This window comes from Cotesia typhae, unplaced genomic scaffold (assembly GCF_013202065.1).
Source record: "Cotesia typhae breed Kobodo isofemale line unplaced genomic scaffold, CoteBio_Ctyphae scaffold_13, whole genome shotgun sequence".
NCBI lineage: Eukaryota > Metazoa > Arthropoda > Insecta > Hymenoptera > Braconidae > Cotesia > Cotesia typhae.
In genome coordinates this window covers 11,391,336-11,463,424 of record NW_027423774.1, presented here as the reverse complement: position 1 = coordinate 11,463,424, position 72,089 = coordinate 11,391,336, and the positions used below count along the sequence as shown (strand labels likewise).

At 32.6% G+C, this 72,089-nt stretch overlaps 7 protein-coding genes across 8 annotated transcripts; 4 read left to right on the top strand and 3 right to left on the bottom strand.

The window, feature by feature from the left end:
- Window positions 1–6,854: 6,854 nt before the first annotated feature.
- On the bottom strand, window positions 6,855–8,114 carry LOC141535433 (uncharacterized). The gene is made up of 2 exons (XM_074255358.1): window positions 7,670–8,114; window positions 6,855–7,505 (listed from the first exon to the last, which is right to left on the bottom strand). The coding sequence occupies exons 1-2, from the start codon at window positions 7,851–7,853 to the stop codon at window positions 6,886–6,888; spliced, it is 804 nt and encodes a 267-aa protein (XP_074111459.1). The 5' UTR covers window positions 7,854–8,114; the 3' UTR covers window positions 6,855–6,885.
- A 26,907-nt stretch (window positions 8,115–35,021) lies between these two features.
- On the top strand, window positions 35,022–35,660 carry LOC141535176 (uncharacterized). Its single transcript, XM_074255004.1, has 2 exons — window positions 35,022–35,400; window positions 35,575–35,660. Exons 1-2 carry the CDS (start codon window positions 35,022–35,024, stop codon window positions 35,658–35,660), a joined length of 465 nt encoding a protein of 154 aa, XP_074111105.1.
- Window positions 35,661–35,742: 82 nt separating this feature from the next.
- LOC141535175 (uncharacterized) lies at window positions 35,743–36,376 on the top strand. Its single transcript, XM_074255003.1, has 2 exons — window positions 35,743–35,858; window positions 35,927–36,376. Exon 2 carries the CDS (start codon window positions 35,990–35,992, stop codon window positions 36,374–36,376), a length of 387 nt encoding a protein of 128 aa, XP_074111104.1. The 5' UTR covers window positions 35,743–35,858; window positions 35,927–35,989.
- A 3,626-nt stretch (window positions 36,377–40,002) lies between these two features.
- Window positions 40,003–40,805, bottom strand: LOC141535167 (uncharacterized). The gene is made up of 2 exons (XM_074254991.1): window positions 40,295–40,805; window positions 40,003–40,217 (listed from the first exon to the last, which is right to left on the bottom strand). Exons 1-2 carry the CDS (start codon window positions 40,605–40,607, stop codon window positions 40,003–40,005), a joined length of 528 nt encoding a protein of 175 aa, XP_074111092.1. The 5' UTR covers window positions 40,608–40,805.
- Window positions 40,806–42,868: 2,063 nt separating this feature from the next.
- Window positions 42,869–43,964, top strand: LOC141535166 (uncharacterized). Its single transcript, XM_074254990.1, has 2 exons — window positions 42,869–43,436; window positions 43,809–43,964. The coding sequence occupies exon 1, from the start codon at window positions 42,869–42,871 to the stop codon at window positions 43,433–43,435; it is 567 nt and encodes a 188-aa protein (XP_074111091.1). The 3' UTR covers window position 43,436; window positions 43,809–43,964.
- A 1,457-nt stretch (window positions 43,965–45,421) lies between these two features.
- LOC141535165 (uncharacterized) lies at window positions 45,422–46,464 on the top strand. The gene is made up of 2 exons (XM_074254988.1): window positions 45,422–46,041; window positions 46,388–46,464. The coding sequence occupies exon 1, from the start codon at window positions 45,422–45,424 to the stop codon at window positions 46,037–46,039; it is 618 nt and encodes a 205-aa protein (XP_074111089.1). The 3' UTR covers window positions 46,040–46,041; window positions 46,388–46,464.
- A 1,964-nt stretch (window positions 46,465–48,428) lies between these two features.
- Window positions 48,429–50,118, bottom strand: LOC141535432 (uncharacterized). 2 transcript variants are annotated; one of them, XM_074255356.1, is made up of 4 exons: window positions 49,815–50,118; window positions 49,054–49,650; window positions 48,584–48,867; window positions 48,429–48,513 (listed from the first exon to the last, which is right to left on the bottom strand). In XM_074255356.1, the coding sequence occupies exons 1-3, from the start codon at window positions 49,996–49,998 to the stop codon at window positions 48,704–48,706; spliced, it is 945 nt and encodes a 314-aa protein (XP_074111457.1). In that variant the 5' UTR covers window positions 49,999–50,118; the 3' UTR covers window positions 48,429–48,513; window positions 48,584–48,703. The 2 variants fall into 2 exon arrangements, with proteins under 2 accessions (XP_074111457.1, XP_074111458.1); XM_074255357.1 differs by having other exon boundaries at window positions 49,054–49,638.
- Window positions 50,119–72,089: the final 21,971 nt, after the last annotated feature.

Genomic DNA, 72,089 nt, shown 5'->3' with positions numbered 1-72,089 from the left:
AATTTTTTGTGTTGTTAGTATCGGTTTAGCACTTTTGAAACGTTTTTCCAATTGTTCTTTCGTTGAATTATACTCTTCAATTTTTGAGAACTTAATATTTATATTTGATAAGTTAATTAAGCACCACTCATATAAATGTATCGGTGTTACTACCTGTAGATAAGGTGGCAACTGTAGACTAGCAAGTGCGGCCATTCGTTTTTAGGTTCCACCTATCCCATCACATGGCCCGTTGCCGTGTGCCGTAGCGAAGAAATTCCAATCAACTGTTATTGCAAAATCTTTCTTATAATGAGATGAATTAACAAAATGTTTGAAATTCTTATATTGTTGGAGCGCGCCGTCTGAGAAAAAAAAGATTTTACAAACGTCAGAAGACAGAGATTTAATGAAATCAATGATGATTCCAGAGTCAAGATGAACAGAAATCGCATCGTGATTTAAACAATCAGATATAATCGCCATACTCTGATGTCTGAGTTCATTATCTTTTTTATAATAAATAACTACAGTGTAAACCGTCGCTTGATCGTTATTCCAGTAAAATTTTCTTCAATAAAAGAAATCAATTTCAACAAAGTGGGATGAAAACACGAATGTCATTCAAAAACATAACCTTAATAAAATTTTAAAAACAATGAGAAGTTACCTACATTATCAATGGTAAATCCACAAATTCGGTAGAATCTGGCGCCAAGTTCTGTTCAAAAATTCCGTTGTGAACGGCAGTTAAAAAAAGATATTTCGCAGCTTGGATCTACACTCGCCAGGGTGCACTGGAATTCTTTCTACATATACTGTAGCTTCAAGTAAACTCCAATCTTGAAGAGACTCACACACATATGTTCTAATGAACTACGGTGATTCGCTTACAATTACCTTCTTATTTAATTGCTTTGATATACTATAAACTTTTAGCGAGAAAGTATTAATAAATTCAAATTGAATGTGCCTAAAGGTACGGAAAATGAACGATACGGCTCCGGATGTGTACGGAGCAATATAAATTCCCGGGAAATTCAAATTTTACTCGAAAAACTTCGCATGTATACGGATCCGTATAATAATAATAATAGTAACGATAATACTGAAAATAATAATAATGGTAATACTAAATTAATGACAAAAATAGTAGGAATAAAAAGATTTATCTTTCTTCTTATCATGATTGTTATTAAATCATTAATCATTGAATTATTAAATTCAAATTTACAATTTTCTTAATTATAAAAAATTTCAAAGTTACTTAATTTTCTTTTAAAATTTATCTGAAATGGAAAGCTTCTAATTGATAAATTAGTTTGTAACAGGGTAAATTACCCTAAATCGATAAGTCGCCAGAGATCGATAATTAGTCGACTCAGCACTGGCGCGCCCCGATCTTCGGGGTCTTCCGTTTAGTAATTAAGAGGGGGGGTGGATTGGGTAAGTGCTCGGGAGTCGGAGAGTGACAAAATCAGAAGAGCTTTGATAGTCAGCCGCACCGGTCACTACTCAACGAAGCAGCAGGTAATTATTTTTTCGCACGTGAATTTTCGGAACGCTGCGATGATTTTTTTTAAGATTGTCTTTCCAATCTTTTAGACAAAATTTCTAACGTTGGTTCTGTTACAGGAAAAACTGAACTTAGAGTGAGGACAATTCCCCGGAGTGAAAAAGAATCTAACAACCGGTACCTGGAGGACTCACCACGGTAGACAGACATCGTGGACGAAGTAAGACAATTACCCAGGTACATTATTTCATTCCGTGGGTGGAAAATAGCCCGCGGTTTGTACTCGGTCTATTATTCCTCTTCTTTTCTTTTTATTCAATAATTAAATCGTAGAACATTTGCTAGTTTTTGGATTAGTGATTTTCATGGGGGTTTATACCCGGAGATCACTCGATCGACCTTGCGGGGGAAAATTTTAATATCTAAAAGTTTTCAATCAATTAACTCACAACTAAGAAAATTCATTAAATTAATTTTTCAATAATTAACTGAGTAAAATTGAGTGATTTTTGTCATTGAGAAAAATAGACAAATTTTTATTCGTGAAATTTTCGTCAAGCGTCAGTTGTGTGTCGCATAAATTCCAATACCCAAGGTCAAGCAAAGACATGACTAGCGAATGTTCTAGCAATTGAAATTTGACTATTTCGACTCGTGTCAAATTTTTATAAGTTATAAGACGAGTAGAACGCTAGTGATAATGTTTTATATCAAGAATTAATTATTAAGAATTAATTATCGAGGATAATATAGAGTGGAAAATTATGGAGAATATTATATTATAAGATTATTCCGTCAAGTGTGAATTTAATAATTTTGGGATTATGTCCGTGAAGTAGTCAAATTGAAATTACTGAAATTGATAATTGTCGGCGTGGACATTAAGTCCTAGAAATTAGTTAATTGAGTCAAAAATTGTCACAGTAAAAACTTAGTCAGAATTAATTAATTAACTTATGTTAATAATTTTGAACGTGATTGAGAATTTTATATTGTGATTTATTTAATTATCAAAAGTTAATTCAAGGCACTAAGACCTTTTGTTTTAAATAGTTATTGTATATTGTTAAGACCATGATTATAAGTTACTGAGGAATTTTAATCCATCTAATATTTTAACGGAATTAAAATTAACAATTGGAATTAGAGAATTGGTTGGAAATTGAATATTGTTTGTCGTTTTATCAATTTACTAATGATTGAGTAATTGATTTGAAATATTTAATTAGAATTAGTTACAGTCAATTTTTATTAAAGTAAAATTTATAAAGTAGAGTCAAGTTAGTAGTGTGAGTTTGAGACAAGTGTGGGTTATGTGTGAGTTGCAGAGTCATTAGGTCTATGTTTCGTCGCTGGGCTGTTACTCCTGTGAGCCGAGTTAACGACCCTAGTATATGATTCGTCTCTGTGCAGGTGACAGTAGTTAGAAATCGGGTAGACGCCGGGAGGGGCCCGTCACGTGTAGACGCCGAAAGGGGCACGTGTTAGAAATCGATGGGTAGACGCCGAAAGGGGCTCGTCGAGAATAAGTTAGAAATCGATGGGTAGACGCCGAAAGGGGCTCGTCGAGAATAAGTTAGAAATCGACGGGTAGACGCCGAAAGGGGCTCGTCGAGAATAAGGATATTGTTAAGTGTGGTTAGTGTGTGTGTGAATGAAATTTGTTAACTAATTTTAAGCCAACTCTGTTAAGTTTTATTTTTATTGTTAATAAATATCGATCGATCGTGTTAATTAAATTTTTGTTATTTAACAGCAACCTTCCTCCACTCTCTCTACCCTAAGATAGGATTTTCTCAGCTCTGGACTGGTTCCACGAACCGTGATTAATAATCCTGGTGGCGCCCTGATAATTTTTATTGTTGTTAGTTTTGTTTAGTTAATTATAAAATTGATTAGGGGCCAACCTGAGCAGGTAAAACTGTTACAAGTTCATCAATATAAACTATTCTTCATTTCATACTTATATTTTTTCGTGAAATAAGTTTATATTTTATTCTGAATGATAAGTATTCTTCTTATCACAGAAATAAAAAATGAAAAATAAAAAATTATCTTTTTATTACAAAAATATAAAAATCAAAAAATTAAATTCATCTTTTCATTTTTCAATAGCAAAAGTGCTAGGGAGAAATTTTTTTATGAAAAATTGATTTATTTTTATAAATCAGAATTATTTCGATTCAGACAACGTTGAATATAACTGGTTAAATTAAATTTTTTTATTCAAAAATCTCTGCATAGAGACACTTCTTAACTAAAAATCTAATTTCCAATGTTTCATATTTTTAGACTACACTTAAAAATCAGTGTGATATTTTTAGTCGCTTTCAGATTTCACGACCTACGTTGTTATCCACAGATTCGGTAGAATCTGGCGCCAAGTTCCGTTCAAAAATTCCGTTGTAAACGGAGCGCCAGACTACCGACTGTATTTACTGTAAGCAGAATGGTATTTCGAGGTTGCAAAATTTTATTTAATTATATGGTACTCCTTTTTCCAAAATGATATATCATAAAAGTAAGTCATACTCTATTTTACTGATATTAATTAATTATAATCAATTATAACATTTAATTCACTTTAAATTATTGAATTTTATCAGCACAAACTATAGTAAGCCCAGAAATTTCGATCCTGACTTTTTTTTCATGGAGAAAATTCACCGCCACAGACTAGATAAAATAAAAATGTGTAGTAATCTTACTATAGATACGCAACTACACTGAAGAAAGTTAATTCACAGCTTGCATCTACAACCACCAGAGTGCACTGGAATTATTTCTACATAAACTGTAGATTCATCGGAATAACTCACTGAAGTTAGAACCCCAAATTTTCTTCTTTTAATTTTCGATTTTTTTTTCTATCACGTTTTCAGCTTTTCGTTTGTTATTATTATTCACTCTCAACATTTGATCGTTCTCCATTTATTTATTTTAAAAAGAATTTATTAATAATGTACGTTTAAGTTAGCCCCCCTGTCACATTTTTTAATATTTTGGTAGCAATTTGGGTCATCAATCCTCTATTTTTGATTGTTCATGTATATTTAAATTTGTTCCTACTTCACATTTTTTATTTGTTGTTTAATTAACATTTTTAATTAGCTGTATGTATGCATTCTAAATATTTGCACTGCGCATGCGTCAACTTTACGCATATAGACTTTTAGCGCGGTCTTATGAAAATTATAGTGACAAGCACATCTCATGTGTAAAAAATTAAAAAATTTACAAGTGTAATTTTTTAGGAATTACTATTTAATTATTTCAAATAATTAAAAAAAAATTGTTAGACGTCAGCCAATATCAATGTCATTAAGTAAATAAATAATAGGGTGATTCAAAAAAAAAGAATATTTTTTTTTTCGTTTGGTACTCTGAAAAATAGGTTCCTAGACACCTCTAAGAAAGCCTCTCCAATCATGAGTTCTTAATTGTAACGGGAAGGTCCTCCTTACAGTTTTCTATTTTTTCTTATTATCAGATAGAAAAATTTATATCTCGCTTCCAACTACTTGAAAAAATATCTTGTTCCTCAGATTTTGTAGGAAATTGAATGCTCTACAAAAAGGTCTCTTACGATTTTTTCGTAAACCCAACCGTTTAAAAGATATTAACGGTTAAAGTTTGATTATTTTTGGGAAAATTTTTTATTTCTTATGAATTTTATAACTCAATGAAAAAAAATCATTATGAATGATGAAACTCATAGTTTTTTAGGAAATTTACTGCTCTATAAAAATGGTCTCTTATGATTTTTCGATCAAGTTGAGCGTTTACGAGATATTCATCGTCAAACATCAATGCATATCAATTTTTCTAGTTTTTGATCAATAATTCGAAAAATTTCAATTTATTCTGTGAGTTTCAAGGAAATTTAGACAAATTTGAGTTTCTATGAATAGAAATATGTTATGAACTATTTTTTTAATTAGTTTTTTTAGTCTTGGACATGTTTGATTACATTAAAACAAAAAATTAGTGCATTTTTTTAAATATATAATTCAATTTAGTGTGTTTCACTTTTTTATCGAAGAATTTATTTATTTAATTATCAACTGCCATATAATTTTCAATATTTTCAACATAACGGTACACTTTTACTGTAAATAATTTCCTCTATTGCAGTTTGGGTAGTTTTTCGATGTTCTTTGATAATTTGCAATAAGTATTGGAATTGCTCTTCATTTTTGTCAAGCATTGATTATACTCACTAACTAATGCAACAGCTCGTTCTGCTGAATCATTAACAACTTTCAATTGGTTAAAGTATTCTTTATTTTCAATGTAACTGTCATTAGTAGGCCACGATTCAATATCTTTATCAAGGAAGTCATATGGTAAATCAAAGATTTTAAAGAGATTTAAAGACTTTTTAGAAACAAAGTCACTCAGACTTTTTTGCGTTAATGAATTCAAATCGTTTTTATCAATTATAAATTTTTTAGCTTTAGAATCTATACCGTTCCGAGTATTAACAGCTCCAACAATATTTTCTTTTACTTCCAATGAAACGGTATCGTCAAATAATGATAAAATGGCAAGTTCATCACTTAAATACCATAAATGCAAAATCATTTTTTCACAAGTTGCTGAAGAAATCAATGAATTGATATTTTTGTACTCGAATAAATTTTTCAAAAACTGCAAGCCATGATTAGGAGCAGTTGTTGCAGAAGTTGATGAAAACCAAGCTTTTAAATACAGTGTAACTATAAATATACAAATTTGCCGAAGACCGTCCAATTCTTTATTAGAAAGTTTAAATTCATTTCTGAATAGAAACATTTTTAAACTGTAAATTGCCTTCGCCATCCACCTAGCATGATGAATTGCACCAGGACGTTTGAAAAAATTTCTTCTTGAGGCATTTCTCCAAGGAAAATCAACGACAATTCCAACAATTCTTTATAGTCATCTCGGGGTTGTAGTAACTATCAAAAACAATTAAAAATTTGTCAGAAACAAGAAAATTTTTTTTCTTAAAATCGCAGTTAAATCATACCTGTAAGGATTGTGCAATTAAACTAGATATTTCATTTTTTTTATCCAAAATGATATCAGCAACAACAGTATCTTCAATTCCAGATTTATAATTAGTTTTATTTATTTCATCCCATGATTTTTTAAATCTTCCGAACATTGGTACGTTTGGCCCAGATGACACAGGCCAATATACTTCAAATGCACTTCTCAATATGATCTCAAAAATGTGGTGACTATTTAAATTATTAAATTTAACTATCGTTAAATTTAATATTTTCAACAAATTGTAGATTATATTTAAAATCCAAATGAGTAAATAATTCTCAATAATTTCAAAAGTGAAATTCAGTAAGCAATAAAAATTAAACTAGAACGTTAATAATTAAATATTTTTTAGATTAAATTATCATTGATAAGTTACCTGTATTAACTGCCGTCGTGTCAAAACACATCGCCTTAACATAATTAGTAATACCCCATTCACTCAATGTCGATAAAATGGCTGATGGTTGATTGTCTGCCGTCCCAGAATTCATTTTTAGAACCCCAAGTAATTGTTCGGTACCAAATGCAGTTAAAATAACTGGTAGCCATTCCACAGATTTTGATCCAACAAGGTCATTCAGCATTTTTCCGTCCCAATGCACAACGTATTTATCGTGTGTCTTAAAGTTGTCATTAAGTCCTTTAGCAATGTCTTCTCTTTGAAGCATACGAGCTCGTTGAATTGAACTATAACTGAGCGTTGTATCTTCAATTTTAATACCTACTGCTAGTAAAACCGGAGCAATAATAAACATCGCATTTCTACTGCTGACATTAGCTCGGTCGAGTCCAAAAATGACTTCAGGAGTTAAGACATCAAGTTTTGCTCGTTTTGTCGGAATTGGAGGTTCATACTCTGAATCAGATCCAAAATTTGTAACTCCACTTAATGTATACGTAGAGAACGACTCTGATTTTTCACTTGGAACAATCGCATGACTGGTAGACGGTTGATCTAAGTCTGGAATAAGATCTGTTTTATAAATTAAACGAAGAAAATGTATAGAATTTATTCATTTTGATGACAAATAATTAAGAAAGGACTCCAAAAATTGTCTAGTCAAATGTCATCTAGTCATCTATGAAAAGTTACACTACTACCTGACTTTATAATAATTAAATATCTCAGATACTTACTACTCTCATCTATTCCCATCATAGTTGTGGTTAAGTTTGATACAGGTACATTATTAGAAAGAATCTCTTTATGGGTACCGAATTTTTGATCCAAATACAACTTTCTAATATTATCATCAAGCACTTTTAAGGATTTTTCGCTCACAATGTCGAATAATTGTTCAAGATCAGTCTGAAATTTCATTTCCTTTTGGTTTTGCGCTGAATTCTTTTTATCGAAATTTTTTTGTAATTTTAACCATTGACTGTGATAGCGAAGAAATTTTTGACTGCATTAGGAGCTCCACTAGTTGGAATCTGATTTTTTCTCCACAGTTCAATAACTTGGTCAACTGAATTTTTAGCACTTTGTTTGATTGAATACTTTAAAATTTTAAGTTGGTAGAAAAACACACGCATAACCTCTTTCACTTTTGGTAACTTACGTTCCGAAATTCTTTGTAGAGGTATTCCGATAAAACGAATTTCTTTATTCATTGTAGGTTAATTGATGATAAATAAATTTATGTGATGATTATAAGACTTATTTTAAATGAATTATTTTATTACGTATTCAAGATGATCAGTTTTAGGAACACTGAAAATACGGTATTAAATGGGTAGATACTGAAGATAGTTGAGAGTAAAAAACATAGATGGCGTTAGTTTCAGAAGACAAACAGAAGAAGAAATGGAATTCAAAACAAAAATCCCCTCGAACGAAAATTTTATGTATATTTTGTGAAAAACAATTTAAAAATACGCACTGAACAAATTTCATAATAATAAATGACAACGCGATTAAGATTTTAAATTATTAAGATAAAATTTAAAAAAAATATTATTAGAATAAAAACTTTCAAATGAATTTTTGAACAGAAAACATCTATAGGAGTTGCTTTTATAATAAAAACTCAAATTTGTCTAAATTTCCTTGAAACTCACAGAATAAATTGAAATTTTTCGAATTATTGATCAAAAACTAGAAAAATTGATATGCATTGATGTTTGACGATGAATATCTCGTAAACGCTCAACTTGATCGAAAAATCATAAGAGACCATTTTTATAGAGCAGTAAATTTCCTACAAAACTATGAGTTTCATCATTCATAATGATTTTTTTTCATTGAGTTATAAAATTCATAAGAAATAAAAAATTTTCCCAAAAATAATCAAACTTTAACCGTTAATATCTTTTAAACGGTTGGGTTTACGAAAAAATCGTAAGAGACCTTTTTTGTAGAGCATTCAATTTCCTACAAAGTCTAAGGAACAAGAATAACAATAAGTATAAGACTGAAATTAATAATATCGGTAATAATGAATTGATGTTAGAAATAAAAGTAACATTAATATCTATCATTATCATTACTACTAATAAAATAATTACTGTTATTATTAAATTAATGTGTATTGGAATATTGGATCTTAATTAATGATTTTTTGAATTTAACAAAAGTTCAAAAATTTTTACTGTATATGCATAAAAAATGTAAAATCCCCGTTGATAATTTATTTAATCGATTTAAACCGAGGAGTTTACCCGGGTCAGTTACGTTACGCTTTTTAATGCTACTAGCTACCATGAGAGAAACAGAATTTTAATATTTTTTCAAAGATTTGATTTTCAAAATTAACGAACTAACAACATTTTATATGATAATAGCTTTGCCCGCATTAATTTATTCATTGATCAATTTTTAATTTTGGGCGGGAAAAAATCTAATTTTAAAATTAAGAATGTAAAAAAATTTTATAAATACAAAATTTCCTGAAAAAAAACATTAAACGACTTTAAATGAGTAAGTTTTTAAATATATTTTTCTTCTTAAATTTAATATATTAAATTGACTAAATAGATAACAGGCTAAACATTGTTTGAGTTTTACTATCTTCGGGCAAGCCAGCAGTTCAAAATCTAGGCTATTCCCATTGGATAGTGTACCATTCTATGATTTTGTGGTCGTTGCCGATAGGTGGTATTGTTATCCAACCAAGTGGATTTCAAATAATTGTAATCTTTAGGTGAAAAGTCTTACAATTATGCGCATGGTGTATTGTGTCATTTACTTACGGGTAGAACTCTATAGCCATGAAAGTGATGACTTAAACAACCGATAACATAGGTTCCGATGACTTGAATTCCTATAGCCCAGATTCCGATTACCAAGATTCCAATAGCTAAGATTTTCGATTGGATATAATTCCTATAACCAAGAATCCCGATGGAATAGAAACCGTTAGCCTAAATTCCGATAGCCAAGATTTTCGATAGGGTATAATCCCATTAACCCAGGATCCCGATGGAGTAAAATTCCCAATGCATCTGCGAAAAAATTTTTATTCAGCTTTCATTTGGATACCCACAGAAATTTTTTATGTATTTTATATATTTCACAAATATGAAAAATGTTTATAAAATATTCGTGTGCGTATTAAAATGATAGGTCTCGATGAGCGAAACATCAAGATGATCTTATATCTTCATAAATATCAATAATTAAGTAATGAAGTTGTATTTTGTGCATTGATGATAATTTTAACGATAAAAGCTCATTATAGAGTTACACTTATCGAAACCTTTCGTTTGAATACACACACGAACTTTAAATATATTTTATAAATTTCACAAATATGAGAAATATCATATATATAAAATATATGAAAAAATTCGTGTCTGTACTCAAATGAATAGTTCCGATGAGCTTAACTTCAAGATAACCTTATATTTTTTAAAATATCAATAATTAAGAAATACACACTGTAAATCCAAGTGTTTTGTTTCTATCTAGAAGCATTGTACACGGAAAGAAAACTGTATGAAAAATTACGGTAAAAACATCATAATTTTTAGTATAGAATATTATAATGCCGGACATAAACTCAAACATCGTAATTTTTACGATGCAGTATCGTAAATTTCTATCACTTAAATTAAAAAGAAGCTTAGGTTACCGAAAAAAATAATTCTGCATCACCGAGGAACCGAACCCGGAGAACTCTCCGCCACAAGTCCAAGGTTTATCCCCTCACGCTATCAGAGGCATATCTAAATTTTATGTTCAGTCACATAATAAGACCCTCCATACAGTAATTGGTCATCTTTTGGTGGTGGCGCCGCAAACTACTGGACTCTGTCTTTCTTTTATTAATACATATAGTATGCGTCCTTATTCACTTGCTCTTATAGAAAAAAAATTTACTAAATAACATCGTAATTTTCAATAATTCAAATTGTATTCTGTAGACGGCAGCATCGTAGAAATCAAGATACTAAAAGTATAGTCCTGGATTACGATATTACTATTGTAATTTTTTACATAATTTTTTTTTCGTGTAGTCACTATTAAAATACTTCCACGTGTTTTAATTTCCTATGTTAAATGCCCATTTGTAGTCACTTTCAAAATACTTGGATTTACAGTGCAGTTTGTAAAAATATAGATAAATACAAATGTCGATAATAAATATGTCAGTGAAAGCAAGCTCGATTTTATAGTATTCTATTTTCTAGTTTCCTTATTTTGAAAATAGTAGCTCAAAGAATGTTAAATTCACCCTGAGGCACGCATTTTTCAGCCCGCATGACAGATAAAAATTCTTCGAGCACGGTCATGTCAATAAAAAAAACAATAGCTTCTTCCATTCTTCATCAATATTCTCTGGGGAATTGGAAGCTTCCTCTTCGTCTTCTTCATCAGCTAACTCGATCTCCAGCCTGCCGGACTCAACTTGTTAAATCTACATTTCTGTCATCGGTCAAAGTGCTTTTGGATGAAATTAAAAAAATAATATTTTATTATTAGTTATTTTATGAACTAATTAAAAAAATAAAAATGTTAATAGTAGCTATGGTATATCTGAAAAATAAAATTTTATAAATTTTGAGTGATTAGTTTTTATATTAAAATAATTAAAAAATCTTAAAATGAAAAAAAATTCATTATTAATTTGGTGTTATACCTTTCAATTTAATTATTTAAAATTAATTAATTAATTAATTACGAATATAATTAGTTCTATACGGAATTAGAATCAAAATTTTAAAACTTTAAAAATTTTTTAAATTACTCCTTATAATATGCTGTCGTTTGATGTAAACAGTCTTAAAGTATTATGGAAAATACGAGCTGCATTCAAATAGCGCCACCTATCTGAATAAAAATTTTTTCGCAGATGCATTGGGAACTTTACTCCATCGTGATCCTGGGTTAATGGGATTATACCCTATCGAAAATCTTGGCTATCGGAATTTAGGCTAACGGTTTCTATTTCATCGGGATTCTTGGTTATCGGAATTATATCCAATCGAAAATCTTGGCTATCGGAATCTTGGTAATCGGAATCTGGGCTATAGGAATTCAAATCATCGGAACCTATGTTATCGATTGTTTAAGTCATCACTTTCATGGCTATAGAGTTCTACCCTTACTTACAACAATGTCATAATAAAAATAACACTAATAATAAAAATAATAAGACTGAAATTAGTTATATCGGTAATACCAAATTGATGTTAAAAATATCATTATCATTATTATTACTGAATGAGTTATTGTTATTATTAAATTAATGTGTATTAGAGTATTAAATCCAAATCAACAACTTTTTTAATTAAAAAAAATGTTAAAATTTTTACTGTATATAAATAAAAATGTAAAATCCCTATTAATAAGATAGTTAATCGCTTTTAACCGGGGAGTTTACGCGGATCAGTCACGTTAAGTTTTTTAATGCTACTAGCTACTATGAAAGAAACAGAATTTCAATTTTTTTATTAGGATTTGATTATCAAAATTAACGAATAAACAACCTATCATATTAGAATAGCTTTGCTTGCATTAATTTATTCATTTATGAATTTTCAATTTTGCGCGCGAATTTAATTTTGAAATTAAGAATGTTAAAATAGTTTATAAATACAAAATTTCTAGAACAAACTATCAAACAACTTCATATGTGGATGGTTTTTAAACCTATTTTTTCTATTGAATTTCATTTATTAACTAGACTAAATACACAACAGACTAAAGATTGTTTGAGTTTTACTTTCTTCCTTCAGGCCTGCAGTTCAAGATTAAGGCAATTCTCATTGGATAGTGTACACATTCTACGACTTTGTAGTCGTTGCCTGTAGGTGGCATTGTTATTCAATCGAGTTTGGCGGTACTGGCAGAGCAGTCACGCCTCTAGTGGCAGACCATCAACCAAAAACGCCTCAACACCGCCAAGCGCCAACAACGAGAACTTCTCAACGTACTGTAGATCACACACACACACACAGGAAAATCTCTCGCGCAACATACCACCACAGCTGTGGCAGCTAAATAACTTCATTAACCTAATCAAAGTCTATTAAATAATAATTTATTATTTAAGTATATTTTGTTGATTAATAAATAAACAATTATCGTCGTATCACTTTGGTGCAATTATTTTAGTATAGTGCATTCCCTTTGAATCCACAACTGGTGACCCCGACGTGATCAAAGTGATCGAAACGCGGTTATACATGGCATCCCGCCAAAAAAAACAATACCGCAAATTAAACCGACGCGCAATTAACTATATCGCAATAATAAAGTTATAAAATTAAACAACTGCAAAAAAAAATAATAAAAATGGTTGTTCATCCCTCACCCGAAAAAAAAAACAGGGAACACTAGAAGGAAATTATTGGGATACGATGTCCAAGGAAATCCGGTCTACGAGAATGACGATACCATCGTTCCGGACAACGCAAGTTCCCAAGAAATTCTCAAGAGCTTGGAAATAGACGACAAGCAAGACGACAACACCAATACGGGCACAAAGCCGAAGATCCAGATACCACCAGGGAAACAAACGGTAACATACCCACTTAATCCGCCTCTTTACAGCAGCATGTTACGTCCGGACCCACAATACAACGTAGCCCGGCCAACGCTGCCAGCATTCTGCAAAACCCGCCCTGATCTCTGGTTTGTGATGGCGGAAGCAGAATTTTTCACCTGCAACATCCACGACGATCAAATCAAGTACTTCACGGTCATCAAGGCCTTGGATTCCGAGACGATCGAGCAATTATCCGACTTGATTCGACAAGAGCCAGTCGCAGATAAGTATGAAACTCTCAAAAAGACCGTTATTGCACGACTTTCTGACTCTAGGCAAAAGCAGGTTAATAAATTACTACGAGAAGTCAAGCTCGACGGTAAAAAACCGACCCAACTTCTCCGACAAATGCGAGAACTAGCCAATGGATCCATCGACAATACCATCCTGCAACAACTATGGCTTGAGCGGCTTCCAGCACAGATACAACCGTATATGATAACTTCAAGCATACTACTACTTGACGCGATTGCCGAGTTCGCTGACCGATTTTGCGACATGTCGCCGAAAACCCAGGTAATGGCCACGTCAGGTAAAAATTATGCATCTAATCCTCTGCTTGCAGACAGCCAATGGCAGAAAACACAACAGTCGGCTGACCAAGGGACAAAGGACATCAACGAGTTGAAAATTCAGCAACTCAACACACAACAACAACTCCAGCACCTCGCTTCGCAACAGCAGCAAATCCAACAGCAACTTGCTCAACTACAACTGACTTTGCAGTCACTTCAAACAGGACATCGATCACGATCAAGGTCAACTACGCCGAATAGAAACGGCATTTGCTATTTCCACAACAAATTCGGGGCAGAAGCTCGTAAGTGCACTATGCCTTGCAAGCTCTCCGGGCAAAAAAGGTTATTCACACCGAATCATCACACATAGTCCGCCACCAACAGCTAGACCACACAAACTGGCTGGTGAAAAGGCCATAGCAGCCAAAAAACAAATCCAAGAACTACTCGACACCGGTATAATCAGACCATCTAGCAGTCAATACGCTAGTCCCATCCACATGGTGTCGAAAAAGGACGGAACCTGGAGAATGTGCGGCGATTATCGTGAACTGAATGCTATCACTGAACCCGATTCATACCCGTCACCTCTCATCTCGGACTTATTTCCACGTTTGGTCCACAAGAAGGTCTTCTCCAAGATCGACGCGGAAAAAGCCTATCTGGGTATACCCATGCATCCAGATGATATTGAAAAGACGGCCATCATCACTCCTTGGGGACTCTATGAATACCTTGGTATGCCCTATGGCCTCAGAAACGCTGCCCAAACATACCAACGCCACGGCGATTCAATAATCCGCGACCTCGACTTCGTATTCCTCTACGTGGATGACTACCTGGTATTTTCAGACAACGAGGAAGACCACGAAGAGCACGTGCGAATTCTTTTGGACCGATTAAATCAGCACCACGTTACAATCAATGTAAAAAAATGCAGCTTTGCTCGACCTCAGATCGACTTCATCGGGTACACGGTCACTGCTGACGGGTACACACCTAAAGCTGACCGACTTGAAGCAATTAACAATTACCCAAAGCCAGAAACGATTGTCGAATTAAGACGATTCTTGGGAATGGTCAATTATTATCGCCAAAGCATTTCGAACGCAGCACTACTTCTTTTGCCTCTCAACAGCTACCTCAAGGAATCCAAGAAGAATGATAAAACCAAAATCATCTGGAACACCGAGGCGGAAGAAGCTTTTAACAAGTGCAAAGAACAACTCGCGACAACAACATTGCTGACATTCCCATCGTCCCAAGACCCGATGGTACTAACTACGGATGCATCATCAACGGCTATCGGTGCCAAACTAGAACAGCTAGAAGACAATAAGTGGAAATCTATTGGTTTCTTTTCGCGCAAGCTCAGCGCAACTGAATAACGGTACAGCACATACGATCGAGAACTTCTCGCAGTCTTCGCAGCTGCTAAATACTTTCGCCACTTCCTGGAATGCAGACGTGTAGTCATCAAGACTGACCATAAACCGCTGACATATGCATTCAAACAGAAGCCTGACAAATTATCGGAACGCCAAGTCCGCCAACTTGACTTCATCTCACAGTTGACAACCGACATAGTCTATGTCAAAGGTGATGAAAACATCGTAGCAGATGCACTCTCCTGAATCAACGTAATTGACATGCCATCAACTTTCACTCATCAAGTCATACACCAAGCACAACAAAACGATGACGAGCTAGAGGACCTAATCCAAAACTCAACATCGTTAAAGCTCCAGAAACTCACAATTGATGGTATCGATGTGTACTGCGACATAACCTCCGGTATTGTTAGACCATACTTACCTCGGACACTTCGGAAGACGGCATTCAACGTCGTTCACAGTCTCTCTCATCCGAGCGGAAGAACAACGTCGAGAAATCTACGGGAAAAATTCATTTGGCGCGGTCTACGCAAAGACGCCACTGCCTGGATAAGAGAATGTCTTGCATGCCAACGCGCCAAGGTGCATCACCACAATGAGACCAAACCGAACTACATCGATATTCCTGACAGCCGTTTTAATCACATACACATAGACATCATCTTCCTGCCTAAGGTAAATGACTATTCTTATTGTCTAACAATAATTGATCGATTTTCCAGATGGCCAGTTGCAATACCAATAAAAGATATGACGGCTGAAACAGTCACCAACGCCCTTTACAAGCACTGGATATGTCATTACGGCACTCCTGTGCAAATCACGACGGACGAGGGCACGCAGTTTGAGTCAGCCTTATTCCAAGCTTTGGCACAGCTCGTAGGAGCGAACAAGACACGAACAACTCCGTATCACCCACAATCGAACGGAATCGTTGAAAGGATGCACAGAACATTCAAAGCTGCTCTAATGTGTTCTCCTAAACCATGGACTGAGCTCCTACCAACAGTATTATTAGGACTAAGAACTAGTTTTAAGGAGGATATTCAAGCCACACCAGCAGAAATGCTGTACGGGACATGCCTCAGGATTCCTGGTGAATTCTATGTCACGGCTGACATGCCACCGGAACCGCAAATCTTTCTCGAGAAATTCCGCGAACACATGCGTGGAATTCGACCCACACCAACCGCGCATCACAACAAAGCCAGAATTTTCATCTTAAAAGACCTGGCCACTTGCTCACACGTCTTCATTCGTTGCGACCACGTCAAAGCGCCCCTCGAAGCACCTTACGTCGGTCCATACCCAGTCATCACACGGATTTCGGACCTTGTTTACAAAGTAAATGTCGACGGCACTGAAAAAAACATATCCGTGGAACGGCTCAAGCCAGCTTTCATCAGCAAAAATGACGACACTCATCCTGAAGAGCCGGTAACAGACGCAGCCGCAGAACCTATACAACAACACCACTGGGGGTCGTCGATCGACAAGCCAAAACGGACTTATACTCGCAAAGTTACATTCAAACTTCCCGCGGAAAGTAACTCAGGGAGGAGTGGATGTAGCGGTACTGGCAGAGCAGTCACGCCTTTAGTGGCAGACCCTCAACCAAAAACGCCTGAACACCGCCAAGCGCCAACAACGAGAACTTCTCAACGTACTGTAGATCACACACACACACACACACACACACACACACACACACACACACACACACACACACACACACACACACACACACACAGGAAAATCTCTCGCGCAACATACCACCACAGCTGTGACAGCCAAATAACTTCATTAACCTAATCAAAGTCTATTAAATAATAATTAATTATTTAAGTATATTTTGTTGATTAATAAATAAACAATTATCGTCGTATCACTTTGGTGCAATTATTTTAGTATAGTGCATTCCCTTTGAATCCACACGAGCGGGTTTCAAATAATTGTAATTTTTAGGCCATAGGTGTTACAATTATGCGTATGATGCATTGTCCCCTTTATTAACAATAATGTCATTGTAACAATAACAATAATAATCATTATAAAAATGAAATTTATTATATCGGTAATGATAAATTGATGTTAAAAGTATCATTATCATTGTTTATCATTACCAAAATAATTATTGTTATGGTTAAATTAATGTGTAGTAGAGCATTAAATCTAGATTAACAACTTTTTTAATTCAAAAAAATGTTGAACTTTAACTATATATACATAAAAAATTTAAAATCCCCATTGATAAGCTAGTTAATTGATTGAAACCGAAGAGTTTACACGGGTCAGTCACGTTAAGTTTTTTAATGCTACTAGCTACTATGAGAGAAACAGAATTTTAATTTTTTTGTTAGGATTTGATTTTCAAAATTAACGAACAAATAACCTTTTATAGGACAATAGCTTTACTTGCATTCATTAATTTATTTACATATTTCTAATTTTGTGCGGGAAAAGTTCAATTTTAAAATTAAGAATGTATTAAGAGGCAAGCAAAAAATTACACTTAACAAAAAGATATGAAATCCGAACAAAAACAGTTTCACTGTTAAAAATTGCACCAAGTCCACGTTCATAAAACTCATCTCAATAACATCTGCACTTTGCAAAAAAAATGAGACTCGTTACAATAATTTTCATTGTATACAAAAAAAAGTTAAATACAAAAAAATACCACGAAACCGTCATAATGTTGAAAAAATTGAAAAAAATTTGTTGAAAACTTAAAAATTAAGAAAAAATTTTTTTATCGTACTTGGCGCGTGTCATTGAGTACCCCAAATTTTTTCGGACGAATTTCAACCTAAGAAAAAACGATTTCGCTTGAATTTATGTAATGTAAATATGTATAATTATATATATATATATATTTATATATATATATTATATATATATATTATATTATATTATATATTATATATATATATATATATTATATCTTATCAGCTCTAATTATATAATGATTTCATACATTGTTATGTTTATAGATTCACGTTAGTGAAGTATACTCAACGAATTAAAAACACTGCTTACTGGATTAATATCAGTTTCAGTGAAAAAATCAGTTTCGAAAATTTTTTTCAGATTTTTAGTGAAAATAACTGTCAATACGGTAGTCTGGTGATGATATCTGAAATAACACAAAATTTTTTAATTCAATTTTTTTCAATTCCGTCATTAAGCTTTCATGAAGAAACTTGATCGTGCTTCGTTTAATTGTAATTAACACATTTTGATTGGCAATCACACCACATTTTCTCAATTTAGTCGGCGATATGTTTTATTTTTTAGTCAACTCAATTTTCGCAGTGATTCCACTACAGAGTCGACGTATGCAGGCGTATTCACTTGTAAGCAAATTGCATAACCGAACAGGAGAGGGCGTTTTATTGAAATCATAAACAATGTGCGGATAATTCAAAAATTTCAAATAAAATACGTATGCTATGTTGATTTTACCTAACTTTTGTTAAACGTATCATAAAATAATATTTCATTGATTACATTTATGCATTTTATAGGTTGACTTACATATATATAAATGTTGAAACATTAAAAGGATGTTTATGTATCCTGAAAAAATTTGGGGTACTCAATGACGCGCGCCAAGTACGACAAAAAAAATATTTTTCTTAATTTTTAAATTTTCATCAAATTTTTTTCAATTTTTTCAACATTATGACGGTTCCTTGGTATTTTTTTGTATTTAACTTTTTTTTTGTAGATAATGAAAATTATTGTAACGAGTCTTATTTTTTTTGCAAAGTGCAAATGTTATTGAGATGAGTATTATGAACGTGGACTTGGCGCAATTTTTAACAGTGAAACTGTTTTTGTTGGAATTTCCTTCTACTATTGACAATACGAACAGTTGGTTATAAATTTGTTAGATAAAAAAGTTTTTAAGGCAACTATTTCGCGGAAAAAGACAAAACTAAACCAAAAATTAAAAAATTGAGAATACTTTACATAAAAAAAATATTTTAAGTTAGCAAAAATAATTTTACTTTCATTAATACAGTTTATGTTTTTTTTTAGTTTGATTTTTTATTACTTTAAAGGTTATAAATGCCAACCAAAATCGTTTTAGTGCAAAGCTTAAGAAAATCAGCAAAATTTGATAATACTTCTTTTTCAATCGAAGAAAAAATTAGAACAATAAGTGGGCACAAAATGAAAATAGTGGGGTTAAATACGGTTTGAGCTGAAGTCTTTTTTTTTTTTGAGACAAAAAAATTGAAAATCCAAATTGTCGAACTTCGAAAAAATGACTGTTCTCTTGAAAAAACTAAAATATTTCCATTGTTCTTTACTTCTGAAAATTATTTGAATTTTTTTTTTAAAATACATTTAAATTAAAAACTAAACAAAAAAAGGGCCAAAAGGTCAACAGGTGTCAAAATTATAGCAATTTGAATAAAAAAGACCGTTTTTTTTTCAAAATTCGTTACTTTTTATGGGTTAAGTAAAAAAATCTGAAAAAATTTAGAAAAATGTTGTTGGTAGAGTAGAAAATAATACCAAATTTTCAGTCAAATCGAAAGGGGTCGAATAAAAAACTCAGTGATTTGGGATGGAATGCCCTAAATATAAATATACAGTGTAACGTTATCGTAAATTTTAAATTGATTTAAAGTTCTATAAATCTATTTTAAAGATCATTAAATAATTATTTAAATCAGTTAATTATCATCCGAGGTATTCGGTAACGAAAATACCTCAAGATAATAGATTTCTAGAACGTCAACGCAGCCCTGTTGACTAAAACAGTCTACGTTGTGGAATTTGGACTGCGTTGATGTTCTCATAGGGTAACCTGAGATGTAACGCTGCTAAAAAACATTATAAAAACTTATTGTAATAATTATAAGATATACATTTTGTCTTCAGACTTCATCTGAAACAGTTAGTCCGAGGACTCAACAGAGGAGCAATCTCTATTGGTCCGAGGCTGAGCCTGTCAACTCCTTAATAATAAATTCTGTTAATTGTTAATGAAATTATGGAAATTTATTAAAACCCTTAACCCAGGGTTGAGAGCGCTTATCAGCGTTCCACCCTGGTTCCTTTACCTAGAGCGCTAGCTAGTGATCAGGTACCCTATCTTAAAAATATCCTAACTATTCCCCCCAGGAAGTGAGCGCTTATTAGCTGTTCTCACCCTGGTGAAATCGCTAAAAGCGCTAGCCAGCGTTCAGGCACTCTAACTATTACCTATCTGTAGGCAGGTGAATTAAAAAGTAAAATATTAAATTACATTTTATAAATAAAAAATTGAATCATATTTTATAAAGTACTTCGCGGAGGAAACAGTGACACGACTCCCCTGGAGTCTATTGACATCCTATGAGGTCAAAATCTGGACTTAAATGAATTTTTAAATTTTAATTAATTACACGTAAAATTCGGGAACGTAACAGTGGTGCTGTGACCGGATGTCATGGTGAATTCGCGAAGTATTGAAAATTTGATTAAAATCATTTAACAAAGTGACTTTCAATATGAATTTATTGAATTTTTAAAATTAAACCTTAATTAAATAGCGTGCTACAAACCATTATTTTATAAAGATAAACTGTGTTGCGTAATATCGTGATTCAGTGGTGTCATCGATGTTTGTGAAGTTAAGTTTAACTTAATGTAATAAAAACAGTGATGATACAATTAATAAATATTTTAATTCTCAACTTCTAATAAGTTACTGTGAGTCATTAAATCAAAAATAATTCACGCAAAGAGTTGCTACAGCATAATTTATTGTCATATAATTAAATTGTGATTTTCATGCTGCAATTAAAAAATTACTTCAATGAAGTTTGTGGAATTAATTTAAACAGTAATGAAAATTAAAAAATTATCAGTATGTTGCTACGGACTAATAATTTTACATAAGTCAAGTTTTTTTTTTTGATGTGTGATACAGTGATGTTAATCAAACGTTTTTTTTTTCTTGTGAAGTGATCATCATTATTATGCACCAAATCTACGTGTAGATCGCCCCAAAAAAATCTGGGAACTCACTGGACACAAACTAAAGTAAGACTATTTTAATTTCTTGGAAAAATTATATTTTTACGGTAGTAATTGTCTTGCCGTCGGAAGATGGAATTCCATTTTCGAAGATTGATTCCGGCAACACACTTGAAAATTCTAACAATAAAAATCGCTGCTACGAATTTAAAAATTTTAATCACGATTTTTTGTGTTAATTCGCGATTTTATGTGACATTAGAGTTTTAATTTTATATATCTTTATTAATGTATAATTACTCTAAAATATTATAAAAATTATGTAATATTTTATTACGAATAATATTAAAATCATTGCTACGGATAATTATCAAATGGATTATTAATCTTTAATATGATATTATTTTGCCTAAATTATATATTTTTATTTTATTAAATATTAATTATCAATATTTTTAATAGTTTAAGTTGTTTAAAAATAATTTTGAATCAGCTTTTCCTATATTAATCTTAACAGTAAATCCTGGTAGAAATTATACTGTGATATAAAATTTTCAAATTTATTGAGTAATTAGTAAATAATTTGAATTAATTAATTTTCTGTTTTTCAATTGAAAAATTAATTTATTACGAATTATTTGCTTAAATAATCCCTAAACATATAACTTACATCCTAGAATAGTCATTATTATTAATGAAGATCAGGATACATGTTTGAATTTATTAATGATAGGAAAAACCTATCTCGGTAGAATAATTCTTACGTAGCTAATCGGTAGAATTTTGACATCCTAGAACAGCTATTAATACTTATAATAGTCAGAATACAAGCCTCAAATTCATTGTAGATCGATAAAAATATCTAACTCAATAAGATGAAAATTTTGAGATCCTAGAATAGTCATTATTATTGTTAATGACCAGGATCCATGTCTCATATACATTGTAGGTGGGAAAAAGTGCCTATCTCAATAGATTAAATTTTCATATCCTAGAATAATCATTATTATAATCAATGATCCGGATAAATGACTTGAATTCATTAGCTTATTAATAAAAGATTGATTCTAACTTTTAATTATAAATCATTTAATTATGTCAGTAAAAGTCATAAAATTTTCCTGTACTAAATGTTTCGCTACTTTTGAATTTTCAAAATGTTCTAATTATCTTATTTGATAAAAAGTAATTGATAATTTAAAATTGTTTTAATCTAAATGGATTGCTAAGTTCACGTAAGTACTATAAACACGTCTTTCTGACCGCTCTTACTTTTTGAACATTTTTCTGCTTTATATGCCCTCGGGCTTTTTTGTTTCCAGTTATTATTGCAAGCGTTAAATTGCAATCTTCCCCGATTGCGTATCAGTCTTAATTTTGATAAACTGGAAGCTGAGCTGTAAATTTTTCTATTAACGCATTATAAATTTGGAGGTTATTGAATCTACTCAAGACGTGAACAAAGACATTTCATCAAAGTGTTGTCAACGCCGTTACTAAAGCACCTTACCGCCATAGTGTAGTTCTTACCTGATACCAATATCATAATACTGATGGCGCCACGAAGCACATAAATAGCACATAAATATACAGCACTTACTTACCAAGATCACCTGTGTTCTTGTTTTGTTTACATCTAAACTGACAGTTTGGCTGTTAAATTTCTGTTATGTGATAATATGCGTCTGTTATGAATTGTTTTAGATGTAAGAAGCCAGTTGTCAAGCCTATTAAGTGAAAAACTTGCAAGCAACCGTGTCATCCTAGTTGTGCTAAATTAGTAGTGTCATCAAAATTAGTAATTTGTTGTGCTACTCGTTTGCTTCAGCTCAGTCACCTTGTAATTCTGTGCCCATTATTCAGAACCAATTCTCTCTTAGACCATCCAGTCTTTCCAACCTAAAACGTAAGGAGTCCACTCACTCTAGCTTCAAATCTATAAATTCATCGCGAAAAACGCCACCTGTTATTGTGGGTGACGATTCTGTCTTCTTATCGCCAACTGCTGTAGACTCTCCCAAGATGGATGACGTTTCTAATGATGGTGGAAAATCCAACTAAGGAATTTCAGGTGATACAAATCCTGGTGCAGCCAGACCAAACTGGGCAAACTATAGTCTACATGACAAATTAAATCTTTTACTTGACATGTCTTTCAAGAATAGCGCAAGTATTCAAAATGTCGCCAACAACCTTGATAAACACAGTAGAGGGATTCAAAGTCTGGCTGCAAAGATGGAGCTGAATAATAATAAAATAAAAACTCTATCCTACATTCTTGATAATGTTAATAAATCACTTATCGACATAACTAAAACCCAGGAAAAATCGCAAAAGGACATAAATGAAATAAGTAGTATATTAAGGGCAAATTCTATCAAATGTGACGAAAATTCTGTGTCCATTGGTCTGCTAAAGTCTGCGATTGATTCCAAGGCTGATGCCGCGACCTATCATCAGATGGCTGAGCAGCATATGTCTTCGGAGCTATTGCTATTTGGTGTTCCTGATAGTATTGCAGCCAGTAAATCACCAGAGCAGATAGTTCATCAAGTATTTGACAAGCTTGGGGTTGCGAATCTTACATCGGATATTCTGAACATTCGTGAGTTTAATGCCAAAAAGAAACAAGGTGGTTCTAACCAAAAACATAGCTCACGTTCATTCATCTTGTATTTAAATTCATCAGATGTTTGTCATCACATTATTGATAGAAAACGTTACTCACCAAAGCTTGAAATTAAAAACATCTTCGAGTCCAATTCCAACGCTGCCTCAGGTCGACAAATCTATATCAACGAATTTCTCCATAGTCATGTATATCGATTATTATAAATTACAAAAGCTAAAGCCAAGGAATGCAAGTTCAAATATGTTTGGATTTTTAAGAGTAAAATTTATGCAAAAAAGGATGATGATTCACCTAAGTTTTTAATTTGTTCTGAAGCAGATTTAGACAAATTTGAATAGCAATCACCATGTCAAAGAAATGTCACTATGTCATCAATGAATATTCTGAGCTTAAATATAAATAGTTTCTATGCCCATACAGCCCAATTTGAAGCTCTAGTTACTGAGTTAAAGCCACATATAATTACAATTGTTGAAACCTGGCTTATTCCTGATAACCATATTGCTCTGAAGGATTATGCAATTTTGCGTCGTGACCGTGGATTAATAAACTCAAATGGTCATTACATCAGAGGTGGAGGGGTTGCATGCCTAATACATAATTTTCTAAAGTCGAAATTATTATTATCGTCTGAAGCTGAGGATATTAATCATCCTGAATACATGTTAATTGATGTCTTATCTTCATCTGGGTGTCGCATACTCCTTTCAGCTATTTACAGAAGACCACAGGGACTATTATTAGATAGCTTCATTACACATTTTGCTAAATTTTATCATTCATATAAAAATATCATCATCATGGGTGACTTAAATTGCAATCTTCTGAAAACTGATCGTCCATCAAATCACCTAATATCTTTCATTACTGACTGAGGACTTTACTGCATACCATATGGACCTACATTCCATACTTCAAGTGTTGATTCATGGCTGGATATCATTATTGTTGATAGTAGTGATAAACTAGAAAGCTATTCTAAGTCTAGATTGCCTTTCATTGGTGGGCATGATTATCTATGCTGCAAATATAAATTTGAAGTGGCACCAAAATATGATAAGACTGTCAAGTTTAGAGATTTCAAACATTGTGATCATGAAGCTCTTACGAATGATTTGAGTCAAAAATTAAACCTTGCTAATGCTAACCTTGATGGTTTGGATCCTAACTACTTAGTTGGACATTTCATCAACGCAACTACATCAGCCTTAGATAACTTTGCTCCCTTTGTCACCAGAAAATTGCGTCGTCGAAACTGGAGATCGAAATCTTCTTGCTCATTATAAGATAAAACGGAAGGAATTGAAATTCGAACTGGCATCTGCTCGAGATGCTTATTTAAAGCAAGTTCTTGAAAACACATGTGAAAATACAAACCTGTGGTCAACCCTAAAGCGACTGAGCATTGTTAAATCTAAAAGCTCTTCGCCATTGGACAGCTTCAATCCTAACTATTTAAACAATTTCTATGCTAATATCTTAAAGAAACATCCTTCTTGTTCTCGTGAGTTCGTAATGGATTTATCATCGGTTACTGACAGGAAAGTAAACAGCATTTTCAATTGGTCCAAGATTGATATTGTAGATGTTACAAAGAACTTACAAATTACGGTGCAGAAATCCAAAGGCAAAAGCCCTGATGGGTTGGATCTCAAGTGGCTGAAAGATCATCTATCACAGATCTCGATCTTTCTCATGAACATCTACAATAGGTTTATTGATACGTGCATTTTTCCTGATGCCTGGAAGCAGGTCTATATTGTTCCTCATAATAAAATAAGCGCTCCGAAGTCTATGTCAGATACTAGACCTATAGCAAATGTATCTCATCTTGCCAAAGTATTTGAACGTATATTGGCAAATCAGCTCACGAATTACCTTGGATCGAATAGTATCATTGATGAACATCAATCAGGTTTTCGGAAGCATCATAGTACACAAGCAGCCCTGCTTCGTCTGACTGATGATGTCCGCAAGGCCATTGACAGAGACGAATTAACCTATCTCATTCTATTCGATTTTTCAAAAGCTTTTGACTACGTCAAACCAGAAGTGCTATTCGTAACAATGTACCAAATAGGTTTCTCGACTGAGGTCATTCTTTGGTTCTTATCGTATCTCACAGGCCGATCGCACGCAGTTCTAAACCATGATTGTTCTACATCTGATGCCATAAATACTACATCAGTTGTCCCTCAAGGATCTATTCTGGGCCCCATTCTTTTCCTCATTATGATAAATGGAGTGTCGAAACGTCTGAAATTTTGTAAATGTGGTCTCTTTGCTGACGATAAATCTGCATATTACCACTTCAATCTTTCCCAACTAGACGATGCAGCGTATAAAATCAATACTGATGCTCAAGCAGTAGCTGATTGGGCTAGGGAAGTGGATCTTGAACTCAACCTTGGGATAACTAAAGTTATGATTCTAGAGAGTAGCAGGAAATTGAAACTACTTAACAATTGTGATCTTCCCCAAATAATTGTAGATGGCAATGTTATCCCGTATGTTAGTTCAACCAAACATTTGGGTGTTCACTTATCAGAAAATCTTTCCTGGGATCTTCATGTCTCAAATGTCTCTCGAAAAGTCTATTATACTCTAAATAGCCTCAAATATAGGAAGAATGTACTATCTACCTCAACCCGGAAATTGCTGGTCGCAGCAATGGTTATTTCAATCATTGACTACTGCTCTCTGGTCTTGATAGATATATCCAAAATACTAGATTACAAATTACAGCGTCTGATAAATAATGGTATAAGGTTCATTTTCAATCTGAAACGTGATGAGCATATAACATCACATAGACGCTCGTTACAATGGCTCACAGTCAAATCGAAGCGGTACTTCTTCTTGGCTTGTTTTTTGTACAAACTTTTTATCTCTGGTGAACCTAGATTCCTCAGAAGCATGTTTGTCGAGGAATCACCTGATATTAGACGTTCTGATAGAGTGGCTGCCAAACAAAACAATATCACATTTAAAATTCCCAATTTCTCAACTACTGTCTACGAACATTCATTTCTGATCTCATCGATATGCCTCTGGAGAGAATTACCACCTGATGTCATAAATGCACTTAGCATTGATACTTTCAAGACAAAAGCCTACAAATTCTTCCATGACCTTGAGCTTAAAGAGAACTTGATTCCCGGCTTCACTGATGACGATTCAAATCATTAAAATATATATTTCTTTTGATTGTAAAAAACTGATTATATTTTCCTAAATTTTCAAATTGTTTTTAAATTTTTGTTAGCAAAATCTCAATATTGTTACAATACCTATTTAAAGACGTTTATACTCTTACATGTACTTTATAGTCTTATATTTTTATATTTTCGCCATTTGACCATTGCCTTGGTATACAAATTAAATAAATAATAAAAAAAAATAATAATAAATTTCATGAATGAAAATGTAATTGAAAATTCAAGATTTAATTTTGAAAATGAAATTAATTTAACATTCAATTTAGAATCTTATACTATTTTTGAATTAAATATTTTCTGATAGAATAATTTATCAGAAATGGAATTTTGGGTTCAAAATTCCCTATTTGAAATTTGGCGTCCATTTTAACGAAAAATAGTTTAAATATTTCAAATTTATTCTCAATCTGAGAAAAATTGAGTTTTATAACAATAACTTTGAATTGAAATATGATAAACAATCATAACTGTCAAGATTTCTTTGAAAACTCTTAAAAATGTTTCGCATTACTGGCTTAATCTGATTGTTTTATAATGTTATTTAATTTTTGCAATTTAATTGTGTTTGCAATTGATTTTCTCAGGTGAGTAACTATTAAAGTTAGTCATCCTGGAGAACTTATTTATTAATATTCTTAAGGAAGACTTTTGCTATTTTTCGAGATGGTTCTGACATCGACCTCAAATTTTTGGGTTACAACATCGAGTACGGTAGGTCCGGGTCAGCATCTGCATAGGTCCACGATATTAGAGGACAGCACTAATGGGAAAATTATGTGATATTTTTACGGTTGAAATGGAAAGTCGTTTTGCATCCATTCCATCGGCTACTCGTATGTCTCAATTTGTTGTAAGTCTCTTATAATTTGAGAAAGATTCCAACTATCGAGAAAATGGTTATAAGATCAACTCTAATAATGAGCCGCAGTGCCCGTATTTAAGGTAGGACTATACTTCCAGCTGCATAGATCCTCCCCTTCGAGGACAGCAGTAATAGAAAAATTAATCACCTCTTTAGGTGTTAATTTTCACGGTCGAATTGGCAAGTCTTTATGCATTCATTTCATCAGCTACCCAAATCGGTTTTGCAAAATCTGTATGCTCATTTTTATAATTTTGTTGCGGTAACGATAAATTGTTTACCGACAAAATAATACCAGATTCAGCTAGTAGAACATTATTATTTAAAATCATTTGATTTTATAATTCGAAATTTTTATAACCGACATAAGTCGGGAGGGCGCCAAATATCAAATTAAAATTGTTGAATTTTAAGAGGCATTCTCAAGAACCTCTTATTATTTTATGATTTATATAAAAATTTTATGTTAGCGTTACATCTCAGGTTTAGGATAAGTAATATGTTGATTTAAAATTTACTATTCTTTTTGGTTTATATCGAATCATTTTTTTGGAGTCGTATCGTTTTGTGTAGCGCTGCGACTCACTTAAGTCGAGAGGTGTTACGTTTTTGTAAATTTTAAATTTATTTAAAGTTTTATAAATCTATTCTAAAAATTTTTCAATAATTATTTAAATCATTTAATTATTATCCGAGGTATTCCGTAACGGAAATACCTCGAGATAACAGATTTCTAGAACGTCAACGCAGCCCAGTAGACTAAAACAGTCTACGTTGTGGGATTTGGACTGCGTTGATGTTCTCATAGAGTAACCTGAGATGTAACGCTGCTAAAAAACATTATAAAAACTTTTTGTAATAATTATAAGATATATATTCTGTCTTCCGACTTCATCTGAAACAGTCAGTCCGAGGACTCAGCAGAGAAGCAATCTCTGCTGGTCCGAGGCTGAACCTGTCAACTCCTTGTAACAGTTTTATCTGCTCAGGTTAGCCCCTAATCTATTTCATAAATAAATTAACAAATTTAACAAACAACAATAATTATCAGGGCGCCACCATGATTTTTTTATCACGGTTCCTGGAACCAATCCAGAGCTGAGAATTCTTTATCTTAGGGTAGAGAGAGTGGAGGAAGGTGCTGTTCAATAACAAATAATTAATTAACAATCTGATCAGTTTTATTAACAATAAAAATTAACAAAAGAAGCGCTAATAAAAGATTAACTAAATCTCACTCACACACTCACACTATAATTAATTAAAACTCATCAAGGATAGCCTAACTATCGGCTAACCAGGACCACCTTAAAACTAAAGCCTAACTGTTAATTGATTAACATCTAGAAAATTCGCTCAATTAATTGTTCTAATTTTATAACAATTAAGTCAAGAAAAAGTGATTAATTTTGTTTCTTGAAAATAATCGACAAGGATTTTTACTCGTGGAATTTTTGGTTGAGCGTCGATATATTTTGTATTGTAGTAAGTTCCAAATACCCAAGATCAATACCCAACGACAACTAAACTAACAAATGTTTTAGCTAACAAAAATAAATGTTCCGACTTTGGTCGATTTTTATAATGTATAAAACTATTTGGAAATTATCGAATATTTTATTAAGAATTATTTGTTGACATTATTTTTTATTGTAAAATTATTCTATCAAGTAAAAATTCATTTTGGGATAAAGTCCGTGAATTAAATAAGTTTAATCTTGTTGAAAATTAATAATTAATAGCGTGGACATTTAGTCCAGGAATTGAGTTATATTATGTTGGAAATTATCACAGAAAATTCGGTTATAATTATTTAATTCTTATCATTAATTTTATGTTAATAATTTTCAACTTGATTATTAAGTATTATTTAGATTAAAACAATTACCAAAATTATTCTCGGTTATTGATTTAAGATATTAAGACCTTTTGTTTTAATCAATTATTGTTGTCATCTTAAGACCATGGTCGAGTAAAGTAGTCAGGAATCTTAATCTGATCTTAAAAATTTAATTTATTTAATATTTGAATTAAAAATAAAATTAACAGTCGAAATTTGTAAGTGAATGTTAGTTCTAGTCATTCGAACTTGATTCTTAATTAAAAAATAGCGTTTTATTAAATAATAATGATCGAATAATTTAATTAAGAAATTCTAATTCAATTTAATTAAATTCAATTTTTAGAATTGTTACGTTCCCAAATTTTTGGGTGGAATTATTTTTAAATTTAAATAATTTATTTAAGTCCAGATTTTGACCTCGTTCGGATGTCGATAGACTCCAGGTGGGTCATGTCACTTATTCCTCCGCGAAGTACTTTTTTTATATAATTTAATAATTCAGATTTTTAATTTATTTATAATATATATTTTAATATTTTAAGTTTTTAATTTACCTGCCTACAGGTAGGTGATGGATAGAGTGCCTGAACGCTGGCTAGCGCTCTGGGAGATTTCACCAGGGTGATAACAGCTAATAAGCGCTCTCACCCTGAGGGTAATAGTTAAGATATTTTTGGATAGAATACCTGAACGCTGGCCAGCGCTCTAAAAAGAACCAGGGTGGAACGCTGATAAGCGCTCTCAACCCTGGGTGAAGGTTTTAATAAGTACCCATTTTAATTGATTGACAATTAAATAAGTATTTATTAATAAAGGATTAGCTGGTTCAGCCTCAGACCAGCAGAGATTGCTCCTCTGCTAAGTCCTCGGACTGACTGCTCCAGATGAAGTCTGAAGACAGAATGTCTCTTACAATAATAATTACAATGAGTTTTATAATGATTTTTAGCAACGTTGCATCTCAGGTTACCCGATGTGAACATCAACGCAGTTAAAATCCCACAACGTAGACTGTTTAGTCTACTAGGCTGCGTTGACGTTCCAGAAATCTGTTATCTCGAGGTATTTCCGTTACGAAATACCTCGGATAATAATTAAAATGATTTAAATAATTATTTGATTATTTTTTAAATAGATTTATAAAACTTTAAATAACTTCAAAATTTACGAAAACGTAACAAGAATAAAATAAATTCAGTCAAGTGTGGATTGTGTATGTGAAGATTAGTGTGGGTCTTATGTGATAGAGAGTGTTGATAGTGTTCAATTGGTTCTGGATAGCCAATAGTTAGGCTAGACGATCTCTGTCACACTGTTATCTTTGTGCAGAGTAATTCGTTGGTCCTGGTTAGCCGATAGTTAGTACCCGGCTTAAAAAACTGGCCCTTAAATATTTGTGACAACTGTAAACAAACCAAATATATGCAATTGAATTATAAGTAGATACACATACGGTATCCTTTGTAAGTTTTTAAATCTTTGAATATTATGAAATTTTCTAATTTAGATTCTTATTAAATTAATCGCCAGTTTTTTTTATTCAGGATGGAAAATAAGAGTGAAATTCAATTAAATAATTCAATTTTTGTAATTAAAACTTTTTTTTTTTCATTTTCACACTGAAAAATTAATAAAACCGATGAGTGTAATTTTTTTAAAAATTTTTTATTATAATTTCTTTCGTAAAAAAAACTTTTCTTAAATTGATAGGTGTCGAATAACCTCAGTTCCATGATAAAGATAGAATCAATATAACCTGTTGTTACGTTCCCAAATTTCGGGTGTAAACAATTAAAAGTTTAATAATTTATTTAAGTACAGATTTTGACCTCATTTAGATGTCAATAGACTCCAGGTAGGTCATGTTACTGATTCCTCCGCGAAGTACTTTATGAAATATAATTTAATATTTTACTCTTTAATTTACCTGCCTACAGGTAGGTAATGGTTAGAGTGCCTGAACGCTGGCTAGCGCTCTGGGCGATTTCACCAGGGTGAGAACAGCTAATATGCGCTCACACCCTGGGGGTAATAGTTAGGATATTTTTAGGATAGGGTACCTGAACGCTGGCTAGCGTTCTAGGTAAAGGAACCAGGGTGGAACGCTGATAAGCGCTCTTAACCCTGGGTTGAGGATTCTAATAAATTTCCATAATTGTTCAACAATTAACAGAATTTATTATTAAAGATGTAACAGGGTCAAATTACCCTAAATCGATAAGTCACCGGATATCGATAACTATTCGACATAGCACTCGCGCGTCTCGATCTTCGGGCCTAAAGGGAGAATTGGAGGGGGTAGTTTTGGGTTAAAATATGTGAGCCGTGCAGTAGAATAGACAGAAGTAGTAATGATGCATTTAAATTTTTACAAAGTATTATGCATCGAAAAAGAGATTGAAGTTCGGAACGGTAATGAAGATACTAATACATTAGAAAATCCAAGTATTGTAGACTTTTTAAGGATGATTGCAACTGATAGAATTTGGAGTAACGAAGGCGCTATGATTGCTTTTAGTCAAGCTTTAGAGGCCGGAATATTCATATCGATCGTTTTCGGTATTTTAGGACAGTTAGAGTTACTTCTCAAAGTTAAACCTAAAGAAGCAAAAATGTCTTAATTATTGACGATAATTAGTATGGATAATACGCACTTTTATGTCAGTAGATTAAGAAATAAAATAACTGATATAAATCAATCTGTAAAAAACAATCATACTGAATTAAAAACGTAACTAGAATTGATCACGATATTAATGATGTAAACCGAAAGAACTTGGCACAATATAATTAAATTAAAATTCAAGTAAATTTATGTCTATTATTTCCAATGTCAACGAAAAAATTCATATTTAATCTTGTTGCACTGATAGAAAGATTTGTTTTCATTTAATAAGCTTTATTAACTCTTAATAAATTGAGTGTGAACATCATAGGGTTTATTAACAAAAATTAATTAATAGTTAATGCATATTCGTTAACTGTTAACAAGTATTTATTCAAAATCAAAAACAAAAATAGCAATTTTCTTTTGACTCTTTTATAACTCTACGGCTGGAATACATAATAATAATTCAATTCACTAAATAAATTAACGTTTCTAATATTTAAAAATATAAAAGATAATTATGAGATGTGATAGAATTAGGTATGTTACAACAAACGTTATAATAATTTAATATAATTAATGCAAATAAATTATAAATATAATTTTTGTTTATAAGCAATCTTCATATCATATAACATTGCAAGCGAAATAAATTCACTTAACAAAATATTCGTTAACTGCTAATCAATATTGGGTAAATATAATTAAATACTTATTAACTATTAATAAAAGTACTCTTTCTTCCTAAATAAATGAAATTATAAATAGTTAATAAATCCTTCTATCAGTGTACGAATTTAAACTTAAGTCAAGTAACTCAACAGTCATCTTATTCGAAACACATAAAACACTATGCATAAATACTTCTTTATTACTAATAATTTAATAATTATTAGTTATATTAAATAACAAAACTCATGTAAACATTAAATTATCGTGAACAAAGTAAACAAATTTATTTTTTTATTTTATAGAGGTTAGAAACTTAAAAATGTGTATGCGGTTAACTACTGGTATTTAGAAAAATCGCAGGTTCCAATAGATGACCGAAGTCAATTATTGATGGTACAACGGTGTTTTATTGTGCCAGTATTTGACCGGTTGTTGAATTAGTATTTGATTATTTTTGTAAAATCTTGTTAGAAGATTTATTAAGAAACTATTAAAGACAACTTCAGAATTTAATTTGACAAGATGAACCTAATAGAAACATTTTTTTTTTATTAAAGTATGTAGTCACCTCTCGGATACTCTACTATAATAATTGACGACTTTAGTCAGATCATGCGGTGGAAAATTGTCATAAATTATTTTCTATGTTTTAAAAAATAATATTCGGAATACCTATTCATTATAATGGTTATAAGTTCAACAATAGTTCAAAATAAATTTCAAGGTCATTTTAACCTACAAGAAACGACTGCAAGAGTAAATTTCATTAGACTATAACGTAAGATATATGATTTTTTGTTGAATTATAAAAGAGATATATGGGGTATTTACTAGGGTGGGTCAAAAAAATCGAATAATTTATTTTTGACTTTATACTCTGAAAAATAGGTTCGTAGACACCTAAAAAGAATTCTCTCCAAGTATAAGCTCTTAATTATAACGGGAAGGTCCTCCGCTTTGCGGGTTTCTATTTTTCTCGAATAATCAGATAAAAAAATTTATATCTCGCTTCCAACTGCTTGGAAAAATATTCCGTGGCATAGATTTTGTGAGAAATTGAATGCTTTACAAAAAAGGTCTCTTATGACTTTTTCAAAAACTCAACCGATTAAAAGATATTCATAGTTGAAGTTTGGCTATTTTAAGGAAAATATTCGTTTTTATTATGAATTTTATAAGTCGATGAAAAAAAATTATTTCGGATTGCGGAACTCATAATTTTGTAAGAAATTTACTGCTCTACAAAAATGGTCTCTTATGATTTTTTGATTAAGTGAAGCCGTTACGAGATATTCATCGTCAAACATTAACGAATATCAATATTTCCAGTTTTTGATCAATAATTCGATAAATTTTAATTTAAACTATGAGTTTCAGGAAAATTTACATAAATTTAAATTTCTATCATAAAAGTCACTCCTACAGGAGTTATTTGTTCAAAAATTCACTAAGAAGTTTTTGTTCTAATGATATTTTTTGTAAGCTTTATTTGTAATAATTTAAAATGTCAATTGCATTAGCATTTCATATTATTACGGTTGTTTAGTATGTATTTTCAAATTTTATTCTACCAATTATACATAAATTTTTTTGTGAGAGAGGCTTTTTGTTCTGAATTACATTACTTCTTCTGTTGGTACTCTAACGCTAGCGCCACCTATGTTGTTTTTCTTAACTATCTTCGTTGTCTACGACAAAACGAGCAAAAATAAATGTCTTAACTCCTGAAGTCGTTTCTGCACTTGACAGAGCTAATGTCAGCAGTAGAAACGCGATGTTCATTATTGCTCCGGTTTTATCAGCTGTTGGTATAAAAATTGAAGATACAACTCTCAGCTATAGGTCCATCCAACGAGCTCGTATGGTTCAAAGAAAAGACATTGCTCAAGGATTAAAAGACAATTTTAAAACACACGATAAATACGTAGTGCATTGGGATGGTAAAATGCTAAATGATCTAATTGAATCCAAATCTGTGGAACGACTACCGGTTCTTTTAACTGCGTATGGTACTGAACAATTACTTGGAGTTCCAATAATGAATTCTGGGACGGCAGTTAATCAAACATCCGCCATTTTATCAACATTGAGTGAATGGGGTATTATTAAGTATGTCAAGGCGATGTGTTTTGACACTACGGCTGTTAATACAGGTAATCAATCAATTACAAAAATATTTTATTGTTGTCATTCTAGTTTAATTTCTATTTCTTACTGAATTTTACTATCAAAATGTATTAATCGTTTACTCGTTTGGATTTGAAATATAACCATTGATTTTTCTTAAATACTAAATTTAACGATAGTCATTTATTATTGTTCTACAGGAATTCACAACGGTACATGTAAGGAAATTGAAAAGATTTTGGGGAAGAGAGTTGATCTGGTTATCATGTCGTCATCACATTTTTGAGATCGTATTAAGGGGCGCATTTGAAGTATTTTGGCCTGTGTCATCTGGGCCAAATGTACAGATGTTTGGAAGGTTTAAAAATTTTGGGATGATATAGATATAACTAATTATAAATCTGGTGTTGAAGATGCTGTTGTTGCTGATATCATTTCGAATAAAAAAGATGAAATCTCTAGTTTTATTACGAAATCTTTACAGGTATGATTTAACTGTGATTTAAATTATAAAAATTTCGTTATTTTTGACAAATTTTTTATTTTTGATAGTTACTACAACCCCGAGATGATTATAAAGAATTATTGGAATTATCATTGATTTTCCTTGGAGAAATGCCTCAAGAAAAGATTTCTTTCAAACGTCCTGGTGCTGTTCATCATGCTAGATGGATGGCTAAGGCCATTTATAGTTTGAAAATGTATCTATTCAGAGATGAATTCAAACTCTCTCAGAAAGAATTGCATGGTCTTCGTCATTTCTGTATTTTTATAGTCACATTGTATTTAAAAGCTTGGTTTTCATCAACTTCTGCAACAACTGCTGCTTATCATGACTTGCAGTTTATGAAAAATTTATTGGAGTACAAAAATATCAATCCTTTGATTTCTTCAGCTACGTGTGAAAAAATGATTTCGCACTTATGGTATTTGAGCGATGAACTTGCCATTTTATCACTGTTTGACGATGGCGTTCCATTAGAAGTAAAAAAGTATTGTTGAAGCTGTTAATACTCGTGAAGGTACAGATTCTAAAGCTAAAAGATTTGTAATTGCTAAAAAGATTTGAATTCATTGGCGCAGAGAACTCTGAGTGACTTTGTGTCTAAAAAGTCATTAAATCTTTTCAAAATCTTCGATCTACCGTATGACTTTCTTGATGTCGATGTTGAATTATGGCCTACTAATGAGAGTTATCTCGAAAATAAAGAATACTTTCAACAACTAAAAGTTGTCAATGATTCAGCAGAGCGAGCTGTTGCATTAGTCAGTGAATATAATCAATGCTTGACAAAAATGAAGAACAATTCCAGTACTTATTGCAAGTTGTCAAAGAACATCAAAAACATTCCCAAATTGTAATAAAAGAAATTATTTATAGTAATAGCGTACTGTTATGTTAAAGATATAGACAATTATATTGCAATTGATAATTCAATAAAAAATTTATCTATAAAAAAGTTAAATACTGGTTGTTTCTCACTTGATTCAATACTTTTCATATTAAATTTGACAAAGAAATATGTCATTCACTTCAAATTAAACTAATCATTGGCTATATGTCGAAAAAATGCTCTAATTTCTTGTTTTAATGCAATCAAACAAGCTCAAGACTGAAAACAATATTAAAAAATTGTTTATAACATTTCTTTATCGATCGAAACTCAAATTTATGTAAATTTTCCTGAAACTCATAGTTTAAATTAAAATTTATCGAATTATTGATCAAAAACTGGAAATATTGATATTCGTTAATGTTTGACGATGAATATCTCGTAACGGCTTCACTTAATCAAAAAATCATAAGAGACCATTTTTGTAGAGCAGTAAATTTCTTACAAAATCATGAGTTCCGCAATCCGAAATAATTTTTTTCATCGACTTATAAAATTCATAATAAAAACGAATATTTTCCTTAAAATAGCCAAACTTCAACTATGAATATCTTTTAATCGGTTGAGTTTTTGAAAAAGTCATAAGAGACCTTTTTGTAAAGCATTCAATTTCTCACAAAATCTATGCCACGGAATATTTTTCCAAGCAGTTGGAAGCGAGATATAAATTTTTTTATCTGATTATTCGAAAAAAATAGAAACCCGCAAAGCGGAGGACCTTCCCGTTATAATTAAGAGCTTATACTTGGAGAGAATTCTTTTTAGGTGTCTACGAACCTATTTTTCAGAGTATAAAGTCAAAAATAAATTATTCGATTTTTTTGACCCACCCTAGTATTTACCATGCCAAATCGACCACTTTTGACCCCGACCCTTTTCGATTTGGCCGAAAGTTTTCCATCCTTTTCTACCCTATAAAAAACGGTTCTCAGAATTTTTTTGAATTTTTTTACCTAACTCCAAAAAAGTTATGAATTTTTCAAAAAAATGGCTTTTTTATTTTCAAATAGCCATAACTTTTTCAAAACTAAACATTTAGGTACCTTTTTTTTTTTTAAATTTTTGTTTTTAGATGTACTTTCCGATAAAAAATATTAAAAAATTTTTGTAAGTCAATACATATGGAATTTTTCAGTTTTTTGACAAAAATCAATGATTTTTCGAAGTTCGACATTTTTTTTTTTTAATTTTTTTTTTCTAAAATAAACTTTAATCAATTCCACAGTTATCCCTGTAGAACCCAGATTGGGTCGATTTCTCTTTCTATTTTTTTTTATTCAATTGAAAAAATATTGTTAAATTTTCAAAAATGGAAAAAAAATTTTTTTTCATAAATTTTATTTATATAATGAGATAAATACAATTCAACGATTTCACGGCATTATATTTACAATTTAGAGGCTTCATCGATGACTGTAATTAGTAAGATCAATAATTGATGCAGCTAAAATTAATTACTTTTCTCTCTGTCGTTTAAATATTTTACAAATTCTGTGTTCATTCGAATTCGAAAAGTTTTTAACTAGTAAACAACCATTTTTGTCCGGAATTATACAATGTAGTTGTTGAGTTCCTGTAATCGGTTTCGTTTTCAAAAATCGATCATTTAAATCATTTACTGCTGTGTCATAATCTTCTTCTGGGGAAAACTTCACTATAATATTTGACAAGTTATCCGGTGCAGAAGCCCATTCAAAAAGTTCTTCTGGTGTCGTTATTTGTTTGTCTACCGCGAGTTGGAGACTTGCTCTCGCTGCAAGTCGTTTGAGAATACCACCGGTTCCATCACACGGACCTTTCCCATGGGCAGTCGCAAAAAAATGCCATTCAGCAGGAATATCAAAATCATCTTCGTGGTAATATAAATTTACAAAGTTTTTAAAGTTTTTAAATTGTTGAGGAGCTCGATCAGAAAAATAATAAATCTTGTTACAACGTTCAGGAAGACTTTTCACGTAATCAGTTATTATTTCGATGAAAACATGAACAGCAACGGCATCATGTTTGTTAGAATCTGAGATAATTACTAAACTTTTGTGTTCAAGTTTGTTATTTACTGTATAATAAATAACGACTGGAAAAACTGTTGCCTGATTATTATTCCAGTGAAAACCAGCTGCCGCATTTTGTACTACGAAGGCATAATTTTTGCAAAATCACAAATAATAACGTATTCGTTTGGTTTCAATGTTTCTTTCAATGTCTTCAAGAATTGGGCTTGCTCCTTAGCAATGAACGAATGAGGTAGAAGAATTTCTAACTCACTACAAAATTTTTCCACAAATTCTTCTGTAGGCTTAATAATAGTTTCTAAACTACTTCTCGGTTTTGATATCCAATATTTATATGTAATATTCTCGATTTCCCGGTCCTCAAAACATTTTAGTAAAATTTTACTCAACTCATCGACCCCAGGACAGTTTTTACATCCACCTAAATAACACTGAAAAGATGGATTTTCACATATAATCATGCTCAAGTAATCGCTGTAGTGTTTAATGGGCTTTTCTGTGTTCCTTGTCAAAGAATAAATATTTGCACCTAAAATAACAGTAATTTAGTAAACTTAAAATTCACCCATTTATAATTATTAATTAATTTGATAATTACCAAGCATCATTAACTTCACGTTTTGATGAATCGTACACACGCAGATGGTGTGTGTTCCACTTGCCCCTGCTAACACACAATGTTTTGGTCGCAAAGAAGCGAATTTTGAAAATCCAATTCTCTCAGTAGGATTTATTTCACAGAAACATTGGTATAATTCTTTTAAGTTAGACAGGATAAGTCTTTTTGGACGTGTATCCGATTACCATCATCACTTCGAATTGATACAAAGTCTTTCATACCGGGCATTTGAGCACTATACTCATCATCGTTGTAAAAATTTTTCAACTTTTAATTTTACCTGATCAGTAATTGTCCTCCCTATACAAAAATGTTGAGAAATTTAGTTTTCAAGTGTATTTAAAACATCGATTTTACGCTACCCATACCTAATTTCGATTCAGGTGTAGAAAGTAAACCCGTTTCTTCAACCAAATTTTTGCTACTCTTGACAAATGTCTTGATGTATTCATAGTTTCACAAATACGTCTCTCACTCCATTTTACAGGTAATAATGTTAAAATTTGTATTTTCAAAGACTTATCAGTTTCTTTATCGTTGAATTTATCATACAACATTTTAATTAGAGAGCGAAAATTTTCACCATCGTCATCAATCGATTCTTCATCTGAAGAAGAAAGCAAAACTTTTCAAGCTGTCGGATACCCGATTTATTTTATTGTTCAAAAATTGATTATCATTCAATTTCTTCGATGGAATCGGTGATTGATTTAACAATTCTAATGCATGGTTTATTACGGGTAATTGATTTGCAGCGCTAACTTGGGATCCTGAGCTTGATTGTGATGCTTTGGGTTCGCTATCAAATGACATGGAACCTTAAAAATAATAATAGTGAAACATATAGCTACTAGAAATGTATTCAAGTAACGTATAAATAATTAAAAAAACTTACGGAATGATAAGGATAATGGGAGATCCATGGCAGTTGTATTACTATCATTATCAGCCTGATCATTGTTGTCATTATTGTCACTATAGTTGTCTTCACGGTCACTTACATCAGCACTAGGATCATTACGAGCATTTGTTTGTTGCTTCACTAACTCTGAAGCTTTTTTTCGACATGAACTGCATAATAAATAATTATCATCTAATCCTAACGTTACTTTCATAATATCAGTTGCCGGACGTAAACCAATTTTTTTAAAATGAGATTCCAACTCAAAAGGATTACAACACCGATCAAATACCTTTTTTGACGCCATAAAGACAAATTAAAAAAGCGCTTATAAACTAGAGAAATTATTTATTTATACAACAAATGTAATGACAATCTTTTATAAAACACTAGATTGCACAAAAGATTTATAGGTTATGTTTTAGATCTCAAAATGAAAAAGCCGCACTTTTAATCAAAACATACTAGCTTATAGCATCTAGTTTACTGGCTATAGGTAAGTCGATAATTGTTATGCCTAGTTTATCGATCTAATTGATATATTAAAATTTGAATCTTACTAAATACAGTCATCGATGAAGCCTCTAAATTGTAAATATAATGCCGTGAAATCGTTGAATTGTATTTTTATCGGAAAGTATAAATTGTATTTTTATCGGAAAGTACATCTAAAAACAAAAATTTAAAAAAAAAAAAGGTACCTAAATGTTTAGTTTTGAAAAAGTTATGGCTATTTGATAATAAAAAAGCCATTTTTTTGAAAAATTCATAACTTTTTTGGAGTTAGGTAAAAAAATTCAAAAAAATTCTGAGAACCGTTTTTTATAGGGTAGAAAAGGATGGAAAACTTTCGGCCAAATCGAAAAGGGTCGGGGTCAAAAGTGGTCGATTTGGCATGGAATACCCCATATGCAAATTAAGGGGGATAGCCACTGTAAAATTTCGGAAAAAAATTTTTTTTTTTTTTTCATTAAACTGAAGTTTATATATTCAAAATTATGTATTTCAAATTTTATAGAAAAATTCCGAATAGTTTTCGAGTTATAGTCATTTTTATAAGAGCGCGTCGATTGACCGTTTTACGCGCGGCGCTTCGACGAAAACGTCGCCTGCTCGCTCCGTCTTTGATTCGTACGGGTTGGCGATTGTTTTCCCTCACGATTGTCAACCGTTACAATTATTTGACTTTTAACGTATATTTTTTCTTATTGTTGAGATACTGTACCTCATAGTTTAGTTGTTTTGTATGAATACACACTCGTTCTTTAATTTATTGAGTTTCTTAGTGTACTCGTTATTGTTTACTTACTTATTTTTTTAAATCTTCTGATCTTTTTTTTTTTTGTTTATTTAACAAAAAAATTTGTTAAATAATGGATCGTAAACAAAGTAAAGTTATTAAAAACGAAAGAAAACTGCCAAACGACAGGAAAAATTTAATCAAACGCTCAACAGATATGAAACTGAAAAAATACTGGCTCTCAACGACGTGATAGTGCTTCCAAGAGGAAATTATCACAAAAATCTGATTGTACAATTGATTCGAGTATTAGCTACAAAATTATAAATTTTTTTCGATATTTAATTTACTAAGTGGCTGTGTATCGTGTAAAAAGTGTGGTGGTGATGTAAACTTTACTGAGACAAGTATTCGAGGATTAGGTTTTAAACTAGTTGTGAATTGCAAAAATGTGATCCAGTTTTGATAAATTCATGTCCACTCATCAAGAATGCGTATGAAATTAATCGCCGTTTCATCTTTGCAATGCGGATAATTGGTATTGGGTTATCTGGAGCTGAAAGATTTTGTGCTTTCATGGATTTACCACGACCAATGTTCCATAGCTTTTACGATCGTCTGGTCACACAAATCAGAAATGCAGCTAGAAACTGTTGTGATTTAGTGTTGAAAAAAGCTGCTAAAGAAGAAATCCAAGAAACCTGCAAGCATTTAAAATCCAATGACATTCCTGGAATTTCTGTCTCCGGTGACGGTAGTTGGAAGAAAAGAGGGTTTAAATCTTCATTTGGTATATCTTCTCTAATTGGTTACTTCACTGGCAAAATCGTAGATGTAAGTATGAAATCCAGTTATTGTAAGATGTGTGCGCTAATGAGCTCAAAAAAGGAACAGCTGAATACGATCAATTTATGCAAGACCATGCTCTAGACTGTCCAATAAACCATGAAAATTCTTCTGGACAAATGGAGGTAGATGGAATAAAAGAGATGTTTATGCGATCAGAGTTATTACATAACGTTAAGTATGTAAACTATATAGGTGATGGTGACACTAAAACGTATAAAAATATTTGTGATGCTAAACCGTATGGGGACATGGTGAAGATAAAAAAAAAAAAGGAATGTATTAATCACGTGCAAAAACGAATGGGCAGTCGACTAAGGGCTTTGAAGAAGCAACGAACTAACAAGAAGACAAAAATAGGAAAAGAAGAAAATACACAGAAAAGTTTAGGTGGGAAAGGTCGATTAACGGACAAAGCAATTAATGAATTTACAAAGTATTATGGTTTAGCAATCAGACGTCATTCTAATGATGTTGATGAGATGTATAATGCTATTTGGCAAACATTTTATCACAAGTTTTTATCACCCGAAGATCCGCAGCATTTTCTTTGTCCTGAAGGTGCAAATTCGTGGTGTCAATTTCAAAAAGCTGTGGCAACAAATACTTTGGACTCATTAGTTGAAAAACCACCACTTCCTGCAGATATTGCGGAAGCTTTAATACCGATTTATGAAGATCTATCGAATCCAGAGTTATTGGAACGATGTGTCGGTGGGTTTACACAAAATAATAATGAAAGCTTCAATGCATTAGTGTGGCAGCTCGCCCCAAAAACAAATTCTTCTTATTCCCTTATTGTTGAAATAGCTTTATATATTTCAACAATTACATTCAATGATGGGGCTCTAGCAACTCTGAAGATATTAGAGAATCTCGATGTTAAAGTAGGACCAACACTCTACTCATACTGCGCTGAGCGCGACGCTACTCGGGTTAAAGCTGCTGAAAGCCGCATGGAAACGGCCAGTAAAAAAATAAAAAAGTCAAGGTCAATACTAAAGATAAGGAGGAAGAACCCTCATATGGCCCAGGACTTGATAGTTTGATGTGAGTATGAATATTTTGTGAAAGACTAGATTTTAAAGTTGCGAGAATCTTCTTAAAACTTTACTCGCGTTTTTCTCAAAACGACTTTTTCAAACTTTCCGGTACTGTAACTTTCGTAAATATGAACCGATTCTCAATTTTTTTGATTTCCCGTATTCGTCTACTTAGTGGCTATCGTCGCACGTAGGGGATTTTGAAAATTTTAATTTTTAAGATTTTTAAAGGCTGTTTGAGTCCAAAAAATGAGGAAAAAGACGAAAAAATTTTCAATATGGCGCCATTTTTTCTCAAATCAAAATTTTCAAAATCCCCTACGTGCGACGATAGCGACATTCCTATAGATTAAAATGCCGTTTGGTTTTTTTGTTTCAGATAATCCGTTTTTGAGTTACAGTACCGGCAATGGAGGGGGAAATTTTTTTGGTGCTCTACAAAAATGTTTATAACTTTGTGATAACAAAATATTTTTGAATAAAAATTTAGGAGAATTATCCTCAACATATACTTTATAAAACAAAAAAAACCCGATCCCCAAATTCCTTTATTATCCTAGTAAAAAAAATTCCCGAAAATTGCCTATTTTTTCCAGCGTCACAGTGGCTATCCCCCTTAAGGGGCACAACTAGTGTGAAATTTCGAAAAAAGTCGATTTTTTTTCCATATTTCGGTAGATTACACCTTTAAAAATAACATATTAAAATTTCAAATCGATATCTCAAATAGTTTTTGAGTTATAACATTTTAAAGAGCAGCCGCTCGGCAGCTAGAGTGTCATTAGCTGCGAGACGTACCTGAAGTATTGTTCAGAGTCTACTGTCTCTTCCAGCCCCTATAACACGATTCCAGTTTCTATTGTTGGCTCTCAGATATACAAAAATATATCATTATAATAATTTCTAGAAATTTCTAGAAATTTTTCGTTTACTGCCACGTAAAGTATTTTCGCAGCCAGACACATTTAGTTTCATTGTGATCGTTGTATCGAGCGCATCATAATTTTACACGTGCTATTTTCTTGAACATGAGTGATTAATCTTCATATTGTATTTTGCAATTTTTATCAGTTTTTAGTGCAATTAGTAATTTAGTGGTGTGTAAAACCTGTCAAAAAAAAGTTACTTTCAATCAAGCAAGTTCAAGAGGCCTAGGGTTCAAAATTGCTATTATTTGTGAATGTGGAAATTCGTATATTAATTCTGGACCAATGATTAATAACGCATTTGAAATAAATAAACGTATTGTTGCTGTGATGCGTCTATTGGGCATCGGAATAAATGGGATAAATTTTTTCTGTGGATTAATGGATTTAGCATGCAAATTTTACGACCAAACTTTTGCGGGATGTTTTACGAATTTACAGATTGCAGCCGAAACTGTTTGTAAGCTCAGTATGCAGCAAGCTATAAATGAAGAAAAAGAGCTTACATTAAAGAAAGAAAATTCGGAGACAAATTTGACTGTTAGCGGCGATGGTACCTGGAAAAAACGTGGCCATACTTCCCGTTTTGGAGTAGTTACGCTGGCAGGAAAATACAGCAAGAAAATTCTTGATTCATGCGTAAAATCTACATATTGTCAGAGTTGTGTTTTTTGGAAGAAAAAAAAAGATAGCGAACCTGAAGATTATGAGGAATGGCATCATTACACGATGAAGAATGTGATGCCAATCATAAAGGATCTGCCTCAAAAATGGAAGTGGATAGTGTAAAAGACATGTTTGGTCGTTCCATTAGTAAATATGGTGTAAAATATACCCGCTATATTGGTGATGGTGATAGCGCTACCCACAAAGGACTTATAGATTTGAATCCTTATGATATTCCTGTTGCTAAATTGGAATGCTATCTACATGTGAAAAAATAATGGGAACACGTTGCCGAAGTGTAAAGAACATTAATAAGAAATTAGGAGGAAAAAGTAAAACATCACAAAAGTTAACTGTAAATTTTATAAATAAACGCCAAAAATATTATGGTTTAGCAATTATGAGGAATCAATATAATGTAGATGAAATGTATAAAGCAATCTGGGCAACATTTTATCATTTCTGTTCAACTGACAAAAACCCAAATCATAAAAATTGTCCAGAAGGCGCTGAAAGTTGGTGCGCTTATCGCCGCGCGGAAGCTGAAGGAATCACTAGTACATTTAAACACGATTACCTCCCACTGGATCCAGAAGTACAAGAAGCTATAAAACCTATTTATGAAGACTTATCTCGATATGAATTGCTTGATAGATGTAAAGGTAACAATACTCAAAACAACAATGAAAGCTACAACGGTTTACTTTGGCACTTTTCACCCAAGCATCTTCATAATGGCTTCAAAACTATTGAATTGTCAAATAATTTTGCAACTGCAATATTTAATGACGGTTATTCGTCAATTTTGAAGATATTCAATGTAATGGGAGTGATAGTTGGACCTGCAGCAAGAGATTTTGCGGCTCTTAAGGACGACACGAGAATACGAATCGCTGATTATCGCCAAAGGGCTTCTTCAAAAGAAGGTCGATCATCTCGAAGAAAAGCTTCTTCAGCTGAACAAGCCCTTTTCGAAGAAGAGGAAGGTGTATTATATGGCCCTGGAATAGCAGATTAGCTGTAAATATGATTTTAAACCACTTATAACAGTGGAAACGATCATTTTATCTTTAAACGCGTTTTTCTCGAAACAGCATTTTCCGAATTTGCTGCAGTGATTACTCAAAAACAAATGATCCGATCACTATCGAATTTTTTTACATGTTCTATATATAGTTCTCCGTACAATGACCTATCGATTTTTTGATCTGATCAAAAATCGAATTTTCGCAGGCCACAAACGACCAAAATTTTAGGTAAAATTCGACTATTTTTTTAAAACGCCGCGATATTGTCAATTTTTGATTTTTTTATCGTAGGTCATTGTACAGACAATATTATCTAGTTTAACGAGATATTTTTTTAGATTTCATCCACGGAGAAGGCCGGAATCACTGCAGCAGTGAAGGACCTTTTTTTTTTCGCGCCGTTAGAGATCGACGATAACTTAAAAAATATTTAATTTTTTTCATCAAAAATTTCATTATGTATTCTTAAAACATATATAAATATATTCTTAAAATTTTAAAATAATTGATAAAGTATTTTTTTTAATAAAAATTCCCAAAAATCACGTTTTTTTTAGGCCGTTACACTAGGTGTGCCCCTTAAAGCTTATTAAAATAGCTCTAAGATGAACTTAACACATTCTTACTAACTTTTTTCAATCAAAAGTTATATAAGAAATAAGAAGTAAAAGCTTGAATTTTCATCATTTTCACAACTATGAAATGCTATAACTCATGAACTATTTAACCGATTGAGCTCAAATTTAAACTCGACTTTCGTATTCGTCTGAAAATTAAGTATGTTGAGTTTGGAAAAGATCCATTATGAATTTATGACGCTATCATCCGGACAAGCCGCGTTATATCGTATATATATATATTAGGGTGATTAAAAAAAAAAGAATATTTTTTTTTTCGTTTGGTACTCTGAAAAATAGGTTCCTAGACACCTCTAAGAAAGCCTCTCCAAGCATGAGTTCTTAATTGTAACGGGAAGGTCCTCCTTCTTACAGTTTTCTATTTTTTCTTATTATCAGATAGAAAAATTTATATCTCGCTTCCAACTACTTGAAAAAATATCTTGTTCCTCAGATTTTGTAGGAAATTGAATGCTCTACAAAAAGGTCTCTTACGATTTTTTTCGTAAACCCAACCGTTTAAAAGATATTAACGGTTAAAGTTTGATTATTTTTGGGAAAATTTTTTATTTCTTATGAATTTTATAACTCAATGAAAAAAATCATTATGAATGATGAAACTCACAGATTTGTAGGAAATTTACTGCTCTATAAAAATGGTCTCTTATGATTTTTCGATCAAGTTGAGCGTTTACGAGATATTCATCGTCAAACATCAATGCATATCAATTTTTCTAGTTTTTGATCAATAATTCGAAAAATTTCAATTTATTCTGTGAGTTTCAAGGAAATTTAGACAAATTTGAGTTTCTATGAATAGAAATATGTTATGAACTATTTTTTTAATTAGTTTTTTTAGTCTTGGACATGTTTGATTACATTAAAACAAAAAATTAGTGCATTTTTTTAAATATATAATTCAATTTAGTGTGTTTCACTTTTTTATCGAAGAATTTATTTATTTAATTATCAACTGCCATATAATTTTCAATATTTTCAACATAACGGTACACTTTTACTGTAAATAATTTCCTCTATTGCAGTTTGGGTAGTTTTTTCGATGTTCTTTGATAATTTGCAATAAGTATTGGAATTGCTCTTCATTTTTTGTCAAGCATTGATTATACTCACTAACTAATGCAACAGCTCGTTCTGCTGAATCATTAACAACTTTCAATTGGTTAAAGTATTCTTTATTTTCAATGTAACTGTCATTAGTAGGCCACGATTCAATATCTTTATCAAGGAAGTCATATGGTAAATCAAAGATTTTAAAGAGATTTAAAGACTTTTTAGAAACAAAGTCACTCAGACTTTTTGCGTTAATGAATTCAAATCGTTTTTATCAATTATAAATTTTTAGCTTTAGAATCTATACCGTTCCGAGTATTAACAGCTCCAACAATATTTTTTTACTTCCAATGAAACGGTATCGTCAAATAATGATAAAATGGCAAGTTCATCACTTAAATACCATAAATGCAAAATCATTTTTTCACAAGTTGCTGAAGAAATCAATGAATTGATATTTTTGTACTCGAATAAATTTTTCAAAAACTGCAAGCCATGATTAGCAGCAGTTGTTGCAGAAGTTGATGAAAACCAAGCTTTTAAATACAGTGTAACTATAAATATACAAATTTGCCGAAGACCGTCCAATTCTTTATTAGAAAGTTTAAATTCATTTCTGAATAGAAACATTTTTAAACTGTAAATTGCCTTCGCCATCCACCTAGCATGATGAATTGCACCAGGACGTTTGAAAAAATTTCTTCTTGAGGCATTTCTCCAAGGAAAATCAACGACAATTCCAACAATTCTTTATAGTCATCTCGGGGTTGTAGTAACTATCAAAAACAATTAAAAATTTGTCAGAAACAAGAAAATTTTTTTCTTAAAATCGCAGTTAAATCATACCTGTAAGGATTGTGCAATTAAACTAGATATTTCATTTTTTTATCCAAAATGATATCAGCAACAACAGTATCTTCAATTCCAGATTTATAATTAGTTTTATTTATTTCATCCCATGATTTTTTAAAATCTTCCGAACATTGGTACGTTTGGCCCAGATGACACAGGCCAATATACTTCAAATGCACTTCTCAATATGATCTCAAAAATGTGGTGACGACATGGTAACCAGATTAACTCTCTTCCCAAAGTCTTTTCAATTGCCTTACATGTACCGTTATGAATTCCTGTATAAAGAAAATAGATAACTATCGTTAAATTTAATATTTTCAACAAATTGTAGATTATATTTAAAATCCAAATGAGTAAATAATTCTCAATAATTTCAAAAGTGAAATTCAGTAAGCAATAAAAATTAAACTAGAACGTTAATAATTAAATATTTTTAGATTAAATTATCATTGATAAGTTACCTGTATTAACTGCCGTCGTGTCAAAACACATCGCCTTAACATAATTAGTAATACCCCATTCACTCAATGTCGATAAAATGGCTGATGTTTGATTGTCTGCCGTCCCAGAATTCATTTTTGGAACCCCAAGTAATTGTTCGGTACCAAATGCAGTTAAAATAACTGGTAGCCGTTCCACAGATTTTGATCCAACAAGGTCATTCAGCATTTTTCCGTCCCAATGCATAACGTATTTATCGTGTGTCTTAAAGTTGTCATTAAGTCCTTTAGCAATGTCTTCTCTTTGAAGCATACGAGCTCGTTGAATTGAACTATAACTGAGCGTTGTATCTTCAATTTTAATACCTACTGCTAGTAAAACCGGAGCAATAATAAACATCGCATTTCTACTGCTGACATTAGCTCGGTCGAGTCCAAAAATGACTTCAGGAGTTAAGACATCAAGTTTTGCTCGTTTTGTCGGAATTGGAGGTTCATACTCTGAATCAGATCCAAAATTTGTAACTCCACTTAATGTATACGTAGAGAACGACTCTGATTTTTCACTTGGAACAATCGCATGACTGGTAGACGGTTGATCTAAGTCTGGAATAAGATCTGTTTTATAAATTAAACGAAGAAAATGTATAGAATTTATTCATTTTGATGACAAATAATTAAGAAAGGACTCCAAAAATTGTCTAGTCAAATGTCATCTAGTCATCTATGAAAAGTTACACTACTACCTGACTTTATAATAATTAAATATCTCAGATACTTACTACTCTCATCTATTCCCATCATAGTTGTGGTTAAGTTTGATACAGGTACATTATTAGAAAGAATCTCTTTATGGGTACCGAATTTTTGATCCAAATACAACTTTCTAATATTATCATCAAGCACTTTTAAGGATTTTTCGCTCACAATGTCGAATAATTGTTCAAGATCAGTCTGAAATTTCATTTCCTTTTGGTTTTGCGCTGAATTCTTTTTATCGAAATTTTTTTGTAATTTTAACCATTGACTGTGATAGCGAAGAAATTTTTTGACTGCATTAGGAGCTCCACTAGTTGGAATCTGATTTTTCTCCACAGTTCAATAACTTGGTCAACTGAATTTTTAGCACTTTGTTTGATTGAATACTTTAAAATTTTAAGTTGGTAGAAAAACACACGCATAACCTCTTTCACTTTTGGTAACTTACGTTCCGAAATTCTTTGTAGAGGTATTCCGATAAAACGTATTTCTTTATTCATTGTAGGTTAATTGATGATAAATAAATTTATGTGATGATTATAAGACTTATTTTAAATGAATTATTTTATTACGTATTCAAGATGATCAGTTTTAGGAACACTGAAAATACGGTATTAAATGGGTAGATACTGAAGATAGTTGAGAGTAAAAAACATAGATGGCGTTAGTTTCAGAAGACAAACAGAAGAAGAAATGGAATTCAAAACAAAAATCCCCTCGAACGAAAATTTTATGTATATTTTGTGAAAAACAATTTAAAAATATGCACTGAACAAATTTCATAATAATAAATGACAACGCGATTAAGATTTTAAATTATTAAAGATAAAATTTAAAAAAAATATTATTAGAATAAAAACTTTCAAATGAATTTTTGAACAGAAAACATCTATAGGAGTTGCTTTTATAATAAAAACTCAAATTTGTCTAAATTTCCTTGAAACTCACAGAATAAATTGAAATTTTTCAAATTATTGATCAAAAACTAGAAAAATTGATATGCATTGATGTTTGACGATGAATATCTCGTAAACGCTCAACTTGATCGAAAAATCATAAGAGACCATTTTTATAGAGCAGTAAATTTCCTACAAAACTATGAGTTTCATCATTCATAATGATTTTTTTCATTGAGTTATAAAATTCATAAGAAATAAAAAATTTTCCCAAAAATAATCAAACTTTAACCGTTAATATCTTTTAAACGGTTGGGTTTACGAAAAAATCGTAAGAGACCTTTTTTGTAGAGCATTCAATTTCCTACAAAATCTAAGGAACAAGATATTTTTTCAAGTAGTTGGAAGCGAGATATAAATTTTTCTATCTGATAATAAGAAAAAATAGAAAACTGTAAGAAGGAGGACCTTCCCGTTACAATTAAGAACTCATGCTTGGAGAGGCTTTCTTAGAGGTGTCTAGGAACCTATTTTTCAGAGTACCAAACGAAAAAAAAAATATTCTTTTTTTTTGAATCACCCTAATATATATATACAGGGTGTCTCTGAAGTGGCGGGAGTAATTGTTGGGGTCGATAGAGAAAAAAATACTGAATCGAAAGTTCCTGAGCCAAAAATTTTTTTGGGCCATAGAATTTGAGTTATGAATTAAAAACGATAGCCAATCAGAAGCGCGCTATTCGAGAAATGAAAATGAGCGGGGAAGTAGAGGAGACGCGAGAGTGAGATGCTGCAATAGCAGCTTACTCGCTCACACAAAGCCGAGCATGAGAGGGGATTGTGACGCTATGAGCCGAGTACGTAAGTGTGAATGAGTGGATGTATGAGGTCGCAAGCGGACGGCTTAATGTATGAGTGTGTGTCCGTGTATCGCAGCATTATTGGAGGCGTTGTAACGCTGAATTAAAGCTAACCGGGTACTCTAAGACAGAGGAAAAATTTTAATTTTTATTTTTATTCGAAAAATTTAATAAAAAAATAAAAAGGCCCAAGATTTAACCAGACCCACAGAAACGGAGTGTAAATTTTTAATTCTCATTTATTTTGCTGGGGATTATTTTCAAATACAAAAAAAAAAAAGGCTAAGATTCAACTGGAATCCAAAAAGAGATGGATGAAAAAATTTTATTTTTTATTTTTAATCAGCAAAATTATTTTTCTTTTTAAAAAGAGCCCAATCTCGACTGGAGCAAGAAAAATGATTGAAAAATTTTATTATTAATTTTCAATCAACAAAATTATTATAAAAAAATAAATGGGCCCAAGTCTCAACCGGACCCAAACAAACGGATAAAAATTTTTATTACTTACTTAATTTGGTGGAAATTATTTTTAAAAACGAAGAAAATTCCCAAGACTCGATCGGACCCAAAAAAATAATTAAAAGAATTTTTCCTTATTTTCAATCACCAAAATCATGTTTCTTCAAAAAAAGGCCCAATCTCAACCGGACTAGAAGAAACTGATTGAAAAATTTTATTTTTATTATTAATCGAGAAAATTATTTTGAAAAAAAAATAGGGCCCAGAATCAACCGGACAAACAATGGACTTGAGTTCAATTTTTTCTTAATTTATAATTTGACATTCTACCTGTTAATTCACCGATAGATAATTCTAATAAAAATATCAAAATTATTCGGACTTGAGTTCAATTTTTTCTTAATTTATAATTTGACATTCTACCTGTTAATTCACTGATAGATAATTCTATTAAAAATATCAAAATTATTCGGACTTGAGTTCAATTTTTTTTTTTAATTTATCATTTGACATTTCGCTTGTTGATTAAGTGATTAATAATTTTAATAATAATATCAAAATTATCAGGACTCGAGAGCGATTTTTTTAGTATATTTTTTTACATTTTACCTGTCAATTAACTGATAAATAATTTCAATTAAAATATCAAAATTATTCGGACTTGAGTTCAATTTTTTTTTTTAATTTATTAGTTGACATTTTACCTGTTAATTAACTGATAAATAATTTTAATAAAAATATCAAAATTATCAGGACTCGAGAGTGATTTTTTTCAATTCCTTATTTGACATTTTACCTGTCAATTAATTAAAAAATAATTTTAATTAAAATATCAAAATTATTGGGACTTGAGTTCAATGTTTGTTTTAATTTATTTTTTGACATTTTACCTGACGATTAATTGAAAAATTATTTTACAGAATAATTCCCAGCAAAATAAATGAGAAATGAAAGTTTTCCATCCGTTTGGTTGGGTCCGGTTGAGTCTTGGGCAATTCCTTCTGTTTTCAAAAATTATTCCGAGCATAAGAAATAAGTAATAAAAATTTTCTATCTGTTCGTTTTGGTCCGGTTGAGTCTGGGGCCTATTTTCTTTTTTGAAATAATTTTGTCAATTAATAATTGATAATAAATTTTTTCAATCAGTTTTTTATCGTCTTGTCAAGATTAGGCTGATTTTTGTTCAATAAATTTTTGTTTGTTATTGAAAAGAGAAAATAAATTTTTTTGCATTCTTCTATTCTTGGCTCTGGTCGAGTCTTGGGCATTTTTTCGTTTTTAAAAATAATTCCTAGCAAAATGAATGGGAAATAAAAGTTTTCGATCCGTTTGTTTGGGTCCGATTGAGTCTGGGGCCTATTAATTTTTTTTTAAGAATAATGTTGTTAATTAATAATTGATAATAAAATTTTTCAATCAGTTATTCGAAGTCTGTTTGAGATTGGGCCTTTCTTTTCAAGGAAAATTAATCTTGTTGATCTGGTAATAAAAATTTCTTTCCGTTTATTTGGGTCCTGCTGCGTCTTGGGTCTATTTTTTTTTTTTTCTTAATAATTTAGTTAATTAATATTTAGAAATAAAATTTTTCGATTTATCTTTTTTCGGGTCCGGTCGAGTCTTGGGCAATTTTTTTTGTTTCGAAAAATAATTCCCAACAAAAAAAACAGGAATAAAAGTTTTCTTTCCGTTTGTTTGGGTCCAGTTAAGTCTGGGGCCTATTTTCTTTTTTTAAAAAATTTTGTTGATTAAAAATTCATTATAAAACTTTTCAATTATTTTTTCTTGCTCCAGTCGAGATCAGGCCCTTTTTCAAAGGAAAATAATTTTGCTGATTAAAAATAGAAAAACAAAGATTTTCATTTTATTTTATTTCGGGTCTGGTCGAGTCTAGGGCATTTTTATCGTTTTCAAAAATAATTTCCTGCAAAATAAATAAGTAATAAAAATTATTTATCCGTTTGTTTGGGTCCAGTTGAGTCTAGGGCCTCATTTGTTTTTTTAATTAGTTTTGATGATCAACAATAAAAAATAAAATTTTTGGATCATTTTTTCTGGGTCCGGTCGAAATTGAGCCTTTTATTATAAAAAAGTTAATTATGATGATTAAAAATGAATAGTAAAATTTTTTTATTCATCTCCCTTTCGGTCTGATGGAGTCTTGGGCATTTTTTCGTTTTTAAAGATAATTTCCAGCAAATTAAGTAAGTAATAAAAATTTTCTATCCGTTTGTTTAAGTCCGGTTAAGTCTGTGGCTTATTTTCTTTTTTAAATAATATTTGATTAATAATAAAAAATAAAATTTTTTAATTAGTTTCTCTTAGTCTGTTTGAGATTGGGCCTTGTTTCGAAAAGAAAAATTAATTTGGCTGATTGAAAATGAAAACAAAATTTTTCAATTTATTTTTTTTTTTGGGTCCGGTCGAGTCTTGGGCGATTTTCTTCGTTTTTTAAAATAATTCCCATCAAAATAAATAAGTAATTAAAACTATCTATCTGTTTGTTTGGGTCCGGTTGAGTCTGCGGACTATTTTTTTTTTTAAATAATTTTGTTGATTGAAAATTAATAATAAAATTTTTTAATCATTTTTTTGCTCCAGTCGAGATTGGGCCTTTTTTAAAAGAAACAATTTTGCTGATTGAAAATAAGGAAAAATTTTTGTACTGTTATTTTTTTGGATCCGATCGAGTCTTGGGCATTTTTTCGTTTTTAAAGATAATTTCCAGCAAATTAAGTAAGTAATAAAAATTTTTATCCGTTTGTTTGGGTCCGGTTGAGACTTGGGCCCATTTATTTTTTTATAATAATTTTGTTGATTGAAAATTAATAATAAAATTTTTCAATCATTTTTTCTTGCTCCAGTCGAGATTGGGCTCTTTTTTAAAGAAAAATAATTTTGCTGATTAAAAATAAAAAATAAAATTTTTCATCCATCTCTTTTTGGATTCCAGTTGAATCTTAGCCTTTTTTTTTTATTTGAAAATAATCCCCAGCAAAATAAATGAGAATTAAAAATTTACTCTCCGTTTCTGTGGGTCTGGTTAAATCTTGGGCCTTTTTATTTTTTTTTTTATTAAATTTTTTCGAATAAAAATAAAAATTAAAATTTTTTCCTCTGTCTTAGAGTACCCGGTTAGCTTTAATTCAGCGTTACAACGCCTCCAATAATGCTGCGATACACGGACACACACTCATACATTAAGCCGTCCGCTTGCGACCTCATACATCCACTCATTCACACTTACGTACTCGGCTCATAGCGTCACAATCCCCTCTCATGCTCGGCTTTGTGTGAGCGAGTAAGCTGCTATTGCAGCATCTCACTCTCGCGTCTCCTCTACTTCCCCGCTCATTTTCATTTCTCGAATAGCGCGCTTCTGATTGGCTATCGTTTTTAATTCATAACTCAAATTCTATGGCCCAAAAAAATTTTTGGCTCAGGAACTTTCGATTCAGTATTTTTTTCTCTATCGACCCCAACAATTACTCCCGCCACTTCAGAGACACCCTGTATATATATATATATATATATATATATATATATATATATATATATATATATATATATAGTGTTGAACTATATGTATTTTCTGAGCCAGCTCAATGAACTGAGTCAAGAAGTAGTAAAATTTTTTGAAAGTTCCACCATGAGGACAAATACAATAGTTAGATTTCTATGAAATCTACTAAAAATCGTATAAGAACCGTATTCAGTAATATGGATGTTACTGAAATGATAAACCGTTTGAGAAAAAAGTTTAACGCTGATAATACCAGTTGATCCATACACATCCAAATATTATTAAATTTACTACCATCGAGTTGGAGCGTTCATAAAGTTATGGAAGTTATGAGTGCAAGTGAGCATATGGTGTGAGGAGCAATAAAAGTCCAGTCGGCGTGGAAAAAAAATCAGTTTGTTGGCAAATTTTCGACAAAATGGTCCGATTTTTGATTTTTTTTTTTCAATACTCAGAAAAATATTCTGAACATTTGTGTGTATGTGGGAAGTGTTGCTTTTTTTTGTTTAAAAAATAGCGTTTTAGCATTGAGCTTTGAATCAAAATATCTCGGAAACTACGCAAAAGTAGTCGAGACATATTGGGTATGAAATTTAGAGAATCGAATAAGGCATAAAATGAGCAAAACCGGATGTTTCTATGACCAATAGTTTACGAGATATTAATTTTTTGATGAAGAAAAACGCGGTTTCGCTTGAGCGCTTATAAACAAATAGCTGTAACTCCGCAAAAAATAAAACAATTTAATCTTTTTTTTTTAATTAAAGCTTTTACTGTCTTCTATAAGCAAAGAAATTGGCTAAGCTTAAAAAAGGTTTTTTGAATTTATGTAAATAATTTTTGGTTTTTTTTATTTATGCAATAGAAAATAGTTAAAATAAACGAGGAATGATTTTTTTCCGTGAATAAATTTTTTTCGGCAGTAAAGAATCGACCTGAAAAAAAATATTTTTAATACAAAATTACAGATTACTAGTTTATAAAAATATGAGCTGTACGGGGTTTCGATGTCGGGATCTGAGGCATTAAGCATGCGCCATTCCCCTCAAACCGCTGTCGGAGGAAAATAGGGGTAATAATCATAATGTGAGGCAAATAATGACAATAGTATGCGGCCGCTCAGAAACTCGGAGTAATTTCTTTTTTTATTTTTTCTTATAATTTTTTCAGTTTTTTTCTAAATCTTAATGAACATTTGAAAAATCGATTCAACAATATAGGTATGAATTGATTCAGAATTTCATGAATCATTAAGATATCCTATCATGTGGGAACTTGTTTTTTTTTTTAATTTTTTCTATTCGTTTAAAAAAATCAGTAGTTAACAAAAAAAAAAAAAGAGCGTGTGTACAGAGTACACATGTTAGAAGTGAAACTTCTTTGGCAAACTCAATTTATAATTCATCAATTAATAGTTAATAGATGTCAAAGACAGGTACATAAAGGATTTATGCATATATAGTATGGAAAGAATTTAACTGATGTATAGTATTGAAAGGATTAAATGAGAAAAATTTACACTATTTATGTCACATATTCTTTTTATTTATTTATTTAATATGCATAACATTATCTGATGATATTTCTAATGATATGGTTGTCACTAAAGCCTTATATGGTAACTAAAATATGAAACATAAGTTTTTGTTTTAATATTTTCTAAATATCGTGTAAAAATGGCATCTATTGTGGTTCCGTATTTAGTTGTCGACATATTAGGATTGTTATTTAATTGCAGACTAAATTTTACATATAAAAAGTTAATGATGTCGAATATTAAAATATCTGAATAAAAACGTTGATAAAACAGTATAAACAAACACGAGGTTATAAAATACATAATAATAATAATAATAACATTTAAGAGCAGTGTTATGTCCAAGGGCGTTTTTAGAGCGGTAGCGTAACCGGTGGAGGTTTGGACTAACAGTTTAAAGAATACGCAACGGAGGTTTTAATTCCGGTGTTTTAATTATTTATGTGGGACATTTTCGAGATACGAACTTACCACGCCTTCGTTTGAGACTGACGGATTTTTATGAGACTAGATGTACTTACTCTCTGCAGGAACTTTATTGATGGTCAGATCCGTGGTTTTAGGGCAGCCGTTAGCGCCTGTTCCTTGATTGGGCCCTTTGGTTGATTCTTGCAGCGGATGGAGTGGGGTGGATTTGGGCTGCTTATATTACGGGCTTCTTATTTTATGAAATGACTTGTTGAAAACTGATTTCACTTTTATTGAGATTTTTTTTTAATAAACACCTAAACTTTTACACTTTCACAAATTTTATTTAATCGAAATTATATTAATGAATTTTATTTATTGGAGCTAACGTCCTCCAGTCCCCCGTCGGGTAAAGTGCGCAAATTTAGCTTTTTGAGATGTTTTATTTAAACTTACTGCCCGGATTCTCGCCTAAGTGCAGGGCAAATTAGAACTTTGAGATTCCGGTTCTCTAGATTTTTAATTAATAACTAATACGTGGCCTGCCGGTTGAACCGAGTCTGAACTCGTCTTAAGTGCAGCGCAAATTAAGATAAGGGACTTTTACAAGGCACGGGTCCGTCAATTAAACGCGGAAGTCGAATTAATTGCTCAAAGACCAATACATGGCCTGCCGGTTGAACCGAGTCTGAACTCGTCTTAAGTGCAGCGCAAATTGAGATGAGTGACTTTTACCAGGCACGGGCCCGTCAAGTAAACGCGGAAGTCAAATTACTTGCTCAAAGACAAGGCGTTGGCTGTTGATCGCCTTTTTAAATACTCGCGGTGCTGAGATTGCAGAAGTCCCCGCTAGTCAACTAGCAGTCGCGTAGCTTATATTTTATTGTGGCTTTCGCGCATGGAGAAGTCTTCCATCTGCGCGGGTGATTTAAATTTAAAGAAAATTTTTTTTTTGAGTGGACATAACATTCCCCCGGAAAAGCGAGAAGCTAGTATAGTTTTTCGGTTTTCCTATGGCCACCTTCCCCATAAGCGAGAGCCACTTACAAATTTTGATTTAACTTAGTATAATTTGACGTAATGAGAAGAGTAACAGGAGGAGTCATCTAGTGCTTGCATTTAAGTTTAATTCATATTTTAATTCTGCAATGGGTTGCACTGTACATATTTTGCTGACAAATGATCTTTTCTTATCTGGTTTCGCTTGTTGATTTGGCAAAGCCGTGTCAGGTATCACTATTGTCTCAGCAGTGATCGAGCTAGCATTGCATTTAAGAGATTTGTTAAAGATAGAAATGAAGAGATGTACACTGTTGAGAAAATTTCGAAAACTACGGTACCTGATACTAGATGGCCCTTGCCATTTGTGGAGAGAAGGTTAGCAAAATTTGTAATATAACAGGTATATTCCAATCGTTTCATCTCTTGCCAAGAGATTAATTTGTCTGTTATTCCTTTTAGGCGTATCAGATGATATCGGGTGGCTGGCAATGGAGATTAAATGGCAGATCATTCTGCTTCTGCGTTATATGTTTAAGTGAACATATATATAAATATTAGGAAAATTTTCCTTCTGTCTTCTTTTTATTTTATTTTAAATAAATATAAAAAGAAAGAAAAATTTGATTTTGAAATTTTTTTTTTTTTTTTTTTTTTTTTTTTTAATGCCTATGCTCCCCTATACCATAATAATTCAGGTAGTTGTAACAGTAGTATAAGTAATAAATAGAAATAGGATAAGTAATAGCTTTAGGTGGAGAAGAGATAAATTTTTTTTTGTTTTTTTTTTTTTTATAAATAAATAATTAATTAGCACTTAGAAAATAAGTTGGGAAAGAAAAAAAAGAATAAAAGATTATTTTAAAGGAAAAGGGAATTTTATAAGAGTTTATATAGCTCGATCAATGGGTGTGTGAGTACGTATGCAGCGGCTCTATTATAATTGCCATTAGATGACTCTCCCTGTTCTCTTAATTACTTATATTTATTAAACGTTTGAAATAATCGTTTTGAAAAAAAAATTTTATGATTTCTTAATTTTTTTAAAAATTTATATGAGTGACGTTAGCTCGTTGTATTTTTTTTTGTTATTATTTATAGTTAATAAAAAAAAATTTGTTTAATATAATCTTCTTTTTAATAAAATAATTTCTAATATGTAAGTATAGTGATAGTAAAATGAAAAAGAAAAATTTTATGTTAAATTTATATTATATATAAAGAAAAGCAAAAAAAATTTACGATGTTGATGTTCGATTATCGTCTAGATCGGTGATTTGTAGTCTTATTTGGGTGGATTAATTTCCGTTTTCCGTTTTCTTTTTCTATTATTAAATTCCCCATTTCGTTTATTTCGACTATTTTGTATGGGCCAGTATAGTAACGATCTAATTTATTTTTTCAAGGTTCTTTTAATGTAAATACGAAGTCTCCTACGTTAAATTGGGCCGGGTGTATATGTTTATCAAATCGAATTTTTGACTCGTGTTTAGCTTTCGTTAGATTTTCCGCAGATATTCGTTGGATTTCGGAAATTCGGCTAATCAGGTCTGCTAGATAATCGTTATATGATTCGATTTTACTGAAGTCTGGAAATTGAGTCGGACTACGGGCTTTTCTTCCATACAAAATTTCGTAGGGTGTGAATTTCGTAGCTGTGTGTACGGTGGTATTATAATTTAGCATTGCCATTGGGATGTATCGATCCCAGTTACTGAATTTATCTACGTAAGCCCGGAGGTAGTCGACTAAAGGCTGGTGAGATCACTCCAAGGCTCCATTCGATTGAGGATAGTAGGAAGAAGTTGTTATTCTTTGAATTTTCAGAGCTTTGGCTAGTTGTTGGATTAATTTGCTTGTGAATGAGGTGCCCTTATCTGATAGAATTACGCGAGGGCACCCATAAAGGGCGATATAATGATTTAATAAGGCATCTGCGACGGTTACTGCTCTGATATCAGGGAGAGGAACTGCTGCAGCTGCTTTAGAAAAATTGTCTTGAATCGTTAAGATATGTAAGTTACCGTCAGGGGTCATAGGTAGGGGTCCTACAGTATCTATACTAATTTTCTCGAAAGGTTCAAAGGGTGTATCAGTGATGGACATAGGCTGTTTGGTTTTTATTCGCGTGAGTTTATTTTTCTGACAGATTTCGCAAGCTCGAATGTAATTATAGATATTGTCTTTCATTCCTGGCCAGTAATATATTTCGCGAATAGGCCAATAGGTTTTTACAACACCTTTGTGGCCCCCTATTAAACTGTTATGATTTTCTTCAATTATTTTTGTTCGTAGGGATTCGTCTGGTACTTCGACATTTCCTTCGCACAAGGTGATTGTTAGTGGGCAATCTCCTAATTCGTGTGATAAATAAGCTTGGATGTTAAGGTTGTCGAACTCGTCTCCTTGTTTTGCACAGCGGAGTGAGTGAATGTCATGTTTGTGCATCGACTGTCGAAGATTTTTCAATCCTTCGATCAGGTCGATTGGGTCTAGTTTTTCGAAATGTTTTGTCTTGATAAATACCGTGAAGATTTTACAACGACCTAACTTGGTGACAAATACATCCCCTTTTGTAGGTTTTGAGGCATGAAGTTCGTCAGCATTTATAAATTTTAAGTCGCGGAGCAGCTTCGCTACGGGTTTTGTTATCTCGCAGTCGGTTGCTAGAAAATGTAATAAATGGTCTCGGGCATAAGTAAGTCCATCTCGGCTGGTTGCGAATTTTATTTTTATTTCGGGACCCTTTTCGGATATACTTTCGTCTGAACTAGAGGGTGAAGATATTTTTGGTCGATTACGTCGTTCGGCAAAAATATTTTCAGCTTCTTCGAAAGTTGGAGGGTCATGAGCGACGAAGGGCGGTCCAAATCGGTAGTTCCCTACATCAACCCCCACTGTTGTATTCCCGCATGTTGTTGACTTATTTTGGGTTTTATCCGAATCGTGGGATTTTTCCGAGTTATTATTATCTGGTGGATTGGTTGATTTAATCCTTTGTGGTAAATTATTTATTTGTTCTACCCGTTCTGGTTCAATAAGGGTGTTATTCGCGTTGGACGGTTCAAGTTCGATTATTTCCTGTATTCCCTTGTCATGTTCGTCTACGATTTGGCGGCTTGTGTGGTCATAATGGATACCCATGGCCGCTAGTTCATCAGGGATGAGGACTCTTCCGAAGATTGGGGTTCGGGGTTCTGGACCGTCTCTTAAATATCCAGTGAATCGGGATTTAATTAAGTTTTGTGGTGTTAGAGAGTTTTTATTTAATTGTTTTTCATTTTTATCGTGTACGTTGACGACGTTTCTTGTATTAGCAATTTCTGCTGAGGTTGCAGGTTCCGGCTCTACGATGACGGGGTGTTCCATTTCGCTGGGATTTTCGCTTCTTCCCGTATCTTCTGGGCTGATGTCGCTGCTTGATTCTGCTTCGAGGTCATCACTATTGTCTCTAAGAAACTCGTCGACATTAGTTTCAGTTGCTGTGTCATCTACGGAATCTTCTTCGCTTCGCCAGAGTGGAGGCATTTTACTTAGCGACTGGCGGATATTTTCCGCTGTTTCGGAAATAGTTCTTTTCATTTTTGCTAGTTCTTGGGGGGTGTAATTGAAAATTGCTTCTTCTAGAAGCATTTTTTCTAGAGCTTTTTCTTTATAAGGATTTTCCGGTGGGGGTCGCCTTTTAATGATTTCATCGGACATTTTTATTAGGTCGAGAGTTTTTCGTCTTTGTCTTTGTGGGATGATGTTTTCTTTATTCTTTTCTAATTCTTCGTCCTTCTCCTCTTCATCGTCCCCCTCTTGTCCCGTATCTGGTTTGTTAATCGTGGAGGGTCCGGGAGTTGAGGCTGGCAAGAAAACATCATCGTCCCGCTCTTGTTCGTTTGCTCTTGATTTTGTTTTAGGATCTTCTGTAGTTAAATCAAGGTTGCTATCTTCGAAGTAATTTATTTTGGGCGGGATTCGCGTTTTTCCCATTTCCCTTTTTTTAAGACGAGAAGCGATTGTTTCTCTGACTTCGGGGGCGCTGCTGATTCTTGGTCTATTTTTTGATCCGAGAGGGCGACCAGGGCGCTTGATCGATTGAATCGCTTCTTCATCTGAGAGTATTTTGTGATTTTATTATCGTAGTGTTATTCGTGATGGGCAGTGCTAAATAATCATTTTCGGTAATATTATTTGATTCGTTTTCTAAGGGCTCGGGACGACCTTCGGGATTATATGAGAGTCCCTCCGCGTATTGTTCCGTGATTTTGTGACGAACAAGGACATTAAATTTGTATCTGCTTAATTTCGATAGCCATTTAGCTTGCCTTTCGGTGACAGTCGTGCTGTCTCTTAGCCAGGCGACACAAGGGCTACTGGTTATTAAAGTAAAATGTTTTTGGAGATAAGGTCGAAGTTGTTGAATGGCGTAAACTACTGCGAGGGATTGTTTTTCAATGTCAGTTTATCGAGTTTCGGTGTCGTGAAAGACACGTGAGACACATGACACTATTTTCTCTTCGTCTCCTTCTAAGTCATCGTCCCCTTCTGTCGTCTGCTGACTGAGGATTCCGGATATTCCAGAGTCTGACGCGCTGACAGCTAGGATGAAAGGTTTGTTAAAATCTGGGTATTTGAGGAATGAGTCTACGCAGAGGGCATTTTTGATATCGTCGAATGCCATTTGCGCTTCTTCGGTCCATGTGAAGGGCTTAGTTTTTCTCGTAAGGTCTGTTATGGGTTTAGCCCTTTCAGCGAAATTTTGTATGAATCTTCGGTAGTAATCTGCAAGTCCCATAAATTTTCTGGCTTCCGTATGATTTCTAGGTCTCGAGGCATTTTTAAGTGATGAAATCTTTATCGGATCTGGTTTTACGCCTTCTTTCGTTATTACGTGACCTAGATAATCTACTTCCGGACAGAGAAATTTACATTTTTCAGGTTGGAGGGTGAGACCAGCTTCTCTCAGTCTATTGAATAACCTTTGAACTCTCACCAAATGTTCTTCTAGGGTTTTTCCATAGCTGACTAAATCATCGATATAAATAAATAATTCTGTCCCTTTTAATCCGCTTAAAGTGGAATCCATCATTCGTTGGAAGATGGATGGAGCGCATTCTAATCCAAAAGGCATGCAACGATATTCCCAGTGCCCGTCTGGGGTAGAAAATGCCGTTTTTGGTGCGTCTGCGGGGTACATTGGGATCGGATGGAAACCCATGGCGAGATCAAAGACGCTAAAAAAATTAGCGTCGCCTAATTGGTCTAAAATATCGATAATTAAGGGTAAAGGATAGGCATCCCCTCTAGTGATGTTATTTAGTTGCCTAAAGTCAATAACCATTCTATATTTTTTTATAGAGGGGTCATTTGATTTTTTTGGTACAATCCACAAGGGTGAGTTGCACGGAGAGTTAGATTTTCTGATTATTCCTTGTTTTTCAAGATTTTCGACCTGTCTGGCGATTTCTTCCCGATGTTCTGGGGGAAATCGATATTGTTTTATTCTCACCGGTTCGTTGGTGGTGGTTTCTATCCGGCAGGTGAAATTCTTCGAACGACCTAATTTATTTCCGGGGAGGTGAAATACGTCGTGATTATTTTTGATGAGATTTTGAACTTGTTCTTTTTCCTCCTCGTTGAGGTGATCTACTGGTATTTTCTGGAGTAGAATCTTTATACGTTCTTGTTTATCTATTATACGGTTGGAGTTTTCTATAGAAGGGGAGTCGGATTCGTTCCCTTCTGAGCTTGGATTATCAAATTCGAAATCCTCAAGTGTTTGAGGTCCTATGTCGATGTCTACCGGGTTTGAATTTAGGTTAATGATCATGCACGTGGCGTACCCGTCGACTACCTTGACAACTGCTTCTCCTCCGAGTACCCCTTTCGGAAGGTTCATTCGGGGGAGGTATCCCTCTCCTTTTTCGAAACTTTGGATTGGTACTGCTACTGATACTCTCATCCGAGGTGGCAAGGTGTAGCTGGAAGAAGGCTTTGTTTCAAGACTAAAAGGTGTTGGTTTAGAAGGGCAGGACAATATAACTAGGGTTTGGTCATCGTAAGTGATTTCATCTTTTTCTTCTTCGAAAAAGTTGTTTCCTAAGATTCCCACTCCAGGGAATGGTAAATCTTCTAAACAAACTTGGAATTCTACGTCAATATTGAGGATTTTTAATGTGGTTGTTCCCAAGGTTTCGAAAGTGCTGTCGCTGAGTCCTCGGAATCTCCTAGCTTTTCTGGTGTCGATAATTACTTCGGGTTTTAAAGCGGATGCATTGATGAGGCATACATCTCCCCCGGTATCGATGAGGATGCGCTGATAATTGCCTAGGAGTGAGTTACACGACACATATACTTTTGGCCCAGTTCCTAGAGCGAGGACTTTTTGCTCTGGGAACTTTCTTGGGTTAATTGTAGGGATGGGTTGTATTGGTTTATTTTTCATTACTAAGGTGTTCCAGTAAAACGAGATGGTTACGCGTTCTTGAATAAAGAATTCATTTCCGAGGATGGCCTTATAACCTCCGGGTGGTTCCGGTACGAGATGAAAAGTAATTTTGACTCCGAATATTTTTAGATTTATGGAACCGGTTATGGGTATTGAGCTAGTAGCGATGCCTCCCACTACTCCTGTATTTTCAATGTTACAGAGGACTTCGTCGCATAGTTCTTCGATGCAGAGTAAGTTGAGGTCGGAGCCGGTGTCCAGGAGTGCGTTTTCCCCTCTACTACGAAAAGCTGGGCTTTGTATGTGGACCGTGGGGCCTTTTCCAGTCGTTAGACATTTTGGTTTGTCCTTCCCTGGGCTCGTAATTCTCCTGCCGTCATCAATGGTGGGATCAACTGAGCTGATGGCGGTGTTCCGTTGTTCTGATCGGGTTGTCGTTCTGATCTCGGGAGGGTCATCATTTCGTTCAGAGTCGGTTGGAGTTCTAGGTCTTGCCTCTCGGTGTTTTGGAGGATTGATCGGGGGTATTGATTTTGGATGCCCCAATATGGACCCTTTTGGTACTGTTGATAATAGTTGGAGTTCTTCGAAGGTGTAATCGGAGACGGGACGGGCATACTCGCCATTGTCTCCTGTTGACGAGCGCCCATCCCGTTTAAAGGATCGTAGGCGTCTCGACGTTCTCCCTTCGGGCAAAACGGACAATTACAGACTACTGCAGGGTCCTTTTTATGTCGTAATTTGGCTTCTTCAGAATCTTCGTCGTCTTCGAAGCGAACCGCTCTTTTAGTGGGACCGTTTACTCCAGGATGATAACGATTTTGGTTAAAATTTTGAAAAGTTCTAGGTTGATAATAATTTTGATTTCTCGGTGTATATTGTGGATTTCGTTCGGTTCCGAACGCGAAAGTGGAGCCTAAAATCTGCTGTTCCCTCTGATAATTCGGACCGTAGTAATTTTCTTCGTAAGCGTCCGGATATGGGTCTTCGTAATAGTCCGTCGGGCGTATTGGTCCGGGAGCGATTGTCTCTGGGGCCTGTCTATATTCTTGGAATGATGAGGTGTGAGGCAATTCGCGATAATTACCTCGGTCATCGTAGTCACGAGAAGATCTCGGTATCTGTGGGTAATGTCTGTTACCGTCTTGTCCAGTTCGTCTATGGAACTCCACTGAGGGTGGTAGAGATTCACTTGGTATAAGTCCGTCATCTCTCATTGCGCGTCTACGGTCTGGTCTTCTGTACGCGTCATTTTCGATAGCCTTGTACATGTCGTCTAATGTTTCGGCTCTTCTCATTTTACATAGGCATCGTAAAAAGTCTGGTAAGTATTCATAGAAAGTAGTGGCCGCTGTCTTTTCGATAGTTCGTTTTACTACGGCCCTATCATCTTCGGGAGCATTAAGTTCGATACGCCGGACCATTTCGCTTAACCGATAATAGAAATCTTCGATATTTTCAGATTCTTTTGGGGCCGCAGCAGCTAGATTTTTCTGCCACGTGGTATATGGGTCACCTCTTTTTAATTTTCTCCCTAAGATTAGTAAAATATCTTCAACGGAAGCTAGTTCTGCATGTTCGATTAGTCTTTTGGCTCGTCCATATAGTTTTTGTGCTACACGGCGAGCGAAAAAGCCCTGGTTATCAGCTGGGATGCTAGGTAACCAGTTTCTGACTATTCCGTCAAATAATTCGAAATCTTTTACTGCGGTGGGACCTTCTCCGTTAAAATATGGAAGCGCATCGTGTAATTCTTTCGCGAGGGTTTGAATTTGAATGTTGAGGCTTTCCTCGTTTATAGAGGTGTCAACGCGGAAGGTTCTTCTTTCCATGTTTCTAAACGGTAAATCGTTAGAGCAAGGCACGAAAAGCGTTCCGGATTCGTCCTCGAATGGTTCCACGATTATTGTATGATTACACCTGTCTAAATTTAGCTACTCTGTATAAGAGATATATTTAAGGAAGGGTTACAAGGGAGGTTTTTGTTCGAGAGAAAAAAGGAAAATTTCGATTTTATTTAATTTAAATGGCGATGTATTTTTATTCGGTTACTAGGTAAGTAGGTCAACAGCTGTACAGTACAATAACACGAAAGAAAGATTAGTTATCGTGGTGTATGGTTACCGAGTGACGAGTACGGTAGTGTACGCAAGGAAGAGTTGATAGGTGAATTTGTAGTTAACAATTTTACGGTTGAAATAAGAGACGATTTAAATGCCTTTAATCAAACAACAAAAATTTTAACTGATTTAAAAAAAGTAGGTCACGTGTTCGACTGACTATTCAAGGTTAGACTTTATTTTTGCTTAATTAGCGGAGAATAGTTTAAGAAAGTCAAGCAAGCGTTTAAATGGAATTAATATGTGTAATTCGGAAAGGTATTAAAGGTAGAGAGGATAAGGTTTAGATTTTCGGATAAATCTATTTGCAATGGGGATTTAGATGGCGTGTAGACGGGTTTAGGGGAGTAGCCTGGATAGGATTTTGGATTTGTCTAAATTTTAGTATTTTTTAGTAAATTTCCGGGATTGCCTTAACGTTTTCTAGGATCTTCAGACCGCTAACCTGATTGTCGACTACCTTATTCGCGGGTTCCGTATCTTCTTCCCAATATTTAGTTTCGATGAGACGACGGTGGTATATTCTGCCGTTAACGAAATCGGAATGTCTCTTTTTCAGATGGTATCGATAGCCCGACAGTCTACTCTTTCTCATCGACCTTTTAGAATTTCGAAAAAAAATATCGGTTTCAACCCAAAATAGTAAGATTATTCAAAAATTTTGAATCGCGAAATTATGATTTGGTCGATCAATGATAAGGGATTATAGCTTTCTTATATTTAATGTGAGTTAGTATTACGATTATACAAATATTAAATTTTATTTTATACCCTTGTGAGTGTGTGGTCAAGAGAAGGTGCTAAATTCAAAGCACCCTTCCCAAGAGTTTAGTGAGAGCTTCTTTCGTAAAAGAAAGTGCTAATTAAAGCACCTTTCCAGAACTAGGAAACTTCTGTGAGAGTTTTGTCAGAGGAGGTGCTAGATTCACAGCACACTTCTCTTAAAATGTAGTGTAAATGTAAGGGATAAAAAAAAATTTTCAAAATTTCGAAATAATTAAAATTTAATGTTAATATTGCTAAGTTAGCAAAAAAAAATTTTTTTTTTTTTTCGATACCGAGTTAAAATAAATTTTGCTGACAGGAGTTGAGATTGCAAATTCCGTTTGGTGTTGACCAACTCGGGTATAGACGCCTCAGCGAATTCTTTTTGCGATATTTTATTGTCTAAAGAACAGTATATTAGTTCAAAAAAACGATTACAAAACGATATTACTTGAGTTCTATAACCTTTTCAAAAAGAATTCCGGACAAAGGAAATTTTTGCAAAATATAAATTTTATGAAATTTAAAATATGTCGAAATATAAGAGAAAATTTTTCTAAGACTCGAATTTCGTTCTATGATAAAATTGCAGTTTTACACAGAGAATTTTAATTTTTTTTTTGATTTAGATAAAATGAATAATGAAAGTTGTTGGAGTTTTTAAAAAAAAAAAAAAAAAAAAATTTCCCCCTTTTTTTTTGTAAATTTTTTTCTACAACTATTTTTATTTGCAAATTCAGCGAAAAGAAAATACTTCTAAATTTAAATAATTTCTGCTGACCAAGAATGTTGGTGCAAGTCCGTACAAGACAAGCCGCACCTCGAATAAAGAAACGTAAGCGAATTATTTATTGTAATTTTAGACTACTTGATGAAAATAATATCTATGATATAGTTAAATATTCAATAACTCCTTTGAATAAAAATAGAAATATGAAGAAAAAGCAAATTTTATAAAATTTCGGGAGTTATTGGTTTATATAAAGTTTAAAGAAAAATTTAAAATTTTGGGAATAAGACGAAAATGATGAAAAAAGAAAAAAAAATTTTTTGAAAAGTTTTAAAATTTCAAAATTGAACACAATTAGACTTGAATTTATTTAGACAGTGGAATTTAAATAGAAAATAAAAATAGAAAAGAAAATATTCAGAGATTATAAGATTTTCTCAAACAAAAGTTAAATAATTTCGTATTCGAATCCCACCGCTGCCACCAGTGTTCTTTATGTTATGTCCAAGGGCGTTTTTAGAGCGGTAGCGTAAACGGTGGAGGTTTGGACTAACAGTTTAAAGAATACGCAACGGAGGTTTTAATTCCGTTGTTTTAAATATTTATGTGGGACGTTTTCGAGATACGAACTTACCACGCCTTCGTTTGAGACTGACGGATTTTTATGAGACTAGATGTACTTACTCTCTGCAGGAACTTTATTGATGGTCAGATCCGTGGTTTTAGGGCAGCCGTTAGCGCCTGTTCCTTGATTGGGCCCTTTGGTTGATTCTTGCAGCGGATGGAGTGGGGTGGATTTGGGCTGCTTATATTACGGGCTTCTTATTTTATGAAATGACTTGTTGAAAACTGATTTCACTTTTATTGAGATTTTTTTTTAATAAATACCTAAACTTTTACACTTTCACAAATTTTATTTAATCGAAATTATATTAATGAATTTTATTTATTTGAGCTAACGTCCTCCAGTCCCCCGTAGGGTAAAGTGCGCAAATTTAGCTTTAAAAGATATTAAGTTAAAAGATATTATACTTATTGGCCGAACTCTCGTCTAAGTGCAGGGCAAATTAGAACATTGAGAATTCGGTTCTCTAGATTTTCTTACTGGTCAAAATCTCGCTTAAGTGCAGAGCAAATTAAGACTTTGAGATTTGCCTCTCTAGATTTTATCTACTTATCGGCCTCTCGCCTAAGTGCAGAGCAAATTAGAACTTTGAGAATCCCGATTCATAGACAATTAAAACTAATACGTGGCCTGCCGGTTGAACCGAGTCTGAACTCGTCTTAAGTGCAGCGCAAATTAAGATAAGGGACTTTTACAAGGCACGGGCCCGTCAGTTAAACGCGGAAGTCAAATTAACTGAGCAAAGACGAGGCGTTGGCTGTTGATCGCCTTTTTAAATACTCGCGGTGCTGAGATTGCAGAAGTCCCCGCTAGTCAACCAGCAGTCGCGTAGCTTATATTCTATTGTGGCTTTCGCGCATGGGGAAGTCCTCCATCTGCGCGGGTGATTTAAATTTAAAGAAAAATTTTGAGGTGGACATAACAGTTAATTAAAATTCATTAAATAATAAACAATTTTTTCAGTTAATTAAAATCATTTTGATAGGTTCAATAAAACAATTTCTCAATAATTAACATTTGATAGATTATTTACGCGCTCAAAATAGATGCCAATTTTTTTTATGCTAGCGCGTAATGATTTTTGTGACCTCGGGTACACGTTTACTGCGTTGCACGATTTAAGAATTTCTATTGCATGTTATTTCATTAAATGAAACAATTGTGCGTGAATCAATTTTTTTCGATTTTCGCAATTGATTATAACTAATCAATTAATAAAAATTTTAGAACAATTAACACCACAAGGTCCTTGAGGAGTCCTCGGGTATAAGCCCCCTTCAGGTACTCTCAACGAAACTAGCGAATAATAAACTCAATTAATTAACTACTGAATTATAAATGATGATCATTGAGAAAAGTTAATTATTAGATAAAAATTCGAAGTGGTTTATATCAGCCGAGTCTATGACCCCGCGGCTCATACATAATAAAAGTCTCAATACCTTATTAAATTTTGGATAGAGAAGACTCCTTGAATCCAGTAGCTTCTTCCTTGGACTTTTTGCTGGCACTCCTTTCAAACACTCAACCACTTCTGCCGGTTGGAAAATTGTTTGTTCGCACGTAATCCCCAAAATACCCCTACTTAATGCTAATTGGGTCCCGCAGATCGAGACGCGCCAGTGATATGTCGAATAATTATCGATATCCGGCGACTTATCGATTAAGGGTAATTTTACCCTGTTACAATAAAGAGACATATCTCGTTATTTTAGTACCTACGCAAATTTAGCACCTCATCAAAAGAATTTTCAATCGAAAATGCCCTTAAACGATAGGTCCCTGTTAGGTCCTTTAAGGTCCTACAATTTTTTTGTTAGGTCCTTTTTGGTTTTTTTTAAAATAATTTTTCAAATTTTTGCATGCATTTTAGCACCTCATCCAATTAAAATATAAAAAATTAAATAAAAATTACATTCTTTATCGTAAGGTCCTTATTGGTCTATCCTTTTGATTTTTATAACAATTATATTATTTTTTTTATTAGTAATTATAAATTAATTGAGGCTCGCACATGCCTATACTACGTATAAGTGTAGCGCGAAATTTGAAATCCGTTTCCTATTTCAGCGAGTAAATTAATATCAATAAATATTTTTGCTTTTATAAGGCTTATTAATTATTCAGAACCTGTTGTAGAAGTAAAGAATAAAATAATTACTAATAAATTATTACATACATACATATCAAACAAGTGGTGTGTAAACTGACTCTTATGGAGTGTATTGACTATACCTATGGGTATACACTATAATATATGCCTAAATATGGCTACTGCAAGTTGTTATTTTTGTTGTGTACACGGAGGTTAGATGCATCTAGCCTCCGTGGTTGTGCATAACTTTTTTGTTTGTTTATATTTATTCAAAATTATATATCAAGTAAGTGATTTAACAATTATAAAATAGTTAGTAGATCATAAGTAAACTATAATAATTTTGTTTATTTATGACTTGTAAATTACAACTACGCATAGATTTTGATGGCAACTCCAGTACAAAAGTCGCAAATACTGATATCTAAGTAAATATTTAGTTAATTCTACCAGGCTTAGGACGTGAATGGATTGTGTGCACAAAATTCAAGAGCTCTTAGTTAAATTTGTTGTATTTGTCGCGCTTAATTGTAGTCTATCACCACTATGACTCCATAATCAATAAGGACTGAATGTATCAATAGAAAGTTTGAGTAAGTTCAACTTTACAGTTAAATAAATTTAATTAATTTTTATCAAAGTATTTATAAATGTATGTTTATATTTTTATAGAAATTTCATAATTTATAGTATTTAAGTCGTAAAAACTAATAAGTGTTTTAATTTATTTACAGATAATGTACGTGCTGTTATCTTGATTCTAAAAACTTTGATCGATAATTAAAGTAAGGAGACTGGAGATGACAAAGAATCATCAGAGAACGGGGATACGAAAGAGGAAAAGG

Excerpts from the sequence above, each read along its gene's own strand:
- LOC141535165 (XM_074254988.1), top strand. The coding sequence starts at position 45,422 with ATGAGGAATCAATATAATGTAGATGAAATGTATAAAGCAATCTGGGCA.
- LOC141535432 (XM_074255356.1), bottom strand. The coding sequence starts at position 49,998 with ATGAAATTTCAGACTGATCTTGAACAATTATTCGACATTGTGAGCGAA. Across the intron at positions 49,651-49,814 it reads GATGGGAATAGATGAGAGTA|ATCTTATTCCAGACTTAGAT; the intron begins GTAAGTATCTGA and ends TTTATAAAACAG. Across the intron at positions 48,868-49,053 it reads CACGACGGCAGTTAATACAG|GAATTCATAACGGTACATGT; the intron begins GTAACTTATCAA and ends TTCTTTATACAG.
- LOC141535176 (XM_074255004.1), top strand. The coding sequence starts at position 35,022 with ATGTTCATTATTGCTCCGGTTTTATCAGCTGTTGGTATAAAAATTGAA. Across the intron at positions 35,401-35,574 it reads CACTACGGCTGTTAATACAG|GAATTCACAACGGTACATGT; the intron begins GTAATCAATCAA and ends ATTGTTCTACAG.
- LOC141535433 (XM_074255358.1), bottom strand. The coding sequence starts at position 7,853 with ATGAAATTTCAGACTGATCTTGAACAATTATTCGACATTGTGAGCGAA. Across the intron at positions 7,506-7,669 it reads GATGGGAATAGATGAGAGTA|ATCTTATTCCAGACTTAGAT; the intron begins GTAAGTATCTGA and ends TTTATAAAACAG.
- LOC141535167 (XM_074254991.1), bottom strand. The coding sequence starts at position 40,607 with ATGGCGTCAAAAAAGGTATTTGATCGGTGTTGTAATCCTTTTGAGTTG. Across the intron at positions 40,218-40,294 it reads CCCATTATCCTTATCATTCC|GTTCCATGTCATTTGATAGC; the intron begins GTAAGTTTTTTT and ends ATTATTTTTAAG.
- LOC141535166 (XM_074254990.1), top strand. The coding sequence starts at position 42,869 with ATGTATAATGCTATTTGGCAAACATTTTATCACAAGTTTTTATCACCC.
- LOC141535175 (XM_074255003.1), top strand. The coding sequence starts at position 35,990 with ATGCCTCAAGAAAAGATTTCTTTCAAACGTCCTGGTGCTGTTCATCAT.